This window comes from Arachis stenosperma, chromosome 9 (genome assembly GCF_014773155.1).
Source record: "Arachis stenosperma cultivar V10309 chromosome 9, arast.V10309.gnm1.PFL2, whole genome shotgun sequence".
Lineage (NCBI taxonomy): Eukaryota > Viridiplantae > Streptophyta > Magnoliopsida > Fabales > Fabaceae > Arachis > Arachis stenosperma.
Window position 1 is genome coordinate 22,863,089 of NC_080385.1, and position 59,745 is coordinate 22,922,833.

The following is a 59,745-nucleotide window of genomic DNA, read 5'->3' on the forward strand; positions in this document are numbered from 1 at the left end:
AAATTTTTTATATTTTGACGTAAGATTTATTAACATATTAAAATTTGTTGGTAAATTTTGTTAATATATCAGTGAAAAGGAGAAATTATTAGTAGCAATTTCAATAGAATAAAAAGTACATATTTTTTTTTAAATAGAAAACGTCAGTAACGATTTCAACTAATTGAAATTTAATTTTTTTTAAATACAAATCATTGGTACCAATTAGAATATTTAAAAATTTAATTTTTTTATATGAACAAATTAAAAAAAGTTGTAAAATTATAAAAACGTTTGTCACAATTAATGAGGTAATAATAATAATAACCGTTCAAAATAGTTGAAAACTCTATTAACAATTTCACGAAAACTCAAAGATAGTATTTGGTAAATAAGACTAAAACTGGAAAACTGAGACTTAATATTGTGTTTGGTAGTCAAAAATTAGAATTAAAAATTTTAGTCTTGGGACAAAATTTAAATCTCTTTAGTACCTCTAGAAAGTGAGGACACAGAGGACTGAAATTTTTTTGGACGAGGACTGAAACATTAATAATATTTTATTCCTAAAATACCCTCATCCAAAATTTCATATTCCAAGTCTACTCTTCACTTCCAAACTCACCTCACCTCTCACTCCGCCACCACACTTTTACCACCACCAACAACAATGTTGCATAAATCAGATTCAACAACAACACCACCACCAATCTCATAATAACTTATCGAATTCCACCACCAACAATAACAATACTACCAAAAATTTCAACAATCTCGTAAATATATGTCAAAATCAGATTCAACAATCATAACTTAAGAGGATTTTAAAGTCAGAATAGAAAAGAGAAGAATAGAGGCGATGCGGCAGACACAGTAGAAAACAAAGGCGGCACCGCAAACCTAAACACAGCGGAACGACCCGAATAGAGGCGGCACAGTGGCATGATACATCAGGAACTGGAACTGGAATATGACGGCATGCAGCAGACACGATGTCGTAGCTGGGTTGGAACTCGAATATGATGAAGAGTCTCAACAAACACGATGTCGTCGCAACTCGCACACAACGGTCGTCGTTGGGTGCTAGCGGAGAAAGAGGAGGACAGAGATGAACGAAAGGGGAGAGAGAGAGAGAGAGAGAGAGAGAGAGAGAGAGAGAAGAACTAGGAAAGGACAAAGCACAGGGGAGGGGAGTATAATGTGGCTAGGCCTGGATAGGGTTTTGTTTAATTTTTTTTATTTGGTGAGGGTATTTTAGTAATTTTGTATATTTACGTTTTTATTTTATCTTAAACTAAATAAGATACTGAAACATAACTCAGTCATGTACACTTTATATCAAATATAATATAGAGGCTTTATCTCTGAGTCTCTATCTCCTTTGTAAACACTACCAAAGAGTTCAGTTCGATGACATATGTCCATATGCTTTGTTTTATTGTGGTCTTGATTTTTATTATAGGGTAATTTTACCTTTTTGTTGCGGTAGAGTAGTAGCTTCTGGTTTGTGTAACAAGAAAGTGGTGGGTTGTATTTTTGTTTTTGTTTTGTGCGTTTGTAAATTGTAATTGTGTTGCCCTAATGTCCGTAATGGGTTTAAGGGGGTGGTTTTCTTATAAAATCTCTGTTAGGTAGACAACGAAAAATCTAAACAATGTGAATAATGGGCAGATTTCTTGGTCCACCGAAGATAAAAAGAAAAACTACCCAAATCAAGTAACAAAAAACCCTTTTACCTTACCTTTTCAAATATTAACCATTCGCCGTTGCTGCCTCCCCAAGAAACCCTATCAGCACCATTGCTCCCCAACCAGCCCCCCACTGGCATTGCTTTCTCCTCACCGGATATCATCATCGTCCCCTGGATTTTCAGTGCCTTCGCTGCTTCCGTAACCAGCCCCTACACAAGCATTGCTCTCTCCCTAGCCAAACATCATTGTCGCCACCGAGCTCGTGGGCACCGTCGCTGCTTTGCTAACCATCCCCTTACCGACGTCGCTCTCTCCCTCACCAAACACCAAGCTCATCGCCGAGCTTCTTAGTGCCATCGTTGGTTGCTGCTTCGAAAGGTTAGTTGATGGATAGGGGTTTGATTGATAACCATCCACGTAATAAGTAAAATGAACATCAAACAAATTTTATTGTATCTACTTAAATTCAATCCATATTAAATGAATATTCACTTTATAATGAAAATAACCATCCATATAACGAGTAAAATGAACATCTATATCCAAAAAAAGCGAAGAGGAAGAGGAGGAGGCGAAGGAAGAGAACCACGGCGGCGAGACAGCCATGAGGAATGTGCGCGATGGCGTCATTTGCACGGCAGCAGTCGGCAGCGGCACCGCAACAACTCCACCAGAAAGTGACATGACACCATAGCAATGCTGCCAGAAAAGAGGGGCATGAAAACAGCAAGACAACAACTGCAGCAGCGGTCCTCCTATACGTGTGAATGGGAGAGACAAGAACAGCACAGGAACGTGATTGAAAAAGACGGATGTGGCTGCGCTGCGTCTGCACGGGCTGCGCGAGGGAGGGGGACAACGGCTTTCCGGAGTTTTGTCATAGTAAGGGATGGCCTTTTGGTCTGTGCCGTAGAGCTGTGATGCTTCTTCCATTGCCTAAGTCACCTTTTGAATCATAGTTATCCCGTAAATTAAGAGCAAGCAATAATGTGAATAAATTTCTTTAAAAAAGATGATTTAATTTAATTAATTCAAAATTTGATTTTAAAATCTGATAATAACTAATTAACTAATTAATTAATTAAAGATCTGAATTTTAAAATTAATTTTATTTTCCTTTTTTGCTCCATTATTCACATTATTAACTATATGCGTTGTTCACCAATATTTTCTCCTCTTATAAAAACTAAAAAGTTCAACATGATGAAAGAAGATATGAGAGTGAATGTGTTTGAATGGAAATTAAACTGTGTGAAAAGAGCAAATCGTGATTCACGGTTTTCATGTGCCATCCAGTCATTACTCATGATTTTTTGTTGCACAAGAACGTAATTAAATCATCACTCACAAATCATAATTTCTTCCATAGTGATGTGTACTACACCATTCTAACCTAACTCATATAAAGTATTGCACCAATTTTACAATCATACTAAAAATAATTAGCAAGCTGCTGCCATCTTAATAGCACAACAAGAGTTTCAGGCCCACTTGAAGATGCTAAGAAGGGTTCAGAAAGTGAAAAGGTTGGGCCAGAATTAGTGAATGAGGTGAGTGATGGCCCAAAGAGAGTGAAAAAAGCCCCAAAATAGATGGAAGACTATACTAATTGAGAGAGTACACTATACTAATCATGGTTCTGAAAACCGGATTGGACCGGCCGGTTCAACTGGAAAAATCGGGAACCGGTTACTTAGCCGGTCCGGGTAACGTCCAAAATCGACTGGCAAAGAACTGGTAAAAAAACCGATCGAACCGGCGGTTAACCGGCGAACCGAAAGAACCGTCCGATTTTTTGGCGGTTTTAAAATTTTAATTTAAAAAAAAAAGAAATTCAGCGTATAAAAGCTGTCTCCTCAGATCCATTCCCTCACGCAAACCCTAATGGCGTAACCCACAACCTCCCCCTCTCTCTCTCTCAGCCACCACAAGCAGTAGCCACCGCCTGGCCTCTACCGTCGTTGAACTCTTCTCGTCAGCTAAAAGGTGCTGTCACCGCGCGCAGTGACAGACAGAGTGTCAGATTGAAGCCATTGTCCGTCGTTCCTCTTCTCCATGCCGTCGCCTCTGGACTTGCATGTCGAAGCTCGTGGCCGTCTTCTACTCTTCTCTACGTCGTGGTCGTGGTCGTGGACTTGCAGATCGAGGATCTGACAGTTTGAATCCTATCCTCGTCTCTGTCTTGCCGTTCTACCCTCCTCGACAATTGAGTTTCGTTCCTCCCTCATCTTGGTCTCTGTCTCGCCATTCCTCCCTCGTCTCTGTCTCGTCGTTCCTCCTTCACCGGTAGTTGGGTTTTGTTACAACTTCGTCTGTCTCTGTCTCGCCTGTCTCTGAGTTTTATGATTCTAAATTTCTGTTTTTGTATGATTCTGGAAGCAAAAATGTTTAGGATTATGAGTATGCACTGCTGAAATCTATGTTTGCTTCAGTTTATGTTTGTTCATTTTATTGATCGAGTTACTATGATTATTGAGTTGCTGTTTTCTGATGATTGGGTTGTAATTTTTTTCTATTTTTTTCTGAGTTAGGGTTATTGGTGGTGTGATTTTCTAAATTTGGATCGAGTGTATGTGGATTGTGAGTTGATCTGAATTTTAATTTTTTGTGATTGAGTGGCTGAATTTTCTAATGCTTTTGAATTATCTGGCTTGTCTATATTTGGATTTTGAGGTTTTATCTTGAGTATTTATGCTTATTATTTTATTATAATTTAAGAGTTAATTTGTTACATTACATATGTTTTTGTAATTCTGTTCGTTTGTTCTAAATTATGATTATGTTTGTTCCAAATTTAAATTATGATTATGTTGGCAAATTCAATGGTTAGTGGTTATTAGTATTACTGATTTGTTTGTTATTTTTATTATTAGGTTATAAATTTAAATTTTAAATTTTAAATTTTATGAGGTTAAATTTTATTAAAATTTAAATATTTAAAATTATATATTAAATTTTTAATAATTTTATTTAATATTTAATTAAATCGGTCGAACTCCAGTCGAACCATTGAACCAGTAAACCAGTCACCTTATCGGTTTATTGACCGGTCCGGTTCTCGCAACCTTGATACTAATTGATGGAGTACACAATAGGAGATTACACTTAGGAGGTGAGGTGGCTAGTTTGTTAAAATGAGTGGAACTTATGATAAAAGGAAGGAATTATAGAGTTGGAGATTAATCTGGAAATCATTGTGGAATCTATTAGGAGTTTCTCCCTCAACTCGAAGGAGGGGTTTCTTAAATTTCTTCAATCTTAAATACACAGTCCATTCATTCATTCATTTCTACCAATTATTTTTTTTACACATTTGAATTCACATACAAATTATTATACAATTCTTCTTCTTCTTTGAAGAAGAAGAAAAATTGTATAATAATTTGTATGTGAATTCAAATGTATAAAAGAAATAATTAGTAGAAATGAATGAATGAATAGACTGTGGATTTAAGAATGAAGAAATCAAAAGAAACCCCTCTTTCGAGTTGAAGGAGAAACTCCTAATATATTCAACAATGATTTCCAGATTATTCTCCAAATCAATAATTCCTTCCTTTTACCATAAGTTCCACTCATTCTAACAAACTAGCCACCCTCTACAAGAATTTGACAAATTAGCGACGAATTTTTGCAAGAAATATATTTTGTCACTAACCCGTCACTAACTTGCGAGGAATTAGTGATGCACTAACGACAAAATTAATGAGCGGTCACAAAATACATGAACTTGAGAAAAGCGACTGATTAGCGAGAGATTTACAAGTAAGTTTGTTTCTCGCAGATTGACTTTTGTGGCTAAAAAAAGAGCGGGAAAAATTTTCTCGCTAATTTGTCACAAATTAATTAGCGAGTGACAATGTTCTAGCAAATCAGTCACTTAGGGGTTTAATCGAATAAAATTAAAATAGCGAGAGATATTATTGTCACTATTCCGTCGCAATTGTTTGATATTATTACACCTTTTCTTTTTGTATACAAGGTTCTACTACAATCAACTTAATGATTTGGTTTCTGTTGCATTTTATAATGATTTATTTCTCATACTGAAAGTTAAGCCAAGCAGCTAGTATGTGTATTTCTGGTATTAGCTTAGGGTTCAGCTGAGTGGTATTTTTTTCAATTATTTTACTAATGTACTATGTTATCTATACAAGAAATTTCTAAGGTTAAAGAGGCTATTTCAATAGCAAATAATGCATGCTGGTCTATTGGAGAACTTGCAGTTAAGGTATGTTAATGTTATGTGCTACACTCTGATTAAATTTTGTAGAACTCTATTGGGCTGAAATCTAATTGGCTTAGTTAGAGTTATGTGCATAATGTAGTTTTAAACTGTTATTTTCAAAAGCTAATTAGGACAAATGGCTCTGCTCTTTGTGATTGCTATTTGGCTGTTATCTTTTAATTTTTCACTTATTTATATATTTAATTGGCATCTTTTAGATGGTTGGGATTTTCTAGGTCCTGTCAGTTCTATGCATTCACTAAATTTTCTATGATATGCGACAAATTTTAGAACGCATGTTATTTATCTAAATTGACAAAGAGTTGAATGACACTCTTGTTAGACATTAGGCTTTGGATATCTTTGAATAAATTATTATTGCTCCAGCTCCTTGTTTTGGAATAGATTCCTATAACTTGGCATTGGAGTCTCAGCTCAAATATTCTACAGATTTTGTTATCTGATATCATGTCTATGTGGTTTCTTTTTTTCACCATGAGTCTTTTTTCGACCATGAGTTTCCATTTTTTGTTTTTGATATTTGGTTATTAGAGTGAATAGCTTTTGACATAAACTTATTCTTTTCTATTTTCTCCCCTCATGTGAGAGTTGAACAGATTCAAGAAAAGAAGATCAAGAAAAGTTCTGACATGAATGTTGACCATTTGAAAGCAGTGGGAAATGGCTATAGTTCAAGTAATTCCAGCAGCTCCATTCCTTACCTTGCAAATGGAGGTGTACCTTCACTAAAGTTACCTGTAGTTGTTGTACTTTGGCCTTTCAGTTGATTTTTTCCTCCTCACATTTCTATCTTGAGGGTAAAATTTTAATGTAACGTTTCTCCGTGAACAAGAATTTGATGTATTAAGTATTAACTGGAAATAAGAGACAAAGTTGTGAACAAGAATTTGATGTATTAAGTACTAACTGGAAATAAGAGACAAAGCTATGCAAGGTTTACTACAGATTTGGTTTTTGGCTGAATAAGTTAAAGTGTCTTTACATCTATATTTTGTTTATAGATAATTTTTATTATTTAAAGAAATTATTTAGTATAATTATTACAGAAAAATTAGTGACATATTCGCTGTTGATGATGGTGACAAATTAAAGACTCTATTACAACTGAAATATTTATGAGATATTTATCGATTTATTACTAGTTTAAAAGGAAATTGCGATGACATTATGCAATAGTATTGCAACTAATTTATTACATATTATTTCCTAGCAAGTTAGCGACTACTTCATAACTCTACTTTCTCATTTAAAATAGCTTTGGTTTAGCGACAAAATTCCTACAAATTTAATTAAGGATTTTCAAAGATTAGCTATAGATTTGCTACAAAACGCGACAAATTTGCGATCATATTAGCGGACAACTTGCGACGAGTTAGGTTCGAAAAAATTCCTCGCTAATTAGCGTCAACTAAGCTTTTTATGTTGTCTACGAATTTAGCTTGCGTTTAGCGATGAGTCTGCTGCAGTAGAGTTTGTCGCTAATTAGCGACTACCGTTTAGTCTATTTCTTCTATGGAATTAGCTTTTACTTTAGTGATGGATTTGCGACTATCTATTCGGTAGCTAAAAAAATTTCCGATGAAATAGCGACTGTTGTCTTTGCCTCACTGATCTGCGACTTGTAATTAGCGAGAAAAGGATTAGTTGCTAGGCGGTAGCTAATTTGTCACAAATTATATTTTGCGTCAGATTAGCGATGATTTTACGATTCTTTTCGTGGTAGCTAATCGGCCATATTCTTGTAGTGACCTCACCTCCCAAGTGTAATCTTCTACTATGTACTCCATCAATTAGTACAGTGTACTCCCTCAATTAGTATAGTCTTCCATCTATTTTGGAGCTTTTCTCACTCTCTTTGGGCCATCTCTCACCTCATTCACTATTTTTGGCCCAATCTCTCCACTTTATGAACCCTTATCAGTATCTTCAAGTGGGCCTGGAATTTTTGTTGTACCATCAACCATACCCGCCTCCACTAGGACCTTGCCCTCGAGGTCCACATCTGTGAACAGGGTCCTAAGGTCAGACAACCCGACCCGACCCGACCCGACACGCTTCCTCTCTTGGCACTCCCACCCAATCCACGAGAATTTTAACTCGTGTTCCATCAGAGGATGTTCGAGTTCGTCGTGCAAGCATCGCACTAGGCCGGGGCTACAGCGAAACCGGGAGATTGGTAGCTGACAGCAATTCAAGCGGCGGCGCCCCCTTAAATTACTTCAATACCGAGATGTGGAAAATAGGGTGGAGGCACATAGAACCGTTTGCTGAGTTTAGTGTGACGTTGCAGGGTCATCGTCTGTTGTCGGAATGGCTTGACACGGAGGAGAACCCATTCCACCAGCAAAAATTCCGTAGACCGCCGATGACGATCCGCTTGCTTTTACATCTTTCCCTGGGCCTGTTTCAAATGGTACCCCAATTCACGGTGTAGCACCTCCGAAGTCCGCAAGAACGCATCGACTTCCTACACTTTAGAAGCACTTACAACATACTCTGGCATTGCCACCATGAAAAAACCATAAAGAGCCTCATGGGGGAAATGCCCAAGGAGGAGTGGTATGATCCATTGTAACAAAACTCAGTCTAAGAAAGGTATGAATGCCACAACTTGGGGTGAGAATGGCAGAAGACTCGTAGGTACTGTTCCAAAGTTTGATTTACCACCTCTGTTTGGCTGTCAGATTGGGCGTGGTAATATGTAGTGCTATAGAACAAGCAAGTGACACTAAATGACAGCAAGTTCTTCCAAAAGCAACTGAGGAAGAGAGGGTCACAGTCACTCACTATCGACGCTTGAAACCTATGCAATTTCACCACTAAGCCAATAAATGCCCTGGCTGCCTCCTTAGTTGTAAAACCAGGTTTCAAGGATGTGAAATGTCCAACCTTACTAAAATGATCCACCTCAACTAGGATAGCTGTGAATCTCACAGATTTAGGTAGCTAAACAATAAAGCCCATGGTGATGTCTACTCACAGTCGAACAGGAATAGGTAACGGTTGAAGCAGCCCTTGAGATTTTGCTGGTACATATTTAGTCATATGACAATCAGGACATTGATCGGCAAATTTCTGCACATCGGATCATATCCCTGCCCATAAAAAATTCTCCCCCAAAGCCTTGCATGTCCTCAACACCCCTCCATGGCCAGCTTTAGGAATATAATGAAATTCTTGAAGGAATAATTCCCACAACCCCTGAAAGTCAGGTATGATCAACTTCCCCTGAAATAATAGAACTCCATCTCGCAGTACATAATCTGAATTTAACTTCCCCTGTTGAAACTGATTAAATAATTCCCGTGTAGATGGATCATGTTCTCTTGCGTCATGAAGTACCGACCAAATCGATGGCTAAATTGTGGTTAGAGCTCTCAGCTCAACACTTACTTCCTCACTGGGAAGCCTGGACAAAGCGTCGGCTACTTGACTTAATTTTCCAGGTCGGTATTCTATCTCAAACTCATTGCCTAGTAACTTAGAAAGATAGTGCTGCTATTCTAGGGTTAAGATAACCTGCGTCATAAGTTTCCTAAGTCCCTGGTGATAAGTTTTAATCAAAAACCGTCTCCTGAGCAAGTAGTGTTCCCACTTCGCCACTGCTTGAGTTTCTTGGTGAAAAATGCAAGAGGATGCCCCTGTTGGGACAAAACCGCCCCCACCCCTGTGTTTGAGGCATTCGTTTCCACCCTGAATGGTAACAAAAAATCAGGTTGAGCTAATATAGGAGTGTCCATCATGGCAGTCCTCAGTCTTTCAAAGGCGTTGTCAGTAGCTTCTCCCCACTCAAAACCGTTCTTTTTCAACAAGTCAGTCATAGGAGCCGCATGCTTAGCATAGTTGGAAACAAATTTTCTATAATAACTGGTCAGCCCCAAAAATCCTCGTAATTACTTCAGGGTGTTCGGCTTTAACCAAGACAAAATAACCTCAACCTTAGAGAGATCCACGCCAACACCTTGGGCACTCATTATATGTCCCAAATACTCGACCTGAGTTTGACCAAAGTGGCATTTAGATTTTTTGGCAAAGAACTGATGTTGGGAAAGGACTGTGAGGGCAGTAGTTAAGTGAGAGAGATGCTCCTCCCATGATTTGCTGTAGATGAGAATATCCTTGCAAAACACAGTAATATATTTGCATATATATGGCTGAAAAATGCGGTTCATAGTCGCTTGGAACATAGAGGGAGCATTGGTGAGCCTAAACGGCATCACAACAAACTCATAGTGTCCCTCATTAGTTCAGAAGGCTGTTATAGGAATGGCCTCCTCACTCATGCGAATTTGATGATGCCCAAACCGTAAATCAATCTTAGAAAAACAAGCCGCACCGAATAACTCATCTAATATATCTTTTATGGTGGGAATAGGAAATTTATCCTTCACCGTGATTGCATTCAAGGCACGATAATTCACACAAAATCTCCAGCTCCTATCCTTTTTTTTTTACCAAGAGCACAGGGCTAGAGAAAGCGCTCTGGCTCTCTCAAATCACCTCTGATTTTAGCATTTCAGCCACCAGTCTAGCCATTTCTTCTTTCTGAAAATTTGCGTATTTGTAAGGTTATACATTTACTGGCTTTGCTCCCGGTTCAAAAGTGATTTGATGGTCAATATATCTAGTTGGGGGTAAGCTAGTGGGTTTTAGTGCGGTATTTTATAACCCACAAACTAACCGGCAAGTGCACCGGGTCGTACCAAGTAATACTTCAGGTGAGTGAGGGTCGATCCCTTGAGGATTGATGGATCAAGCAACAATGGTTGGTTAAACCACTTAGTTAGGCAAGCAGAAAAGAGTGTTTTGGTATTCAAAGAGCATTAAACAATAATTAAGAATTTTAGAATGCAAGCAGTAAAGAAGTTGTGAAATATATATGGAGAAATAGTTAAGGTTTCAGAAATATCTATTTTCTGGCTTGATTTTTCTTATTAATTTATTTTAATCATGTAAGATTTAATTCATGAAAAACTATATGTGACTAGACCCTAATTCCTTAGACCTTTCTAGTCTCCTTTAAAATTCATTAATTGCCAATTCCTTGATCAATTAATTCCAATTAGAAGCTACATGATCAAATTCTAGTTTGTATGCCACAAAAATTCTAATTACCCAAAAATAAGGGGATTATATGTCACGTATCCTGTTAAATCCAAATAATTAAAATTTAGGAGAAATTATTTTCAAGCTGTTGTTCAAGTAAAGAGCTTTTCCAAGTTATACAAGAACATAATTAGAACATGGTCATACTTTCGTTCCACCCAAATTTATAAAATAAAGAGCGAAAATAATTCTTGAATTATAAATCAAAACATGAATTAAAAGACAAAAACAATAGAATCAATCCATACAAATAGACAGAACTCCTAACCTTAACAATGGAGGTTTAGTTGCTCATGACTCAGAGAAGAAAACTAGGATTCTGGTAAAATTATAGAGTACGAAATGTAAATTGGAATAGAATCCCCTAATGGAATCCCCCGGAATCCCCCTAAAGAAGAAAAATTTTTCCTTTTTATAAATAATCCTAATTAATTTAAAATCTAATATCTAAAATTAAGATAATATCTTTTCTTATTTTCAAATTCAAATTTGAATCAGAATTAATTAAATAATCCATGCCTTGTAACGTGGGGACCACTTGGCTTCACTGGATCCGTGCCTAACTTGGCAGAAAGCTGCGCCTTACTTGAGTGCCAAAATGGGGCCCAAAAATCGCCCCCAGCATTTTCTGTACGTGGCGCATGTCACACGTACGCATCAGTCACGCGTACGCGTCGATGGTCTATTCTGCGTGTCACGTGTACGCGTCAGGTACGCGCACGCATCGCTGTGCAGCTTCGCTTTTCACGCATACGCGTCAGTCATGCGCACGCGTCAGGTACGCGCACGCGTTGCTCCTCACTGTCATCTCCTTCAATTCTTGTGCTGCAGAAACTCCATTAAATCCAGCTGAATGCTACCTAAAATAAACAGAATTACACAAGACTCAAAGTAGCATCCAGAGTGGCTAAAACACAATTAATTCTAGATTAAACTTAACAAATTGATTGCAAATTCACTAGGAAAAGACAAGAAAGATGCTCATGCATCAGGTTCCTTAAACACCTGATGGAACTCCTCTGAAATGTGTTGGACTTCATCCACCAGTGCGGTTACCTCGACTTCCTTTTTTTTCCTCTTTCACCACTTTCAAGTGACAGAATCCGGCAATGACCTCGCTTGTCACCGTCTTGTGCAACATTCTGTTACTAATCCCCTCTGATTGGAGGATCAGCTCACCTTGCAAGGTCACAACAACTTCATTAACCATAAATTGCATAGTGAGAAGTCTATAGTGAGTTGTCATATACCCCAGGCCCATCAACCATTGTACCCCTAACATAAGGCCGCACACTGTAGGTCTAACACATAGGCACCAAGGTTAAATTGATAGCCCTGCATCACTAGAGAAATGTTGTCACATCTGGCCTTACACCCAATAACGTCTCCATTACCAACCAATACTTGAAGTGGTGTTACTTACTGCACCAGCAAGCTGAGTTTATCGGCCACACTAACCTTGACAAAATTGTGGGTGTTGTAGCCGTCAATTTGAATCATAACAGGCTACCCTAAGTATGTTCTCTTTAGCCGAAAGGTGGTGGGCTGGTATTGGCCCACCATAGCATTAAAGTTAATCTCTGGTGGGTTGGATGGATGATGATCGGCTTCTCCGAATCGGTTGGTGCAACCACCGTCGTTCTGGTTCTCGCAGGATTTCCTGCATCTCCTCTTCTCCCACCAGTAAGTAGCAAGCAATTTCGCATCGATGAGTGGGGGACCACTTATCCTCACAATAATAACATAAACTCTTCTCCTGTTTTTGTTTGATTTCTGCTGTGGTAAGCTTCTTGAATGGGTGAGATTGGTTTAAGTTTGATGGTTGGGGGTTATGTGGGGCTAAATGTCTAATAGGGCCTGATTGGGGTGTCAATCTAACAGGGTTCAGTGGTTGTTTAGGTGGTTGTGGTCTATTAGTAGGCATTGTATGATTGGGGCTGCTTGGTGTTTTGGCTCATAAATTTTAGCAAGAGAAACAACCGTGACATAGGAGGTAGGTTTAGCTAAGAGTAGATCACACTTAAGGTCGTCTTGTAGTCCAGTCACAAACAAAGAAATTAACCTATTTTCGCTTAAACCAGTCACTTGATTTGATAAATATTCAAATTGACTCTAATATTCAGCAACAGAATTCACCTGCTTCAACTCTTTAATAGTAGCTTTAGGGTCATAAAATATATTTTGGCCAAATCTAGTAATTAACGGATCTAAGAATGAATTCCAAATTTATTGAATATTGTTATTGACTCCCCATATGTACCAATTATACGCAGGTCCAGTGAGATGGAAAGAGATTCGCTTCCGGAATCATATACCACTCAAAGTATTTTCGGACATTGAATGCCCACTCTTCGACTCCATCACCATCGAACAAAGGTAGCTCAATCTTCATCCTTTTCAAGGTCGGCAGCGAAGGTCGAATTGGCGATCCCAAGGATGATGTGATCCCTTCTCATGGTGAGTCACACTTGACCTCCTTCAACTTAAGAGTTCCCTTCAACGTAACATTGAGCTCTTTCAAGGCCTCTTTCATGGTAGACAATTGCTTGTCATTGGACGTAAATTTGCTGCTCAACTCGATGTGACTTTGTTGCAAGGCAGCAATCTCCGTTTGTGAGAGGGTGAGTTCATCCGAGACTTCCATGACAGAATCTCTTAACGAAAGCACCAAATGATGGTTCTGATTATATAAAGAAGAAGAAGAAGAAGAATTGTATAGTAATTTGTATGTGAATTCAAATGTATAAAAGAAATAATAGGTAGAAATGAATGAATGGACTGTGAATTTAAGAATGAAGGAATCTAAAGAAACCCCTCCCTTGAGTTGAATGAGAAACTCCTAATAGATTCCACAATGATTTCTATATTATTCTCCAAATCTGTAATTTCTTCTTTTTATCATAAGATCCACTCATTCTAACAAACTAGCCACCTCACCTCCCAAGTGTAATATCCTACTGTGTACTCCATCAATTAGTATAGTGTACTCCCTTAATTAGTACAGTCTTTCATCCATTTTGGAGCTTTCATCACTCTCTTTGGACCATCTCTCACCTCATTCACTAATTCTGGCCCAACATCTTCACTTTCTAAACCATTTTCAGCATCTTCAAGTGGGCCTGGAACTCTTGCTGTGCTTCACATCTCAAACATTATCCTTATGATTTTGGTCTCCCGTTGTATTTTTCAAAGATAGTGATGCGTGAGCATCTTGTACCTTTTTCCCTTCATTTTTTAGTTGTTTTTAGTTAGAATTTATTAAGTTTTATTATATTTTAGTGCAAAAATTCTCTTTGAATACTACTTTGAGTTGTTTTGATATTTTTTATTATTTCAGGTAAAATTCGGGCGAATTTAGCAGAATTTTGTGCAAAATCAAAGGAAGAAAATAGATGCTGTCAACCCTGACCTCCCTACATTCCAACGAGTATAACTTGAGCTATAGAGGTCCAATAGTTTTAACGGCGTTGGAAAGGCAACTTCTAGAGCTTTCCAACGATATATAATAGTCTATAATTTTCTTCTGGAATCACTACCAAATCTGCCGCTAAACGTCGAGCCTGGTGTTTAGTGCCCAAATAAGACAGAAAAATGCCAGAACTTCCCCTTGCCGGCGCTAAACGCCAGAATACGGGTCAAACTCACCTAAGAGAACATCTTTAGTGGGATTTAGCTTTTAATTATCATCTTTTATCTAATTTTTATAATTTTTACTTACAAACAAAATCTTTTAGATTTATAATTGAATATTCTATTTTAGTTTCAAATCAAATTAGGTTAGATATAAAAGGAAAAAGATTCACTCTTGAGAGGGGCATCTTGGCTCTCTCTTCCGCACATTTTCCAGAACCCTTATTTTCTCTGTAAATCATGAGCAACTAAACCTCTTCGGTGAAGGTTAGGAGCTCTGCTTATTTCTATGGATTAAAACTATTATTTTTCCGTGTTAATTAATGTATTAATTCAGTTTCAAGGATTATTTTCGTTCTTAATCTCATGAATCTGGGTGGAACAAAAGTATGACCCTTATTTTACATGTGTTCTTGTAATTCTCGACAAAGCTATCTCGTTTGAACAACAGCTTGAAAACAAATTTCTCCTAAGTTGCTAATTACATAAACTAATTGGGATATATGACATATAATCCTGTTAGCTTTGGGTAATTAGGATTTTTGTGACCATAAATTAGTTTTGAACTTAACCCTCTAATCGGAATTAAGTGATAACAACGGTGGCAGTTAATGAAGGTTAGAGAAGACTAAATCACTAAGACATTAGGGTTTAGTCATTTACAGTTTGCCATGGAATGAATCTTGCATGATTAAAATAGTTAGTAAGAAAACTTAATCCGAAAAAGTAAACATCTCTAAAACCTTAATTATTTTCTCTCCCTATTTTTACACCAACCTTTTAGTTACTTTCTTTGCTCTCTTATTTACTATTTCTTGTGTTTTCAACCATCAACAATCTTTTTCTGTTTGTTCAGTTCGATAATTCTCGTGGGATCAATCCTTGCTCACCTGAAGTATTACTTAGATGACCCAGTGCACTTGTCGATTAAGCCGTGCGAATTCACAATTTGCGCACCAGATAGTAAGATTTTGTTAATGCAAAAAGAGTGGTCTAAAATGGGCAAAAGGCAACAGTAATTATAGAAATATTCCACCAGAAAATAATCCTAATAAAAAATATAACTACAAATAAAATACGACTTCGATCTGGGGAGAATGCTAAGTTCATCCTCTTCCTTTTTGTTTTGTTTGATGTTATATCAAAAGATAAGTTTAATATTTTCAAAGTTACCACAATAACATTAACAACCAAATAATTAGAGTTTGTTTGAAAATTTATCAATTAGAATTTATTTAAGAATGAGTAAAGTAATATTTTTGTCCCCAATGTTTGGGGTAAGTCCTATTTGTATTCCTAATGTTTAAATCGTCCTATTTGTATCCCTAACGTTTATAAAAGTGATTCAATGATATCCTACTATCAATTATGCTAACAAATCAGATTATATTTTTCAATTATTCTCACTTGGATGTATTCATTCTCAATTAAATATCACTTGGATGTGTTCAATTTTAATATTATACCCACTATTTGTGTTTAGATTCAATTATGTCCCTAAAAAAGTGAATTATGTAAATGTTGTAGGAATTAGTTTCAATTTTTGATGAGCTATTTTTCGGAATGGATCATTAATTCTATTCCAAACATTTGTATTCTAATTTCAAGAAGAGATTTTAAAAACTCAAACTAAAGTGTTCATGATGTGTAATTGACGGCAGAATAACATTGAATTACTTTTACAAACGTTAGGGATACAAATAGGACGATTTAAACGTTAGGGACACAAATAGAATTTACCCCAAACATTGGGAACAAAAATCGATACTTTATTCTTTAAGAATTATAATTTTTTTATTTTAAAACAAATAAAAAAGAACAACTTAAAGCCAACGAACTATAACTCAAATAATATAATCTTTCTATATTTATTCAGAGGTCTTGAATTTTTTTGAGAATTCTAATTTTTATTTTTTTTCAATTACAAATCAGATATAAAAGTCTTATTTTAAAATTAATTCTCACACTAATCAAATTCAATAAATTTTATTTTTAAAAAATAAATTTTCTTTCTCAAGTTAGAATAGTTTCCAAATAAACAAGCTTTTAAAAAGTTCTTAGCAACAAAAAGTCTAGGAAAAATTATTCTAAAACAACCGTTAGGAAGATTTAATTATTAAAAAAGATTTTTAATACTAAAATTACTAAGAATGACCAAATTTTTTTATAATATTTAAGAAGACGATCCAAATCTTTTATAAAAAAACAAATATATTTTTAATTATTTTTATTTAGTTTTTTATAATCTTTAAGTTGATAAATTTTATTTCTCTTAAAATTTTAGTAATTTTTATTAATTATTTATTTATTTTTATTTTTATAATCAACGTATAGCCTTTTTATTATGAAGTCCGCTGAACTATCTGATTGAAGTTTGATTCTCTATACCAATGAGTTTTTTGCACTTCTCCAATGGATTGGCGAAGACTTTGAATTGCTTGAACAAGTGATCTACTTCACCCATGAACTTGGTATGTCAAGGCTATGAGATATCTGCAGTCCAAATAGAACAATGATTTCCACCGTGATTATGAACATATACACCACACGTTGCCACGGCGGAATCTGTGACCGTACAATTGGCGTCGATTTTCATCCATGCTTGAAAAGGAGGAAACCAAGCTATATAATCAGGTTAACTTAAAGTTTTAAACTTATCTAAATTAAATAAAAAAAATAATTAAAAATATATTTATCTTCTTATAAAAAGATTTAATTTTTTTTAAATATTATAAAAAAATTTATCTTTCTTAATAATTTTAGTATTAAAGATTTTTTTTAATAATTAAATTTTTTTAATGGTCCATTAGAATAATTTTTTCAAAAGTCTAAACCATTTTAATTAAAAAAATATAGGATACTAATATATTATTTGTTAATTTATTGTCAATAAATATAAATTATTATATTTTAAATATATGTATAAAAAGATACATTCAGAAAATATATTTATAAAGATATTTTTATTAGATACAATCATAAAAAATATTTTTATTAAATATATCCACAAAAATATTTCCATAAAACACGTTATAAATAAGAGTCGACAGAAATTGAAATGGGTAAAAATACTATAAATACTATTGATAAAATAGCGGAATTGTTTCGATTAAAAAAGGTCACAAGGGACTTTATTGCAACGGTGTAAAAAAATGGCTGCTCATCACCGGATAACAGACTTAGCGAAAGCTAGCCAGCTAGGTAGAAGTTGCAGGTGCTTTGAGCGCCACAAGCTTCTGAAGGTGATCAATAAGTTCCGTCAAAGTGTTGTATGAGGACCCACCTTCCTCAACCGCTTTCAAAGCCTTCTCTTGCAACTCCTTGGCTCTTTTCCTGATCTTCTCCGCTTCATCGCCTCCGTCCATCAACCTCTTCACCGCCTTCTCTATCATCTCCGCGCTCACCACTTCCTTCGGGGTGTCGTACTGCGATATGATCCACTCCACTGCACCCACCTCCACCCCAATGCCGTGCACCTCACTTATCACCTTCTCAATGAAGTATTGATCCCCAGACGTTGGCATTGTTATCATGGGAACCCCAGCAGCTACCGATTCATTCACAGAGTTGGTTCCACAGTGAGTCAAGAACGCTCCAATAGCCGCATGATTCAAGATCAACGGCTGCGGCACCCACTCTGTTATCACCATCCCTCTCCCCTCCTTCTTCATCGTCTCTTCAAACCCTTCCGGCAACCATTTCCCTTCTGTTTCTTCAACTCTGTTGTTCTTGTTCCGCGAAACCACCCAAATAAATGGGTGCCCTGAGCGCTCCAGGCCCAACGCTAGCTCGTAAAGCTGCTTATCAGTTAAACGGGCCAATGAGCCAAAAGCAACGTAAACCACGGAACTGTTTTTCTTGGTTGAAAGCCATTTCAGGCACTCGTGTTCGCTATCAACGGCTCTTGGAACGGTTTTATGCACCATGAGATCCGTGGGACCGATATGCCATACTCTCCGACCGGTGATCTTCTCGTAGTGCTCGGCGTACTCTGCGTCAAGCTCCTTGAAGCTGTTCACGATGACTCCGAGGCTCTCCTTCTCTGCGTCAATGGTGGGCTCCATGACTTTGTTGAAAGTCGCCATGGGCTTCACGGGGAAGGTGATCTTGTGAGGTAGGCCCGGGATAGTGTACGGGCCCGTGTTGGATTTCAAGATCTCGGGATGAGCTCTAATGGCTTCTACCACGCACATGTCAAAGATCAACAGAGGGTTGAAGGTGAGCCTCGGGATCTTGAAGCGTCTCGCGGTGGCTTGGCTCCACGTGAACATGATGTCGGCGATGAGAGCGTCCGGGAGGGACTCCTCAATGAAGGACTCCACTTGCAACTGGATGAGGTGCGATGCAATGCAGAGCTTCCCGGCGGCGGAATTGTCGACGACGTCGGAGAAGTTCTCGACGCCGGGGGGAAGACCGACTTGTTCGGCGGGGAAGTTGATGGTGTGGATGCAGATGCGGTCGGAGGCGTTGTCATGATCGCCGCCGCCTCCGATGATGGCCTTGTCAATTAGACGGGCGTTGGAAGGGGTGGTGATGATGGTCACGTGCTGTCCACGTGAGGCCAGGAAGCGTGCTAGGTGGACGACGGGGATTTGGTGACCCCGCGCGTAGTATGGCAGCAAGTGTATCTTCAATGGCCGCGACGTCGACTTTGTCATTTTTGTTGCACTCGAAGAAAACTGTTCCTGTGTTAATCTCTCAAATCTCAACTTATATTAGCAGTATTATTTACTTGGGAGTCGGACTAAAATCATTTAAAAGTGGCATTATTTACTTGGGAGTCAGACTAAAATCATTTAAAAGTGGCTTCACGCTTCTCGCGAGGGGATTAAATTTTAAAAGAGGTATGACAAGTGTTAGGTTTAATACTTTTTATTAAGGTGTTCACTCTGATAAACACATTAAAAACGTCTTTTTTTTTTTAAAGATGGTATACGTGTCACATTGTTAATGGACAAAATATTAAACCGGTCAATAAAATATTTTGATTAAACTAAAATAAAATCGGTTGATTATAATTATTAGATCCGATTTGATCCGATTGGTTTACATAATTTGAATCAAATCATATTTAAATTTTTCATTAAAATGACAAATATATCCTTAACTTTTATTTTGCAGACATTTAAATCTATAAAAATATAAAATTACAATTAAGTCCTTTTTTTGGTAATACAATTAAATCCTTAAAAAAAAACCCTAACTCTTGGTAGCCTAAGCCCAAGCCAAGACAAATCCAATCTCAATGGCTCACCAATTTCTCAATCTAACCCCAAAAAACCCCTAGCCCCAGCAATCAGCATCTCCTTCATCTCCTTCGTCTCATCTCTCTGCTCACTATCGCGATCTCAAGCTTTCTCCCTCTCTCATCTCGGGTCTCGCACTCAACTCAAGGTTTTCGTCGCTCTCCGTGTCGCCAGTCGTCACCATCTCGCACTCAGTCGCACTCGCACGCCTTTCCTGAGCTCGTTGTCGCCGGCGGCAGAAGCACCCAGACCCGGGACTGGTGGTCATCGTCGTCACTGTCGTCGCTCCATGGCTCCTCACCGTCTCGGACTTAGTCGTGCGCCTTCTCGCGCTTGTCGTTTCCGGCGGCAGAAGTAGCCGGTCCCGAGGTTGGTCGTCGTTGTCTTCTTCATACTTTGAATCTCGCCATCAGCTTCCTCCCCGCCCTCAGATTCCTTCGCCCAACTCAGAAGCTGATCCCCGATTTGGTGATTTCCGATAAGTTTCTCTAGTCTTATTTTTCAGTTTTGTTGCCCTAATTCATCACTGCATTTGAATTTGTTACTGAAAATATAACTGAACTAGTTTTTATTTTTGCTGAAAATCATCATTGTCGTGAATTTGTTAGTATTTATTACCACCGAACCTTGAATAATTTGTTGAGCTAGTTTTTTTGTTGCTTAAAATCATCACTAAGATGAATTTTGTACTGAATTTGTTGCTGTCATGCTCAAATAATTACTTAACTAAATGTTTTTGTTGCTGGAAATGTGAGTTGAATATATTAGTGATTGCACCTTGAATTTGTTGTTGTCTTGCTAAATAATCACTTAGTGCATGAAAACGAATGTTAAAGGGAGATCGCTGCTAGAAATTAATATTTCTCCTTTTTTCGATGATTTACTGTGTAATATCATGCTTAGTTATGCTTAGAGCAGGACAGATCTGCATGGTTATTCATTCTTTTCGATGATTTGCTATTTGTTACATGTCTTTGGTTGCTACAAACATGAGCTAAATACATATGATTCATTGGTTAAAACATTTTCTTATTTTTTCTAAGCTTCCTCTAGTCTTTAAGGCGATTGTTTACACTTTTTTAGTCTATATTTTATCCCATTGATGCCCGTCTCCCTGGTGTTTATTGTTTGCTTTTGACATATGTCCTAAGACTGAGTTTTGACCTTCATCTTAAACAGAGATCCTGCAGATGTCTATTAGTTTTTAACCTGATTGCTTATAATTCTTAGCATGATATACCTCTCAAATCTATAAGATGTTGTTCTGTTGCACAAGGTTTGTTGTAGTTCTTTTTGTACAACTTTTGGTAGGACTTAATAGTCTTTTCTTGGTCATGTAGGACTAATACTATAATGGTCTGAGGTTCTGTAGGTAGTTCTTATCAAATTCCTTATATATAATAACACAAACTATGGTCAGTTAGATGAAAATCAAGACTTAGAACTATTTAAGTAGCTATATAGTATAGTCACTTCAAACTAATTGTTCATTGAACTGAATGTGGAATTCAATTGTTAACGATTTCTGCCTTTACCAAGTTTCAATTAATTTATGGTACCTATATGCTTGTTGAACTATCGACATCTCCAATTTTCCAGGGCCATTATGTCTGTAATAACTTACAACGGCCAGTTCAAGGAATACAACTTAAGCATTGATGCCCACAATGATCTAACTTGGTCTCTGGGACGTGAATTCAATCTTTTGACAGTGACTCTGGACAAGGCTGTCATTTCATGAGTGGCAAATAGTGGATGCATGTTAGCATGATATAGTTAGGAAAAAAATACCCTTGCCGCTCTTTTTCTATCCAAGGAAACAGTCTACATCTGCTGACATGACTGTTATAACATATATGGAGGAATTATCGTTGTAAATTTGTTCTATTTTTCCTCCCAAAAAGGTATATTCTCATTTTTCTGAGATACAACTCGGTCACAGCTGATGATATGTTGTATTTATGGAGTATAAAATTATCTATAATAAAGAATTTTACTGGTCTCAATTAACGAAATATAGGAATTTAACGAAATATGGCGAAAGTGCCTCCATTCAATCAGAGTATAGTTATTTAGTTACATCTCGTAGCCTCTGGCCTAAAGCTCTAGTGTAAAACTTTGAATATTTTAATTTGTTAAATCATGTAAAGGGAATTCAATTCAATCAGTTATAAGATTTCAAGTGTGATTAAACAAAAAGCTGTACGGTGTATTGACGATTACTCAAGAATCGCGTTTAGAAAAAAATAGGAGCGATTACAAAATTAGAGATTGCTTTATTTTACATAAAAGTAAAAGTGTAAAACTCAAGACTAAAATACAACTAGTTCTCATAATAACTGGAAATTACCTGGAAATTACAGAGCGATCGCATCAGTTTTAAATATTTCTGTTGTTACCTAACTAGATGTACATTCGAACAATACAAAAACCTAGTAGTCATTTATTTTTATAGGAAACTTATTAATACAATGACCAATATCCGACTACAGCATTGGCGGTGTTCCTAGTTCCAAATGGAGACTCGATCTAAATCATCGGCGGTTACCATTCATGGAATGCATCAGATGCAACTGGATCTTAATGCTCAATCTGCAGCAAATCAACAATTCATCATCATAATAAATAACTTCAAACAAATTCATTACCAAATCGAGAATCAAATAAACATGCTAATTGTGTACATTCCAAAAATAATGTAGAAGCCATGTCACACCCCTAATTATTGCCTGCATTCATATTACATTACATATATTACTTTTGCAACTCAATCAAACTCAGTTCATTAATAGAGAACTATGATCGGAATCTTAAATTGGAATGAACAAAATAAAAATGGACGTATGAAAGCTGCATCTTCTGGTGAATAGCTTTGGTTATAGCTCTCTTCATTTCCCTTCAAATAAAATATCATTCAATTGAGTAAGTCATTTTCTGGAAATACTGATTGCAAGTCTTCATTGTCTCTATTAACTTGAACTAGAACTGCAGCCTTGTACACAAACATCCCAAATATGACCGGCACAAGTTAAAATGAATGATATATATTAATGCAAATGAAAGGGACATGCTACAACCCTTTATCAACAACTCCAATGAATTTTCTAGGTCCTCACTTCTTATACCAATCCTTTTTCATGAGAACTTGTTCAGCAATAATAATCATCATTATCATGCAGGAAAAAGGTTGATAGCATTATTTGGTAAGCTTCTCCCTTGGAGTTCATGGGCTTGATACCTTAAACCATATTAAATCTGTAGCCCCACCATGCTTGATCAGGTTAGGAGAAGCTATGAATACATTCTAGTCTATTGACAATCCCTCAATCTCACAAACTTTGATCTTCTACATGTAAAACACTAATATGTATTATGCAAGTCACTTAAGAAGAATAAACCACGGAATCAAAAAGAAACTATTTCCTAAGTGTGCATTATTTGACTGCCTATGCAATTGGGTAGGAAAAAAAATCATATATATATTTTTAATATATTTCAAGAGTCCATACAGTTGAACCAATTAAATGCTAACTAAGCCATGCATATCCAAAGAATTCAACGCCCATTTGCATGCAGGTATAGCATATATAGATAAAGGTACAAAATGAAGTACCCTTTAACTTAATCCAAATGGAAGCATGCATTTTGCATCACAGTTAGTCTGTAATGGTAAAGTTTAGTACTTGCCGTCCAAATATGAATATAAAGATGAAGAGAAGCTCTTGAGTTACCCTGAAATACCACTTGAAGAGAAGCTCTTTAGCAGAAGCTACACTTACTAATAGTTTCTCCTCTTTTCCGATTAAATGTCACTGAGAGAAAATGAAAGTCTGCTGCTCGGCATTGATCATGCAGTATAATGCTAAAACCCCCAATTCCTATCAGTGGTATATCCAGTAGCTAACACCCCCAAATAAAAACCCTAAATCGGAATCCCAAACCTCTCAAATTTCACTGAACCATAAAATCAGAACCACAGGAAACCATCAAATAAAACCAAAGTCAATTCATGACAAATTGAATAAAGAACAAAATTAGAATTCAACACTAATAATAACAAGCAGCGCTCAAATGCGATTCTGCACAAGAAAGCTTCTAACACAGACAGCACGGCAGAAATTGAACCAAACATAGAAAAACCCTAATTAAATATGAAATTGTGATATAGAATCCTAATTAAATTTAACCTTAATTACAGAGTATAGCATAAATTTTTTTTCAATTGGCAATTTTACTATGGTGGTACAGGGTGATCAGCAGAGCATATAAAAGTGCCGTTAAACATCTCACTTACCTTATCATGTGAAAGAAGTTCAAATGAAGGACCAAAATAGCACTCACAGAGATCTTCCACTACCTGTACAGTAAAATGGACTTCAAGTGACAACTGATTAATCAAAACAGATATACGTGAAAGAGAATAAAAGAAAGATTATAACTGAGGGCTAAAAATATTATGAAGCAGGCAGTGAAATTAAATAGCCTTCCTTGCAGAAATTGGACCTGAGTGGCTAACATTACACTGGGGGCCTTCTTCAAAAGGAAGATTGAGCCCAGCTGCAACAACTTGAGCTATGTGTTTTGTTCTTGATAATGGGGATTAGGAACCCTAATCACCTAATCACACTCAGCAGAAATTGAAAATCTCAGGAAATCAACTGAAAGCACAAAATAACATGCAACACCAAAATAAGTCAACAAATGGATGTCGAGAAAGGACACAGGCACACAACACAGTAGAAATTAGAACTATATGAACTTCTAAATTTACTAGCAAACATGTTGATTAGCAAAATCTCACAGCACTGAATACAAGTAGGACTGGCAATTTACTGCACTGAACACAAGTAGAAAAATCTCCACCAATGCACATAACACATAGTTCAAGAATACATCAAGTTACACAAGTAAATTGAAGCAAAAGTTTTAAAAAATTGAAGACAAATTAAGGAATAAAACTTCATAAATTAGTGCATCAATCAAAAACTTTTTCACCTCCAAATTTTGAGAAATACAGTGCTGCTTACCTCTGGAATGGGCTGTCGGATTACATATTCCATGGCAACACCAATTAAAATCCTCCAAGTGATCTTGCACTACATATTGAAGACTAATAATAAGAATTGAAAGTATTTCAAAACTCAAATGCCCCTGCACTGTTTTGGATTCCATTAATACAAATTACATAACAAGAACATGAACTCTATAGCACAAATTCAATCGTACACAATAGAAGAACAAAAAATCTTTGCCCCTAATGCAATAATAAAACCAGAGAGAATACAGAGCAAAGCATCCATTCAATTCACGAAACTATGAAGTTAGAATTCACATTCTCTGAGAAACTCACCTTCGATGAAAAGAGAATCGTGAAGTCTACGACACGAAGTCCACGAACAGTAAAGCCTCCTATTCCTACTACAGTCCACGAGTTCACCTGCGCCACAACACATCATCACCCAAATTATTGTACCAAATCCCAAATTAAAAACACTAAAATCGGAACCCTAAAATCGGAAATTCAATACATACCTTCTCGATGATGGTGAGCGCAGAGAGGACGATGCCGAGCGCAGAGACGACGATGGGGAGCATGCAGCGACGATCAATGCAGAAGGGCGTATAGAAGCGATGGTGAGTGGCAAGTGGTGAATGCTGAGTGGTGAATGGTGAGCGGAGAATAGGAGCGACGGTGAGTGGCGACGGAGAGTGGCGAAAGTGATGAGCTGAGTGGGGGGCGAAGGTGATGAGCTGAGTGGCGAAGTGCGATATGATGATCAGGGTGATGAGCTGAGTGTCGCACTTTCGCGAACGAAGTGTTTTGGAGAAAAGGAAAATTGAAAAAGAGACAAAAAAATTTCACTGAGGTTTCTTCTTTGATGGTGAGAGGGTTTCTGAAGGCTACTAAGTGTGAGTTTTGAAGGGACAAAAATTTCACTAAGTGTATGAGTTTGCTTTTGGAAAATTGAGGGAAAATCAGTTATTTTTAATGTAAGAATCCTTTTCTTATCTAATGATTTTGCTAGTGTATATATCAATTTTGTGTTGTTTTACTTAAATCATAGATTATTAATTGAGATTCTTAATTACTTTTTTTTCTTTGAATGATGATCAATTTTTAAGAATGAAATCACATAGTTTTTATGTCAAATTTTTCTTTCCTTTTTCTAATGATATAATCAATTTTAACTATATATGAAATCTAAGATATATATACCTTTTCTTTATAAAAAATGACCAATATTCAACTACAAGTGAAAATTTTTATTTGAATGTAAGTATAAAATTTTTTAAGATTTAAAAAAAATTATTGATTAATGCAATAATAAAGATCTAAGAATAAAATCGTATCATATCTAATACATTAGGAAACAACATATCGGTATAACTATGTAAATTACATTAATCACGAGATTTTGAAGTATGAATAAAATTTAAAATATTATTCTATTCTCAAAATTCGATCTAAATATTATGTTTAATAACTTAATTCACTTAAATAGAGTATATTCATTAGAATTATTTTTGTAACAATAGCTAATGAAAATAAATTTATTCAGGATCAAATTTAAAATAAAATAATAGCAATTAATGTAAATTTAAATATTTAATCAAGTATTAAAATAAAATAATGATAAACTATTGTTGTATTAATATAGTGACATCATGAATTTGATTTGTTTATCGATTTATAATTGAGTTAAGGAAGAACGATAGGCAACTCGAACTTACTTCATTAACAGTTTGATAAGTTAAAGTGATGATGTTGATGGCAGATTTTAAACTTTAATTTGAACTTATATATTAATGTGAATTTAATATGGTACTGAAAGAAAATTAAGATCTTTTTTATGACAGAAAAGATAGCCAAAGTAAGAAAAAGAGAAAACAAAAATTTTAGTATCTAGGATGAAGACTGGGAGACTGAGACTCGATATCATGTTTGTTAGATCAGAAACTAGTACTAAAATTTTAGTATCTGTTCCCAAAATTTTAGAAGTACTTCCGAAAAGTGGAGACATGAGACTGAAATTTGGTGGGACGAAGACTGAAACTTTAATAACATTATACACCTAAAATATCATCATTTCAATTAATTAATTTCAAGTTTACTCTGTGTATAAATTAAATTAAAACTTTATTCTTATTTTATATAATCTCTGTCTTCCGCTTTACACCAAATATAATACTGAGACTTATTTCAATTTCGGTCTTTCAGTTTCTGCCTCTCAATCTCAGTCTCTCAGTCTCTGTCGCTCTTTCAAACCTTATCTAACATAAGCGCTGATGAAAACAATGGTGAATATTATCTTATCCACACTGTCATCGCATCGGATAAGATCCACACTCTAAAAGGATCGGTGTGATTGTCGGATGCGATAAATTTTTTGTTGATCTAGGATGGATACCAATCTAAAGAGACCATTTTATCAATGCTCTAAAAATATATGTGTCTCTTGAATATGATAGAAAAATAGAAAAAAATAGGTTTAAAAGAAAGAAAGAAAGAAATAAAAAATAACCTAAAATTATTGACTTTTTACAAAAAAGATTAATATATATAAAAAAATAAAAATAAAAATGATAATTAAAAATATGAGATTTTGTTAATTGTTATAATATTATATTCTTTAAAAAAAAAAGGTAATAGTTTTGGGTTTGGTTTCTATAATTATGATTTTTACTTGTTAGCATTTTTTACATTATACCTTAATGACATCAATACATGCTTAAAGTATAACTATTCAAGATTTTTATTTCTCTACTGTACGACTGAAGTTAGAGTTTTTGTCCATTTGTATCACTGGATTCAAAAATTGTGTAAGATTCAATTTAAAAAAATACGATAAAAAACTATCAGAGATATTTAATTATAAAAAAACCTTTAATATAAAAATTATTAAGTGAGAATAATTTTTATAATATTTATAAAAATTAATTTTTTAAAATTTCGAATGTATATGTAAACTATAGCCCACTTATTATTATTATTATTATTATTATTATTATTATTATTATTATTATTTCTTTGTTATTATAATTATTTATACATATTTTAAGTTAATGTTGCCAATTTTTTGTAAAGATTTATACATATTTTTAAGTTGATTTGATTATAGGATTTTACAATGTCAAATGTTAGATAGAATTAGTATGTTATAATTGAATTGAGTTCTTTTCATAATTTTTTAAAAATAATTAACAAAAATATATAATTTAGATGTAAATTTTGAATAAAAAAATACTTTATTCATTTGTATGTATTTGTTATATTTATTCATTAATATTTAACTCTAAATTATAATTAAGAAAATATTAATCGCTATGTTTAATTATCTAAATCGATCAGTCGTGAATATGTATATACAGATCTGATATGCAAGTCCACATATTCACACACCTAATAAATGAAGAGTAAATTATTTGTACAATTATAGTATAATTTATATTTAGTATAATTAGTAGTATATTAGAATATTATCTTTCTCCGAATAATATAAGGGTTTATCTATCTTGTATCCATATTAAAGTTTAAATTAGAAAGAAAATAAAAAATATCATATCCAATAATTAATTTATTTAGATATTCAAATATCAAATAATTTAATATAATAATAATTATTTAATATTAATATATAAATTGGTAGTATAATTGATAAATAAGACAAAAATATTTAATTTAATTTATTTAATATTAACTATATAATTTGATTTATTTAAAAATATAAGTCTTAAATGTTCTACTATTTTCATTCTATTATTATTATATTTATTTATTAGCATTTAATTTTAAATGATAATAAAGTTGTCTTAATTTAATTTTAAAATAAATGTATAAATAAAAAAATGCATTAGTTATTTGGGAAATTATGAAACCCTACTGCTGCGCTCTTTGTTTCTCTTCTATGCTCTTTCATTTCTTCATTTCTGCTTCACATTTTCCTCTTTTCCTTCCCCTTCCATTCACTTCTTAGATCTCTGAATCCCCACTCTACTTGACCATCACCGCTGCCATTTTCTCTTCTCCGGTCTTGCATTCCCATTGCCTCCCCACATCGCGACAGTCTTCTATTCTCTTCTCCAAGTCTCGCATCCCCAATGCCTCCCGACATTCTTTCGTGCCTTCTTTTTACCTCAACAATTGCAGCCACTGCTGTTGAGATTACAGAGATAACACAGCCTACGCGTAACAATTGCAGCCACATCTCTTCGTCCCTTCTTTTCACCATTCCTGAGTGGTGGTTTGTGATTTCTCGTAGCAACGGTGGAGATTCGTGGAAGCAGGCCACTCTCATAACAAATGGGTAAATTAGAATTTCAATATAAAATCTTTAATTAGAATATGATATCGTAAATTGGATTAACTTTATTATTTGGAGGATTTTTTTAAAAAAATTACTAGATTGAATTTGATTTTGAATATCAGATTTGAAATTAGAATATTGTTATTATTTATTAGGAAAACTTTCTAATAAAATTAGATTTTTGCACCTATTTTGTTTATTATCGCTATAAATAATAGCGTTTTACTTGATGTTTTAAAACTAAGCACTCTTTTTTTTTTTCAGGCACAGTAAACTGGTGGAGCAAAGAGGATGAGTAAGGTAATCATACTTGTTTTTGTTAAACAAAAAATATGATTATCAATCTTTTGTAATCTGTTTTTATCTTCTATTTTTCTTTAATTCTAATATCAATAGTGAAATTTATTTGGTTTGACTAGCAAACACCGACAGCCTCTGTAACTTCTAAGGGAGAATCGAACATGCACTTTTCTGCTTTGGATGAGAAGGTAATTGCTTTTTTAGCAAGTTTTTTTAAACATGTGTGTAGTTATCTTTTGTGATGTCTAGATTTGCTATGTTGTTACCTTATTATTTAGTAATGCGTGTCTTATTTTATGGCATCTTGAAGCTTGGAAAGGATGTTGCTGATGCACTGTTAGCGATGATACGCGAAGATGTTGTGGATGGAATAACAACGGTTCTGCCAAAGTTTGTGGAAACGGCTGGTTCTTCATCAAAAATTGAGAGTCATGGTGTCAAGCTTTCGAATACTGCTCCAGCTGTTACACCACCGTCAGACAGTTTGAAGCGCTTTCTTGATGCCAACCCTGCAATGTATTTGGGTGACGAGCCAGTAACGAAAAAAAAGACACCGAGGTGCAAAGGAAAAAAGCGTGGATTACCAGTTGGTGGACGAAATTGTGATCCATGTTCTTTTGTACTTGTATGAAATCATTATTATGGCATCGGTTGTTTTCACAACTCCGTTCAACTAACCAGCAAGTGTACTGGGTCGTCCAAGTAATAAACCTTACGTGAGTAAGGGTTGATCCCACAGAGATTGTTGGTATGAAGCAAGCTATGGTCACCTTGTAAATCTCAGTTAGGCAGATTAAACCAATTGATTATGGATTTTCTAAAATAAATAATAAACAGAAAATAAAAAGGGATAGAATACTTATGCAGATTCATTGGTGGGAATTTCAGATAAGCATATGGAGATACTGTATGGCTCAAGGACGCCTACTTTCCTACTGCTTCAACTCAATCCTTCTTACTCCTTTCCATGGCAAGCTGTGTATAGGGGTTCACCGTTCAACGATGGCTACTTTGAATCCTCTCGGGAAAATGGTCCTCTGCGGCTGTCACTCGCATGGCTAATCGTCTGGAGGCATCACACTGGCCGAAGGCTACATCCCATCCTCGCAGTGAAAACTACGCTCACGCGCTCTGTCACAGCACGGCTAATCACTGGTTGGTTCCCGCTCCTGCTGGAATAGAATCCCTTGATTCTTTTGCGTCTGTCACTAACGCCCAGCACTTGCAAGTCTGAAGCACGTCACAGTCATTCATTACCGGAATCCTACTCGGAACACCACAGACAAGGTTAGACTTTTCGGATTTCCAGGATCCTACTCGGAATACCACAGACAAGGTGAGACTTTCCGGATCCTCATAAATGCCGCCATCTTTCTAGCTTATACCACGAAGATTCTGTTGGGGAATCTAAGAGATACACATTCAAGCTCGGTTGCATGTAGAACGGAGGTGGTTTTCAATCACGTGCGTTCATAAGTGAGAATGATAATGAGTGTCACATAATCATCACATTCATCATGTTCTTGGGTGCGAATGAATATCTTGGAATAAGAATAAGAGAGAATTGAATAAAAGAAAATAGAATTGCATTAATACTTGAGGTACAGCAGAGCTCCACACCCTTAATCTATGGTGTGCAGAAACTCCACCGTTGAAAATACACAAGTAAAAGGTTCAGGCATGGCCGAGAGGCCAGCCCTCATGATCTGAGAACTAAACGTCCCAAGATATCTAATACAATAGTTAAATGTTCTATTTATAAATAAACTAGCTCCTAGGGTTTACATGAGTAAGTAATTGATGCATAAATCCACTTCCGGGGCCCACTTGGTGTATGCTTGGGCTGAGCTTGATCAATTCACGAGCTGAGGCTTCTCTTGGAGTTGAACTCCGAGTTATGACGTGTTTTGGGCGTTCAACTCCGGATCATGACGTTTTTCTGGCGTTTAACTTCAGACAGCAGCATGAACTTGGCGTTCAACGCCAAGTTACGTCGTCAATTTCCGAACAAAGTATGGACTATTATATATTTCTGGAAAGCTCTGAATGTCTACTTTCCAACGCCGTTGAGAGCGCGCCATTTGGAGTTCTGTAGCTCCAGAAAATCTATTTTGAGTGCAGGGAGGTCAGATTCCAACAGCATTAGCAGTCCTTTTTGTCAGCCTTTTTCAGAGTTTTGCTCAAGTCCCTCAATTTCAGCCAGAAATTACCTGAAATCACAGAAAAACACACAAACTCATAGTAAAGTCCAGAAATGTGAATTTAACATAAAAACTAATGAAAACATCCCTAAAAGTAGCTTGAACTTACTAAAAACTACCTAAAAACAATGCCAAAAAGCGTATAAATTATCCGCTCATCACAACACCAAACTTAAATTGTTGCTTGTCCCCAAGCAACTGAAAATCAAATAGGATAAAAAGAAGAGAATATACTATAAATACCAGAATATCAATGAATATTAATTATAATTAGATGAGCGGGACTTGTAGCTTTTTGCTTCTGAACAGTTTTGGCATCTCACTTTTTCCTTTGAAGTTTAGAATGATTGGCTTCTTTTAGGAACTTAGAATTTTGGATAGTGTTATTGATTTTCCTAGTTAAGCATGTTGATTCTTGAACACAGCTACTTATGAGTCTTGGCTGTGGCCCTAAGCACTTTGTTTTCCAGTATTACCACCGGATACATAAATGCCACAGACACATAACTGGGTGAACCTTTTCAGATTGTGACTCAGCTTTGCTAGAGTCCCCAGTTAGTGGTGTCCAAAGCTCTTAAGCACACTCTTTTGCTTTGGATCACGACTTTAACCACTCAGTCTCAAGCTTTTCACTTGGACCTTCATGACACAAGCATATGGTTAGGGACAGCTTGATTTAGCCGCTTAGGCCTGGATTTTATTTCCTTGGGCCTTCCTATCCATTGATGCTCAAAGCCTTGGATCCTTTTTACCCTTGCCTTTTGGTTTTAAGGGCTATTGGCTTTTTCTACTGCTCCTTCTTTTTTTTTTGCCATTTTCTTCTTGTTCACTGCTTTTTCTTGCTTCAAGAATCAATTTCATGATTTTTCAGATTATCAATAACATTTCTCTTTGTTCATCATTCTTTCAAGAGCCAACAATTTTAACATTCATAAACAACAAGATCAAAAATATGCACTGTTCAAGCATTCATTCAGAAAACAAAAAGTATTGTCACCACATCAATATAATTAAATTAAATTCAAGGATAAATTCGAAATTCATGTACTTCTTGTTCTTTTGAATTAAAACATTTTTCTTTTAAGAGAGGTGAAGGATTAATGGAATTTATTCATAGTTTTAAGGCATGGTTACATACTAATGATCATGAGATAAAGACACAAAACATAGATAAACACAATATTAAAAATCAAAAAACAGAAAGAAATAAAGAACAAGGAATGAATCCACCTGAGTGAGGGTGGCGCCTTCTTGAAGGTCCAATGGTGCTCTTTGAGCTCCTCTATGTCTCTTCCTTGCTTCTGTTGAATGATTCCTAGTAATTTTGGTGTTCCTCCCCTTAGTTGCTTCCAATATTTGTGTGGAGTACAACTTATCCCCTGAGGTATCTCAGGGATCTCTTGATTTGCAGCCACATGTTCTACCACTGAGCTATGACGGCTTTATATTAGTCTTTCCATCTCCCATGACTCAGAGGTGGAAGCTTTTGTCTTCCCTTTGAGGTTTCTCTGGCCTTAGGTGCCATTAATGGTAATGGAAAAGCAAAAAAGCTATGCTTTTACCACACCAAACTTAAAACATTGCTCGCCCTCGAGCAAGAGAAGAAAGAAGAGAAGAAGAAGAAGAAAATGGAGAAGAGTGAGGGGAGATGGATTCGGCTATATGGGTGGGATTGGGTGGGAAGGAGAAGTTGAATTGTAAAGGTAGGTGGGGTGTATAGGGAAGAGTGGATAAATGTGGGTGGTGAATGAAAAACAGAAGGGATGACCATGAATGGAGAGAGAGAGGGCGAGGTAGGTGGGGATCCTGTGAGGTTCACAGATCCTGAGGTGATCCTGTGGGGTCCACAGATCCTGAGGTGTCAAGGAATTCCATCCCTGCACCAATTAGGCATGTAAAATGCCTTTGCACACCATTCTGGTGTGTAAACGCCCATTGGTGCACATTCTGGGCATTCAACGCCCATGTAAAGCATGTTTCTGGCGTTGAACGCCAGTTTCATGCTTGTTACTGGCGTTCAGCGCCAGTTTTTCCTCTCTGGGCACATTCCTGGCATTCAGCGCCAGAATGTTGCTTGTTTCTGGCGTTCAGCGCCAGAATGGTGCTCTGTTCTGGCGTTGAACGCCAGCCAGATGCATCTTACTGGCGTTGAACGCCAGCCTGTGCGTCCTCCAGGGTGTGAATTTTTTCTTCTGCTATTTTTGATCCTGTTTTTAATTTTTATGATTTTTTTGTGACTCCTCATGATCATGTACCTAATAAAACACAAAATAACAATAAAATAGAATAAAATAAAATTAGATAAATAAAATTGGGTTGCCTCCCAACAAGCGCTTCTTTAATGTCAATAGCTTGACAGTGGCTCTCATGGAGCCACAAGGTAATCAGGTCAATGTTGTATAGTTGTCCACACCAAACTTAGAGTTTGGATATGGGATCTTAACACCAAACTTAGAGTTTGGTTGTGGCCTCACAACACCAAACTTAGAGTTTGACTGTGGGGGCTCTTCTTGACTCTGAACTAAGAGAAGTTCTTCATGCTTACTCTCTATTGTCACAGAGGGATGGCCATGTGCCTTAAACACAAGGTAGTCCCCATTCAATTGAAGGACTAATTCACCTCTGTTGACATCTATCACAGCTTCTGCTGTGGCTAGGAAAGGTCTTCCAAGGATGATGCAATCATCCTCCTCCTTCCTAGTGTCTAAGATTATGAAATCAGCAGGGATGTAAAGGCCTTCAACCTTTACTAACACGTCCTCTACTATTCCATAAGCTTGTCTCAATGACTTGTCTGCCAGTTGTAATGAGAACAAGGCAGGTTGTACCTCAATGATCCCCAGCTTCTCCATTACAGAGAGTGGCATTAGATTTATCCCTGACCCCAGATCACACAGAGCCTTTTTAAAGATCATGGTGCCTATGGTACAGGGTATTAAGAACTTGCCAGGATCTTGTTTCTTTTGAGGTAGAATTTTCTGAATCCAAGTATCCAGTTCATTAATGAGTAAGGGAGGTTCACTTTCCCAAGTCTCATTACCAAACAACTTGGCATTCAGCTTCATGATAGCTCCTAAGTATTGAGCAACTTGCTCTCCAGTCACATCTTCATCCTCTTCAGAGGAAGAATAGTCTTCAGAGCTCATGAATGGCAGAAGGAGGTTTAATGGAATCTCTATGGTCTCTATATGAGCTTCGGATTCCTTTGGATCCTTAATAGGAAACTCCTTCTTGCTTGAGGGACGTCCCAGGAGGTCTTTCTCACTAGGATTTTTGTCCTCCTCCTCCCTTGTGCATTCGGCCATATTGACTATGTCAATGGCTTTGCACTCTCCTTTTGGATTCTCTTCTGTATTGCTTGGGAGAGTACTGGGAGGAGTCTCAATGACTTTCTTACTCAGCTGGCCCACTTGTGCCTCCAGATTTCTAATGGAGGATCTTGTTTCACTCATGAAACTGAAAGTGGCCTTTGACAGATCAGAGACTACATTGGCTAAATTAGAAGTGTTTTGTTCAGAATTCTCTGTCTGTTGCTGAGAAGATGATGGATATGGCTTGCTATTGCCCAGCCTATTACGTCCACCATTGTTAAAGCCTTGTTGAGGCTTTTGTTGATCCTTCCATGAGAAATTTGGATGATTTCTCCATGATGAGTTATAGGTGTTTCCATAAGGTTCACCCATGTAATTAACCTCTGCCATGGCAGGGTTCTCAGGATCATAAGCTTCTTCAGAAGCTGCCTCTCTAGTACTGTTGGATGCATGTTGCCATCCATTCAGATTTTGAGAGATCATGTTGACCTGTTGAGTCAACACTTTGTTCTGAGCCAATATGGCATTCAGAGTATCAATTTCAAGAACTCCTTTCTTTTGAGGTATCCCATTGTTCACGGAATTCCTCTCAGAAGTGTACATGAATTGGTTGTTTGCAACCATGTCAATGAGTTCTTGAGCCTCTTTAGGCGTTTTCTTCAGGTGAATAGATCCACCTGCAGAATGATCCAATGACATTTTTGAAAATTCAGAGAGACCATAATAGAATATATCTAATATGGTCCATTCTGAAAACATGTCAGATGGACATCTTTTGGTCAGCTGCTTGTATTTTCCCAAGCTTCATAGAGGGATTCACCATCTTTTTGTTTGAAGGTTTGAACATCCACTCTCAGCTTGCTCAGCTTTTGAGGAGGAAAGAATTTATCCAGGAAGGCAGTGACCAGCTTATCCCAGGAGTCCATGCTATCCTTAGGTTGTGAATCCAACCATATTCTAGCTCTGTCTCTTACAGCAAAAGGGAAAAGCATGAGTCTGTAGACTTCAGGATCAACTCCATTCATCTTTACAGTCTCACAAATCTGCAAGAACTCAGTTAAAAACTGGTAAGGATCTTCAGATGGAAGTCCATAAAACTTGTAGTTTTGTTGTATTAAAGCAACTAGTTGAGGTTTCAACTCAAATTTGTTTACTCCAATGGCAGGAATGGAGATGCTTCTTCCATCAAACTTGGACGTTGGCTTTGTGAAGTCACCAAGCATTCTCCTTACATTATTATTATTTTCGGCTGCCATCTCCTTCTCTTGTTCGAAAATTTCTAAAAGGTTGTTTCTGGATTGTTGTAATTTAGCTTCTCTTAATTTTCTCTTCAGAGTCCTTTCAGGTTCTGGATCAATTTCAACAAGAGTGCCTTTATCCCTGTTCCTGCTCATATGAAAGAGAAGAAAACAAGAAAAGAAAGAGGAATCCTCTATGTCACAGTATAGAGATTCCTTTATGTTAGTAGAAAAAGAAGGGGTAGAAGAATGAAGAGGGAGATTCGGATTTTGGATGAAGAGAGGTGGAGAGAAGTGTTAGTAATTAAATAATTAAATAGAAGAAGAAAAGAGAAAGGAAATTTCGAAAATAATTTTGAAAAGTGGGTTAGTAATTTTCGAAAAATAAAATATAATTGAATTTAAAATTTAAAACAATTAATTAATTAAAAAGAATTTTTGAAAAAGAGAGAGGTATTTTCGAAAATTGAAGAGGGAAAGATAGTTAGGTGGTTTTGAAAAAGATAAGAAACAAACAAAAAGTTAGTTAGTTGATTGAAAAAGTTTTGAAATCAAAATTTTAAAAAGATAAGAAGATAATAAGTTAGATAAGATATTTTGAAATCAAATTTTGAAAAAATATAAAATTTTTGAAAAAGATCAAATAAAAGATAAAAAATATTTAATTCAAAAATTTTGAAATTATTTACTTCACTAACAAGAAACTAAAAGATAAAATTCTAGAATTTAAAGATTGAACATTTCTTAACAAGAAAGTAACAAACTTCAAATTTTTGAATCAATCACATTACTTGTTAGCTAATTTTCGAAAATTAGATATAAAAGCTAAGAAAAAGATTTTTGAAAAAATAATTTTTTTTTTAAATTTTCGAAAATAAAAAAAATGAAAAAGATATGATTTTTGAAAAAGATTTTGAAAAGATAAGATTTTTAAAATTGAAATTTTGACCTTGACTTGTAAGAAACAACTAATTTTAAAAATTTTTGACCAAGTCAACCCAAAATTTCGAAAATTTGGAGGGAAATAAGGAAAATATATTTTTTTGATTTTTGAATTTTTAATTATGAGAGAGAAAAACAACAAAAATACTCAATGCATGAAATTTTTAGATCAAAACAATGAATGCATGCAAGAATGCTATGAATGTCAAGATGAACACCAAGAGCACTTTGAAGATCATGATGAACATCAAGAACATATTTTTGAAAAATTTTTGATGCAAAGAAAACCTGCAAGACACCAAACTTAGAAATCTTTAATGCATGGACTCTAACAAACAAAAAATGCATATGAAAAACAACAAACAACACAAAACAAGAAAACATCAAGATCAAACAAGAGGACTTATCAAGAACAACTTGAAGATCATGAAGAACACTATGAATGCATGAAATTTTCGAAAAATTTTTAAAGCATGCAATTGACACCAAACTTTAAAATTGACTCAAGACTCAAACAAGAAACACAAAATATTTTTGGTTTTTTTATGATTTTATGATTTTTTTTGTATTTTTATTATTTTTTTTCGAAAATTATGTTTAGAAAAACGAAAAATAAAAGAAAAAATTTGAAAAAGAATTTTGAAAAGAAAATTACCTAATCTGAGCAACAAGATGAACCGTCAGTTGTCCATACTCGAACAATCCCCGGCAACGGCGCCAAAAACTTGGTGGACGAAATTGTGATCCATGTTCTTTTGTACTTGTATGAAATCATTATTATGGCATCGGTTGTTTTCACAACTCCGTTCAACTAACCAGCAAGTGTACTGGGTCGTCCAAGTAATAAACCTTACGTGAGTAAGGGTCGATCCCACAGAGATTGTTGGTATGAAGCAAGCTATGGTCACCTTGTAAATCTCAGTTAGGCAGATTAAACCAATTGATTATGGATTTTCTAAAATAAATAATAAACAGAAAATAAAAAGGGATAGAATACTTATGCAGATTCATTGGTGGGAATTTCAGATAAGCATATGGAGATACTGTATGGCTCAAGGACGCCTACTTTCCTACTGCTTCAACTCAATCCTTCTTACTCCTTTCCATGGCAAGCTGTGTATAGGGGTTCACCGTTCGACGATGGCTACATTGAATCCTCTCGGGAAAATGGTCCTCTGCGGCTGTCACTCGCATGGCTAATCGTCTGGAGGCATCACACTGGCCGAAGGCTACATCCCATCCTCGCAGTGAAAACTACGCTCACGCGCTCTGTCACAGCACGGCTAATCACTGGTTGGTTCCCGCTCCTGCTGGAATAGAATCCCTTGATTCTTTTGCGTCTGTCACTAACGCCCAGCACTTGCAAGTCTGAAGCACGTCACAGTCATTCATTACCGGAATCCTACTCGGAATACCACAGACAAGGTTAGACTTTTCGGATTCCCAGGATCCTACTCGGAATACCACAGACAAGGTGAGACTTTCCGGATCCTCATAAATGCCGCCATCTTTCTAGCTTATACCACGAAGATTCTGTTGGGAAATCTAAGAGATACACATTCAAGCTCGGTTGCATGTAGAACGGAGGTGGTTGTCAATCACGTGCGTTCATAAGTGAGAATGATAATGAGTGTCACATAGTCATCACATTCATCATGTTCTTGGGTGCGAATGAATATCTTGGAATAAGAATAAGAGAGAATTGAATAAAAGAAAATAGAATTGCATTAATACTTGAGGTACAGCAGAGCTCCACACCCTTAATCTATGGTGTGCAGAAACTCCACCGTTGAAAATACACAAGTAAAAGGTTCAGGCATGGCCGAGAGGCCAGCCCTCATGATCTGAGAACTAAACGTCCCAAGATATCTAATACAATAGTTAAATGTTCTATTTATAAATAAACTAGCTCCTAGGGTTTACATGAGTAAGTAATTGATGCATAAATCCACTTCCGGGGCCCACTTGGTGTATGCTTGGGCTGAGCTTGATCAATTCACGAGCTGAGGCTTCTCTTGGAGTTGAACTCCGAGTTATGACGTGTTTTGGGCGTTCAACTCCGGATCATGACGTTTTTCTGGCGTTTAACTTCAGACAGCAGCATGAACTTGGCGTTCAACGCCAAGTTACGTCATCAATTTCCGAATAAAGTATGGACTATTATATATTGCTGGAAAGCTCTGAATGTCTAATTTCCAACGCCGTTGAGAGCACGCCATTTGGAGTTCTGTAGCTCCAGAAAATCTATTTTGAGTGCAGGGAGGTCAGATTCCAACAGCATTAGCAGTCCTTTTTGTCAGCCTTTTTCAGAGTTTTGCTCAAGTCCCTCAATTTCAGCCAGAAATTACCTGAAATCACAGAAAAACACACAAACTCATAGTAAAGTCCAGAAATGTGAATTTAACATAAAAACTAATGAAAACATCCCTAAAAGTAGCTTGAACTTACTAAAAACTACCTAAAAACAATGCCAAAAAGCGTATAAATTATCCGCTCATTACCAGTCTCTGAAGTTAAGGTTTTATATTTTTTTAACAAATGTCAAAATTTATTTTTTATTTTTAATTATTGTTAATTTAAAAAAAAGCATTAACATCATTTATATTGTGATAATCAAAGCATTAACATCATTACCAAATTTTCTGTTATATCTTTCATATTTGCCTTACTTCTTAAATTAATTGTTATATTTTTTGGATTTGCAGAAAGAATTACATTTTGGGAAGAAACTTCCTCTAGGATGTTCATGGCTTTATTACAATCATTTCAATCCAAACATGGACGGAGATGACATGCCACATGTAAGTTTCGGTCTTTAGGATAACATTGTTATTAATAGAATTTTGTGTGTACACTTTTGACTAAATAATTAATGTTGACATTGTTTTTATAGTGTTTGGACCTTTTATTTTGACCAACTAAAGAGATGAAATTTTTTGAATATGAGCTGGCCATTGCTGCTTACATTTTTGGAAACAATTTAGATCCAAAGTAAGTAAAATTAATTTAAATCTCATTTGAATTGTTGATTTGTCATGTAATTATTTTTTTAATATTTTCTAAGACCATAGTATAATATTCTTTTTCATGATTTAAGGGAAGTGCTTATCCCAGACGATCATTGTATGGGCACACGCGAGACTCTTTTGACTATTATGCTCGGCAAGCCAATAATTGGTGATGTAAGAATTATTTCAGCATTATTTCTTTGTTATGCTTGCAAATTTATAAAATTTGAATTAGTGTAGCATAACCGTGATTGTCTTTAATCCATAGGTCCTTACCTTAGTTTGTTCGATGATGACCAAAGGGCCATTTGGGCTAAGTAATATCAAATTAAGGACCCAATGGTTTTTGCCACCGACATTCTCTGTAAGTTTATTTGCAATTCAAAATTTACTCTTCAATATAAATATATCTTCCTAGCTAATTTATAAATATAATAAGATTCCTCACTTAGTTCAATATGCAATGTAGCAAATTGTGTTAAGTTCGAAACAGAAATGTTCCGGCACAATGAAATACATCAAGGATAACTTTATGGGAGACCTCGGCGGTTTACATGAGGTTCGTTAATTCTGGTCAACATTCAATTAATTGGAATATTAATATTTCAATGCTATTTTTATTAAAAATTATTTTTTGAATATTGTAGATTTTTGTGCCAATTCACCTTAATGATCATTGGTTTCTCATAGTGGTTAATCTGCTTTATAAGACCGTGAGGTATATGGACTCATTCAAGGGCTGTACATCGATGACAGTGCGTAAGGGTGTCATTGATGATGTGTTAACTTATCTTGAGAAGTTTGTATCCGACAAAAACTTCCAAGAAACACCTTCACATGAAAACCTTCAATTTTCTAAATATAAATTCTCTGAGCCAGCTGTCCCACAACAAAAAGCCAAGTCGTAAGTTTAGATATATGAATTTTCAGAGTACAAGTTAATTTTTCTGGCTGTTTGTTCTTTTATAATATTGCTTTGTTAATGTGTGCCTTGAATTGTCTTGAAGGAATGATTGTGGTATTTGGGTCGCTGAATGGATGATCCTCAATCACTATTGGGGCGTCAATAAGCCATGGGTAGGAAAATCGTCTATGGATTTTATAATGTTTATTTTTTTGGGTTTATTTAATTAAATAATATCATTGTTAATGTCTGTTAGGTTATCAATGACTACTCAAGAATGCAATTGGCTGTGGATTTAGTGTACAAATGGCACAACCCGAAGCGGGATACGATAAAAGATCTTGCTGTTGCTGACTGGAATAAAAAGATGCAGCAGTCTGTCCTTTAAACTTAGGATTTTGAGACGCCTCTAGTTAAAAATTTATTAATCGTAATCGTGTCTTTTAAGAAAACATTTATTTAGTTAAGTTATGGATTGATTAGGCCATTTTAAATTTGTTTGAAGTACACTTTATCTTTATATTTAAGTCTATAATAATTTATATATTACTGTTTTTGGACTATTTAGATATATATTGTTCTTTTTTATTTATAATAATTTATACATGATCTTCGTAGCAATTGTTTCATTATTATTGAACCTAACCTATATTTTAAGTTCAGTCGCAGTGGTTATGGTAACAACAATTACTATGTTAAAAATCTGAAGTGCATATGGCAAATATTGTGGAGGCAGGTACTTTTGCATTTTAGTAATAAGGAATGGTTAGGGTGAGTTAGGTAATTATGTTATGGCCATTATAGATTTTTTGCATTATAGTGTTTCTATTCAATTTTCTGTGTTACAGCATAGTACTATATACTTATCCTTTGTGTTTGTGAGAAATCTTTTGAGTGCAAACTGAAACAGAACTTTGTGGTTGTGGCAGCCTACAATAAGAAAAAATTTTCGCAGCTGCTGCCAGCAGTGCTGCACTTTTAGAAAGGGCCCCATCTGTGGTAGTTATGGATGGACTGCACCATTTTTCTTGCAGTTCCTCTTTTGAAATTTATTTATTTATTTCTGTAGATCCTTGAAGCTACCAGAGAATGTACGAGTAACCAAGGTATGTTCTTTACCTTAAGCATACAATACTGAAAGTTTAGTGAAACTTAGTTGTTTCGGTATCAGCTTTTCGGTATCAGCTTTTGTTGATTTTGTTAATAGCATATAAGATTTCTATTTTCTGGCAATATGTTCTTTACCTTAAGCTTTAGAAAGGGGTTTTGCTGATACCATAGATGAATTTTCTTAGGTGAGAAATTCTCCAAGTAAAAGAGTATTTACTGCTGATTATGAATCTGACTCATCACTACATATTTGATGCAGGGGAAGTTTGCTAGTAATACAGCAATAAGTGCAATGTTTTCACCTAGATCTTCTGGTGTACAGCCTACGGTGACGAAGAAAATGCCAAAGGTGTTACAAGAACAGCCATGTGCAGCTAATAGAACTGGTCTAAATAGCCATACGGGTCCTTCTGCCAGTGCCAGAGCCCCAGCTTCTAAGTAAGTAAAGCCTGCTGGATCATGGATATACAATTTGTGAAAGAAACATGAAGTTGGATGAAGGTCTTAACAATTAATTTTTGATGTGTTTCTTGTTTTTCTAATGTGGTAAGGTCTCATGTATTGCAGGGCGCAGGTTGTTGGTTGGCCTCCTATAAGATCATTTAGGAGAAATTCAATGGCAACCGCATCAAAGAACAATGATGAAGTGGATGGAAAACCTGGTTTGGCCGCTCTACTTTGTGAAGGTCAGCATGGATGGTGCTCCCTATCTCAGGAAGGTGGATCTCAGAATTTATGCATCCTATATTTAGACAGCTGCTTAAGTAGATTTTCTGTTCTTTGCAGCTCCCAGGGCCATGGAGAAGTTCAAGAGCATGTGTTAGATGCTGTATCCAGATGTTTGGAAGTGATGACTGCCGTTTTTTGTGTATTAAAGATGTTTAGTTCTGGATTACCTATGTTTCTAAGTCCATTCAGAGTTTGTGTTTGTTATATTTGTTATCTTATGAGGCTACGTTGGTAGATTTAGTGTTTGTGGAATCTAAAATCATTATAGGAATCTGTCTTGGATGAATCAAATGCCTTTTACAGCCTAATTTACTGATCCCAATCTATCATTGACTAATCTTTTTCTTGTCCATTATTCCTAATTTTACTCCCACATTTAGGTGTTGGCTTTAGCAACGACTGAAAATACTCCTCCAGGAGCTGTATCCAAGCTACCTGTATTTTGTTGTATGATGGTTCTTGTATTTTATTGCACAAAAAATTTCTCTTTGTATAGTATAGTTTTAGTTGTTCTGGCAATGTATATCCATATATTACACATGCAATAGAAAGTTAATTCTACACTCGTAGCAAAAATAGAATATGAATATACACAAGAGTCATTTTCCAGTCAAATATTTTCTATTTCTTTGCCTTCATCGTTTTATATTTGATTGATACTGAGTGCTTGCGATGGTTGATAAGTAATAACGAGCTTCAGAACGTGGTTTCAAGTCTTCATTTTTTTTTAATCGAGTCCAACACTTGAGAGTAGAGATTCTTCAGTTCAATACAAAGCTGGAAAGCACTCATTTATTTATTTATTTAAATAGGAGGTGGAATGCAGCATTATGAGTAGTTATGAGTAATCACTCGGGAAAAGTGAGTGCAGTGATGAGTTGGTCCAGCTGGGGAAAGCGAGAGACGAGGTCAGAGCGCTTAGCAAGCTCATAGAGTCCCCTACTAATCACAGCTAGCATCCTCAAGAAATAATGGTTGCAAAATGAACCTGGGGTTGATTAAGGTGTGATAATACATACAATGAAGAATAAAAAGAACTTAAGACGATTTAACCCTTTTTTTTTGAACAAAAAGAATGTCATAGCCTAACAGATTATTTCAACTGAGACCTATTCCAAAAGTGTAAATTCGGGGGCATATTGACTCTCCATCTGCCATATGATGTTTACCACAGAACAAATTTGTCTCTCATCTTCAGCAGTTCCATCTGTAACTAGGAAAACTATTGGAACTGAACTTTGAGCATTGGATAGCACCTCTATTGCCTGAAATGAAGAAGATAATAATTGATTTGATGTTCAATAGATTCAGTACCTAATAATAGTTCAATAATATTCACATAGAAATTGTATTGAATATTTTCAATGTCCCGTGTATTGAATATTTGACGTGGGATACTTGAGTTTCCACTCTCGGGCCGCAGAATCCACCAGAACCCTTGCTGCTGATTCTCGAGTTGGTGCCGTGGATACTATCTCAACCACCTCTTCATTGCTTATCACATCCCAGACCGGCACAAAATACCAAGATGGATATTAAGCATAAGTAGCCTAAAAAGAAACACAGGAACTAGTGAAAATTTTTCAAGTGTTGGATTCAAATTCACCATATCATATGTCTATTTACTTACAAAGGTAAACATACACATAGATGAGAATGACATGCTTTTCTTGCTTACATGGGTAGAACTATTATGCATAGCAAAATTTTCCTACAGCAAGTAATACATAGCTTAAACTAAGTTACTTTGATTTGATGACTTTCACATGGACCAAAACTACAAAACAAGAAAAAATTATGCATCTAGGAAACAGAAAATGCTGCAAATGCTCTATGCTGAGAGACTTTAGCGATAATTGTAACATTACTGTGGCAACTGAGACCACAAGAACAAATAAAAGCAGATATATTTTCGAAAGTCTTACTCCATCCGAGGTGTATCATCAAAAAGTAACCACACCCTTCGATCTTCTGGTTCATCTTGCAAGGCAAATACCCTGCCCTTACACCTTTTGATTCTTTCAGCTTCCCCTGTAAAAAATTCAGATAAGCTATCTCAAAGCAAAAACATAGACTGAACTAAGAAAGGATGAACAATGATGACAAAACTAACTTGGCAAATCAGGTTTCAAATCAATTGTCAACTGAATTGCCACCATGGAGTCATTGCTGTCCTTGGATCCCATGATTGCTCGGGAATCCCCTATGTTGCTCATGAACAGAATTGATCCCTGGAAAGTGAACAACATAGAAATGTCAGTGAAAAGAAGCAATGAAGTATATGCAGCAATTGAATGCACTACTCATTGAGCTGCTACCTGCTTTACTATGGTTACAGCTGTGCTCCCACTACAGAAACAATCCAGATTCGGATGAGACCTCAGCTCTTTGTCCATGGCCTTATATGCCTTCATGAAAGCTTCTCTCCACATGGAATTTACTAACATGTGAAAACAAGTGATAGAATATACTAAAAATATGAAGGATGATTGGTCCCTCCTCAAGAATCACGTTGACAACATCAAACTCTGAGGCTCTTGACATTAATTTAATCCATAAACTATGCATTGGAAAACTAAACTTAAGTAGAAAAAGCAGAGAACACAAGAGGCTTCAATTTTCAAAAGGGTTAACAACTAAATTTCTATGCATTTTCTTTCACAGAACAGAACATAAATCTTCATAGAATAGAATATCAAAATAAAGAGCAAGGCAACACACTTGTGATAGTGTCCAAGTTTTCTCATTCCATAGCAAGGAAGAAGAATATAAGGAACAAAAACCAATCTTTTTTAGACAAAAAGCAAACAATTTTGGCCTAGAATATACAGACAAGAAAGAACACCAATTTATAAAATGTAAAAATGAGAAACAAAATACAAGATGAAATAGCCTTAAATAAATTAGCATAAGCATTGATAGAGTCACACCACCTATATAAATAAACCACATAATGCTGTTTCATCCAGTAAATAAACCACATATTTAATCTGTTATTGAAATATTCATAGCCAACTAAGACAATAAACCTGTCATGACAATTGGAAAGTAAAAAAGAAAATAAATCAGTTTAACAATCTGTTACTGCACCTATTTCAGAAGGTATTAAATTGCCTAAAATGCTCAAACAATGATTCAAGAAATAAAAAATTCTCATGGAGTACAACCAAACATTAAATTGCTACTGGTTTTTCTTTGATACATAGTCTAGCAGTCCCCATCATATATCAACCTCAATGCACTACTGCATCCCATTGAACTTCGGATATTGTCCTTGTTGTACAACCTGTTCGCCACAGCACAAACAAATTTGAGAGAAAAAGAAAGGAATTCAGCGAATCATAATGGATATCAAATAGAAAAAAATTTACTAATCTAAGTTATAACAATGCAATAATTCTTCTCTTATTATTGATACCTGTAATAGCCACTGATTACTTCCATATGGTGGGATGGGAGCCCCATGTCTATTAATCAATTCTGAGTCACCTAGCCCAAATCCTAACTGCACAGATGCATTTACTTCTGTATTTGGCATTGCTAATGTATCTTGAGAAGTCATAGGGTCCTTGAGAAGCTCCTAAGAAAAAATGATACATGCAGTCAAAATTTCTATCAAGTATAACTACAGCATAAAATTTACCAGTTTATTTTAATTCGTGTAACCACTAATGTAATATTGTATCTTACTAACCTCTTTTATACCGAAGCTAGCTTGCGTCCCTTGAGAAGCCACAGGGTCTTTGGGAAGCTCCTGTGACAAAAGAAGGCATAAACTCAAACTTGCTATCAAGTATAACTACGACATAAAATTTAACAGGTTATTTTAATTCAAGTAAAGCATAATGCCATTTTGAATTTGACTGACCTCTTCTGCACCAAAGCTAGCCTGTGTGCCACCACTAATCTTATCACCCAAATTGTCACCCTCATTCTTCACAGGACAATTCTTCTTTACATGACCAGCATTGTTGCATTTAGTTCACCTCCGTTTTCTACTCTCTTTTTTTCCCTTTGGTGCACCTTTTGTCTTGACAACTGAAGGGTCACCAATAAAGTTCGGCATGGGAGAATCTCTTGTTCCTCTTTTCAAGCACGACTTTTGCTCTAGTGTTTTGGTCAAACGAGAGACTTCATTCATAGTGTCATGGAAAGAAGGACCATCTTGAGCTCCTAAGAATACCATCCACGTAGCTGCCACTGACAATGCGCCATAGCGCATTAAAAAATCTCTTTCTCCATCTTCCACAGTGCTTCTAGCTGAACTTTCATCCGGATACTTTTTGGCATCCTTGGACCATCTTCTCAAAAGAAGACTTTCTGGCAACTTCTGTAAACCTAGCCTTTTCATGGCACAAAACATGTGGCTACAGGGAATGCCTTCACTACTCCACCTACTACATTCACACTCCATATTCTCGGTGTTGCGCTCATAAAGTACGGTGTATATATGTTGCCCTCTGTCATACTCCTTAACTTTTAAAACAACAGTAGTTGATATATTTTCCTCATCTATAACATCTAATGCAGCCACTCCTTCAATCTCTATTTTTACTTTGCTAAACATCTCCTGTGTGTAAAAATTTGCAGCACAAAGCTCCAATGCAGCTAAGCGAGTTGTTAACACAGGCTCTCCGCACACCGTCTTAAATTGAGAAACTAATTCATTATGTCTATAATCCCTGAGAGCATGTTCAAGATTCTGGACTAGCTCTAAAAAACTTTGACGAATGCCAATAAACCTCTTGATGAAGTTGTTTATCCCTTCACACCTTGATGTTGTTCTAAATCCAGCACAGAATTTATCTCGCAAGTAGGCGCTTGCCCAGCTTTTCCTCTTTTGATACTCATCTAGTACCCATTCATTTTCCTCCAACCCATATTTTTTTATCATATTCTCCCAATATCCTTCAAATTCATTCGGATGCCATGGAGCATACAAACATCTTCTGAAGTCGTCAGAAAAACCTTTGCTTTTTATGTTTGCTGTTACATTTCTCTGAATGTGCCAACCACATAATCGGTGAGTTGCATTTGGAAAGATTTCTTGAATTGCTGCCTTCATTGCCTCATCACCATCTGTGACCACAACACTAGGAGACTTGTTCAGCATGACATCTAAGAAGTTTTGCAACAACCACATATATGTTGCTGTTTGTTCGTTCTCTATCAAGGCAAAGCCAAATATGCATGTTTGACGGTGATGGTTACAACCCGAGAAGATAACCAACGGTCTTCTGTACTTATTTTTCCGATAGGTTGTATCAAATGCAAGCACATCTCCAAAGCACTGATAATCTGCCCTACAAATGCCATCTGCCCAAAATAGATTCGCCAGCCGACTTTCATCAGTAGCACTGTACCTTGCAATGGCCATGGGGTCAACATCGGCTTTTCCAAGTAGATAGCTAATTGTTGCATTAGAATCCCCACCAATGAGCTTTGCATGACGAGTTCTTTCAATGTGGTTATTCAGATCCTTCTTTGTGAACCCGACATTAGCATAACCCCCAGCTTGGCCTACCATTAGTCCCATTATCTTAGAGCTTGGAAGACTATTATCGTGCATGGTGTTTGCCTTAGCTTTTTGAGCCTCATTCATCCCACGGTGGTTTGGAATTAAGTGTACCAAGCATTGGGGGACAAGATCGTGGTTGTGCTTCTCAACTAATTTTTTAACTCTCCAAGCTGAAGTTTGAGTGTCAAAGTACACCGCAAGCATGGCTTCACAACCCGTACGAGTCAGTGCTTTATGCTCCCTTTTCCTGTTCAAATTAGAGATGTATTTATCGGCTCTCTTTCCTTCCTTGTTGCAAAAAAATCGCCTTCTGCGTTGTGTTCCATCTTTTCCACGTGCTATATCACCCTTGCGAACTCCGAACCCGACACACCTTGCGTAACGCACATACAAGTTATAAGCTGCATCTGATGTTTCAAATGTCTAGTTTATAATATCATCGGCCGTCACAACAAAACACTTGCTACTGCTGCCACCGCAATCACAAGTGCAATTTACATTCTCTTCCACACCGGTCATCAAGCAATCTTCAACGTTCTCTTGTGAATTGAGTGGCTCCGAATCAACATCCATTGCAGCCAGACTCGTTTTCTTTCTAATTCTATATATGTAAAAAAGTGAAAAATTTTTGCATAAACAAGAACAGGTAAAAGTAGGAGATAGCTTCATAAGACATCTTAACCTAAACTAAAAAAATAGACTAAAATGGAAGTTAACAAGAGCTCTGTATGCAACTCAAACTTTAAATAAAAAATTGATAAATTAAAACCAAGTTAATGAGAGAAAACACAACATACAAAGAGGAATTGTTAACTGTTACACCACAAATATTATGAAGTTAGTGTGATTCAATATAATCTTTTTATTGCATAGGTAATTTGCGATTCCTACACACCACAGGGTGAGCCTATCCCTACAAACAAGAGACATAAAGCAGTCAAAATTTTTAGTAACCCAAAGATTCAAGCTGAAGTTCCATGGTATATATTATGCTCTTAAAAGAAAGATAACTAAAAACCAAATATTTCCTTCTTATGTTCAAAATGATTTGGTATCTACCTATGCATATATATATATATATATATATATATATATATATATATATATATATATATATATATATATATATATATATATAGTTTCATTGCATTTGCATGAAGCAACTACTATCATCATTCTATTGGTAGGTGTTGTTAGCATATCATCATCGATGATGGGAAGAGCTCCATGCTGTGAGAAAGTGGGGTTGAAGAGAGGAAGATGGACAGCTGAAGAAGATAGGATATTGACTCAATACATAGAAGAACATGGGGAGGGTTCATGGAGGTCGTTGCCCAAGAATGCTGGACTCTTAAGGTGTGCTAAGAGTTGCAGACTCAGATGGATAAACTACCTCAGATCATATGTCAAGAGAGGCCATCACTCCCCAAGAAGAAGAGATCATTGTCAAGTTGCATGCTGTTCTTGGTAATAGGTATATATATATATATATATATATATATATATATATATATATATATGCTGCCTCTCTCTAATCACAAGTTAATATGTTTAATTAAATTGTTATTTAATACATAAAGATAACTTTTCCTGAATTTTCGGCCTTTAATTACAATACTACTTCTACTAGTTTTCTATTCCCTTTCCTTAATTATTTTATATTATCATTGCTGTTCAAAACATGCATGAAAAATTACTATCATAACAGTTTAGTCTGATGATACACGAATATAATAGTGATATGCTTAATTAGCTAGCTTTGAGTGAATCCATAGAAGCTAGCACTACACATATAGAAGGAATCTGATATAGTGAAAAAGAAACATCAATTATATTCCTAGCTAAGACTAATATGAAACATTAAATTAATCAAAACTAAAAATAAAATGATAATTTTTCCAAAGTTAAATTTTTCTCAGTTGTAAGTTAATAACTTAATAATAACCAACCAGCATAAGCTAATGTTAATGCAAGAGGATATGCAAATTAGCATGTGTTTACAGTTTTAAAGAAATGAATAAATCATAATTTACCAAAGTAGTTTCTTGTATCTGAGTGGGAAATAGTTAATTCTATTTTGATGATGTTTTGTTTGGTATGTAATAAATGTAGGTGGTCAGTGATAACAGGGCATTTACCAGGAAGAACATACAATGAGATAAAGAACTATTGGAACTCACATTGGATCAGGAGAAAAAATTATTGCTTCATGAAATCTTTGAATGATTATTTCTCCTTCCCTCCCACCATTGACAATTGCTGCATTAAAAGCTTCCAAGAGAAGAGCACCTACTCGATCTACTGCACCTAATAAGAACTTAGAATTAAGGGACACAAAAGAGGTGATAATGCTTCAACAACCAAGCATTCAAAAGAATAATGCTGATCATGACAAGAGTGATAGTGATTGGAACACTACTAGTGCTACTACACCTCCAAGTTCTTCTTGTTCTTCTTCTTCTGTGAGTTCTGTGTATGATTGGCATCTTTCTAACACTTTAAATTCGCTACTTCTTATTTCAAAATCCATTTTAATTTTAGTTACCAGTTTTTTGCATAACCCATTTAATTCTGTTTGATCCCAATTATACAATTATTAATAAAATAGTAAAAATCCCAATTTTGGCTTCAATCATTCATACAGTTCATCTTTTTATGAATACCCATGTGCCGATATTGGTGATCTTCACTCAATGTGATTATTTTTGACAAAAAAAAAAATCAAACACAACAACTAAACACAAAACAGACGAATAGGAAAATTTGTTGAAAACTCACCGGATTGGGACCAGGTTGTGCGAAGGAGGCCGAGGAGTTGCTGAAGGCAAAGGGGAAGTCGGGGACCTGCTGCTTCTGTCTCGACTTCGACGGGCGCAATGACGGCACGAAACTGATTGCGAGGCAGCGACAACAGACGGAGTGGCAACGACGTCCAGGTCGGGGAGCTGCTACTACTGCCGCCAGTGACGACGAGGGCGAGGAAGGCACGCGAGATCGGAGATCGGAGGAGACCGACGACGAGCTTGTCGGATGATGCTGATAGAAGGAGAAAACTTGGGTCAATGAGATATGAGAGATGAGAGAGCTTCTATGAAAGTGAGGTTAAGGGAGGAGAAGGGATTATGAAACGACATCGTTTGGGAGATTGAAGAAAAGGGCAAAAAAGGAAAAGACTCGAATCGGTTTATTCAAACTAGCTGGGTCGAACCGAATTTTAAGCATCTGGTTTAAAAATAAATTTTATTAACCGGTTTTACAAAACACCAATCATAGAATGACACGTCAGCAACTTTAAAAAAAGTTATTTTGGCCATCTTTATGTGAGTCTCCCCCTTTTATTAATACGTAGTTAGTTGCAGTGTTTCTAGCTACGGGGCTCTAATTTTCTTCGGGTAAAGTTTGGAACATAATCATTTAAAATTATTTATTTAATTTAATATTTATAATGTTATGTATATAATATTTAAAATTATAAATTTATTATATTTAATATTGTATATTATTTAAAAATAATAATAAATATAAAATAAGATAACTTTTGATTGATTTAAACTTGTTTTATTATTTTTTAAATATTTTCATTTTTTGTTTGATCTCTGGATTATTGGCACTTTACTTAATTTAGAAATTAGGGTATCATAATATTGATTTGGGATTTTTATTTTTACGTTTTACACTGCAAAAATTAATTTAAAATGTTTCTAAAGTAATATATCTTTAGAATTAGTTAGATTATCTAATTTCGGTAGTTACATCAGCATTATGTTTAATAGAAATAGATTTCAAAAAAGACGATGATCATACTTATCAAATTTTAAAATTTTTTTAAAATTATTTTATTATTAACATCTTTTAAAATTATTTTTAACCACGATGTCTAAATATTTTAAAAATAATTTGGCAATTAACTTTTATTAATATTAGTTAATATTTTGATTTAGTAATATATATAAAAAAAATTTAATTACAGAAATGACAAAATTTTGGAAAGTGTTACAATAATATGATGTTTGAGAAGTGTGTTATAAAAGAGTATGAAAAACACGATAAAAAAATATGTAATATTTTAATCCATAAAAGTTGATAAAGAAATACGACACTTTAAGTGTAATAAATACTAAACTTAAGATATAGTTTTTTTTTTCCCTAAGGTAATCATTTATTCATTTCATCAAGTAAAATGAATACAGTGATATGCTCTAGTCCTTGGTTGAACAACAAAATATAAGAGAGGAGTTTTTCATAATGTCCGATCCTTGTAAGTTGTCTCAACTAATCAACTAAAATAATCTAATGAGAAGGAAAGGGAATGTAACTTAAAATTGCATGGTTGGACTAAAAGAAAGGAAAAGTAGAAAACTAATGGAAAAGCAAGAAATTAAGGGAGTCATTAAAATGTTTAAAACGTTTTTTTTAAGATATTTTATAATAATTAAAATTTAATATATATAATCGATTAAACTATATTATTTTTATTAAAATTGGGTCAGATAAATTAATTTGATCGAAAAAATGGTGAATCAGATCTTAAATCGGTCTAAATTTATTTTTTATAGAAAATGATTATAATATCCTTATTATAGAAAATAACTAAAATACTTCTATTTTATATATATATATATATATATATATATATAATAATAATAATAATAAAAGTATTTTAGTTATTTTTTATAATAAGTGGTATTGTAATTATTTTCTATAAAAAAATAGTAGTATTATAGACCAGTTTAAGATTTGATTCATCATTTTTTGATAGAATTAATTTATTTGACCTAATTTTGACAAAAATAACATAATTTAATCAATTATATGTGTTGAATTTTAATTACTGAAAAATATCTTTAAAAAAATATTTTAATAGCTTCCAGAAATTAATAGGATTTACGTGTCTGATATATATTCAGTGTGGAGTTTATTAACTTGAGCATATATTTGCGGAGGAGAAATGTTCCTTCCTTTGAAGACTTTGGCATTTCTTCTCACCAAATTGTCTAGACGAGCATCGCCAGCCATCCCCAGGTCCTTCTTTCTTTGCGGTCGTTTTCTTGTAAGCTCGCTCAGTTTCAACCACCACACCATGATTTTTTATTGTTGTTGACTATTGATGTCGCATAGAGGTTGGAGATTTGCCAAGCTTGTTTCACAAAGGAGCTGAGTACTAAACAATGAAGAGTCATTCCTCTCTCTTTTCCGCACTTAGAGGACACATCTTCAACAAAAATTAATTTCTGAAGTTTTTGAAATTTTACTCTATTTATATAACTTAGTAATATGTTGATTTTTTATCTTATTCTCTTATAACTTTATTTATCATACCCTTAATGACTTTTATATATTAATTATATTAATTATAATATCATATCTCTAACTATTAGGTATCTTTTCAAGCATTATTTAATATTTTTTTTATAATTTAAATTTTATATTTAAAAATACAATAAAAACTAATAATAATAAGAAACTAGACGTAATAATAATATTCATTAAGTGACTGTAATTGTAATTGATTTGTAATTCTTTTATTTCATTTCATTATCATTCAAGAGTAAAAAAAAAAAAAAAAAACTAAAGGCCTTGTTTCATTTTATTATCATTAATAGAAGAAATGTAAAGGCGCATAGGCTTAAAGCGAGGCAAAAATCACTTTAGTGCAATTTAAGCACAATCAGAAACGTGATAAGTATCTAAAAATCACGAGTTTATTTCAATTAAAAGCATAATTGAGATATATCAAAAAAATTTATAACAAGTCATAGTTATCATTTTAAATAGTATGTAATTTAAATTTGACTTTAATACGGTATTTATGTCGGAAGGAGTTGAAACATTTGAATAACGGGCGGACTCGCCCAATAAGATTATTACCAGTCAACCAATTTCAAGAATATGAAAAACCATACTACTAGTAACTCTGATGAGGTATGGTAATAAATCGATTTAATTTTTTTGTGTTTTTATGTGTAGTTATAATTGTTGAATTTGAAAAATTAAAATATGATTAAAGTGATGATAAAATATTATTAAGAATATTATCAAATTGTTTGTGTGATATATTTTGTTTAGTATGCAGAAAGTTGGTTAACTAAAACTGACTCAAGAAAAAAGTACTCAAACTCACACACACTATGGCCCAAATACACACGATTAAAGTCCAATGTTCATTAGCTTCTATCACAAATGTTTCTCATTTAAAATAAAAGCGGGCACTTAGAAAATTAAAAGAATGAAAAACACATTGAACCAAATAAAGATCCAAGTCCTATTCAGTGATCCACCAAAACTCACTCTCCTGGAACCTGAACTCCAATTCATTTGAAGTCATTTTCATATCTACCGAACCATCAAATTCTCTCTTCTCTCTCTTCTCTTGAAGAAAGATGAAAGATCCGAAGTTAGGGCAAAAAGAAGAACCAAAAGCTAGCTTCCTTTTTCAAGTAAGAAAAAAAAGTGCAAAGACTACAACAAAGAAAAGATTTCAACGCGTCAGAAAATCACAAAAAGGTGGTTTCTCCATTTGTGCTTCAACGAAAAACTGTGAAGAAATATTCTGAGCTACAAGCACCATTCAAGCAACAATGAAGACAGTAAAGTCAATAGTGCTCAAAGACTCGTCAATGACCGAAAATCAAACTTGGGGGCAAAGCAAAGCTTAATAGTCCAGAATCAAGTTTCATGAAGAAAAAGGTTGAGAGAGAAAGGTAAGGTTGTATGTCACTGCTTCTGCTCTCTCTCACCTCTGACCATGCCGCTGTTTGTTTTGATACAGGAGTAGAAGACATCCCAAGTGTTGAACTTGGTTCAAACTTTGGAAGCTTCATTCCTCTATAATAGGAGTGAACGGTCAATGATTGGGCAAGAGAGAAAGAGCAATTGTTTAGGTTTTCATAGCTCCTTAAGCTATTCTTATTCTTCTCCTTCATGGTTCTCATTTTGTAATTTTTCTCAATTTAGTCTGTCTGAGTTTTATTAGTAAAAGAAAAACATGGTGAGGTTTGTAAGAAAAATTCAATGAGTAAAAAGAGGCAATGAGCTAGACTAGAAGAAAAAGCCATAGTTATCTCAAAATCTCCTTATGCGTTATTATGTTTTGTGCCATGATCTTGAGAGGATTCCCTTGCAAGTTGAGTTAGCACTTGGCTGTTGAAAGCTAAGATTGAGTCTTAGTCAAGTTTAGGTTGGGTTAGAATCTGAACTTGTTCTAGATAGGATTGGGTATATCCTAGGAAGAATCACAACTAGAAAATGGATAAATACAGACAGATTTACAGACAGATTTAGTCTTTATTACAGATGGATTTTTGGTTATCGACGAAATTACCGACGAATTTCGTCCCTCTGTAAAAGCCCCGTCGAAAATTATTTACCGACGGATTTTTTTTCCGTTGGAAAATTACCGACGGATTTTTACTAGTTATCGATGGATTTTCCCTCTGTAAATTCTCCCTCCATTTCCTGAAGGTGACAAACTTACAGACGGATTTTCCGTCTGTAATTACAGACGGATTTTCAGACGGATTTTTCGTCTGTAATTATAGACAGATTTTCAGACAGATTTTTCGTCTGTAATTACAAGCGGATTTTCAGACGGATTTTTCGTCTATAATTACAGACAGATTTTCAGACGAATTTTCTGTCTGTAATTTGAACTTTAAAAAATCATCTTACACTCTGATTACAGACAGAAAATCCGTCTGTAAATCCGTCAGTAAAGTAAAATATAATTTTTTTATTTTTCTAATTACAAAATAAACTTATTTTCATATAAAATAAATATAAATTTAATACAAATTTTTATCTAATTTGTATTCGAATATTTATAATATTTCAAAAAATAAACAAATTCATCGTATTATAAAACTAAAAGAAAATTATTATAAACAAGCAAGTCATTATAATTCAAAACATAAACAGTGTATTATCAACTATAATCCTCAGTATATTGTTCAACCATACTAAATTTTACACAATTTTATCTAATTTTAAACAAAGTGATCGACTTCACTGTTGCCCATGTCATTCTCTGTAGGAAGTCCCACAGCAGTACCATGAGCCCTCACCAATCTCCACCTTTCAGGTGCACCCTACAACAACAAAAACCAACCAACCCCACCATTCATTTCTATTTCTATCTCATCAATAATCATACAAATCCAACACATTTAATAACACTGGAATTTCCAACTAAATAAACTTTAAATCAAGAGAAGGCCTCTCACCTACCAATGACAAGGTAACAAAAATCTAGGAATCATAACAATACATGAGCAGCAAGTGAATCAAGCAAACACATACACCCTGAAAAAGGGGAACTAATCTTAGATCTTATCATTATATGAATGAATATATCATAATATATGCAAAAAGAAAAAGATTTCAGATTCCACAAAAGGGTGCATATACCATGTAGTATCTATATATCTACCTTTTTGAGGGAATCAATGGTTGGAGTTTCAGCAGTGTAGATACAGTTATATTGATCAGCGTTGGCCTCACCCCATCCATCCAAAACCACCACAGCAACTGGCTTTAATTTTCCTTTGGCAGCTTTGGGTGATCAGCCAATTTCCACTTGGCATCTGTGCTTCCCATATTCCTAACACAATAAAAAAAATCAATTTTTTTTCATTCTCTCTTTAAATTTCAGATCCAAATCAAATAAAATTAATCCAAAATATTTCAGAAACCACCAGTAACATTAAGCTGCAAGTCTCTCTTTGCACAATTCTCATATAGAAAATTTAGTCAATAGCCAAACCAGAGCATGCCAAGTTGATAATATAATAACATGAATTGACCGAGAAACAAAGAAGTCCTTGAATTGAAAGATAATATTCCTACTTTTGTATCAATGGACAATGGTGATGAATATTATCAAGATGATAAGAGACACACATACCTATAATGCAAAGGACAGTACCACCAAGTAAAAGCCAGTCAGCTTTTCCATTTCTCCAAAAGAAATAGAAAATATAGTGAGGAGATATAGCCTTGAAAATACTAGAATAATAGTGTATGATGCTGTAAATTCCTACAAGTGGGGTACAAAAGGTCCATGCAGCCATTATTGGGGAAAAGAGGAAACTCACGCGTGATGTGCCAAATTTTTGAAGTCAAAGTATTACCTTTGATTTTCTTGATCAACTGTTCTTCTGAGACGTGTGCTTTATACTCTAATATCAATAGAAACCTTTATAGTGCAGTAGGTGAATAGTGAATACAATTATAAACAAACAAAAAGATACTATTTTAATTTAGGAATATAATTATTACAAGTTTTGAGAGTAGAGAGTAGTGTACCTGCTACTTTAGCGATAGCAGTTTGAATAAGGGTGAGTCCTACCGTAAGAGTGTAGGCACCCCTTCCAGCTAAGGACGCTTCAGCTTCATGTGCCTCCAACAAGTTGAGATCACTTGCATTCACGTAATGATGCTCAACTGCTTCAGATGCCTTGCTTGACAGAACAACAAGAATGCATAAGAGAATCAGCATTTTAAGAGAATGTTAACAAATAACCATAAGGACTTGAAGGTTGAAAGGCTCATTATTTGACTGAAAAGCGCATGCATGTTTTCTTATACCAAAAATAAGCAAAACAGCAAACAGGTAGAATGCATGCAACAAACTCTTTCAACAGAGTTCATTTCAAAATGTACCCAATCTAATTCAATTCAATGCTCAACAAATCCACTCCTTCAAATTGTTAATCAATTCAAACAAAATCTCTAATTTAGTATATTTTCATAGGGTCATGTGTAATCTCAAGAGAGTTAAGTGTAATTTATCCTTTAATCAATCATTAATCAACGTTATATAATACAAGTGTAGTGAACTAAAGTAAAAGCTTACCTTGCAACCTCAGCATGTCTTTTTGCTTGCTCAGCAATCTCTAAAAGTTCCCTGTAGCTATTCTTGTCATTGAAAAAAAAATAGATACCTACTAAATGAAAAAAAAACTTATTCTTAAGCTATCTTATATATTAACTATTGAGTAGAAATAAAACAAACTATTGATGACGGATTAAATTATCATACTTTAAAGGATTTTTGGTAATTATTTATTTTTTGATACACGTTAACATGATTGTTGTTCTGAATATAAAAGATACTAGCCACAGTATCCTAGAAAATGAGATGATGATAATAATTATAAAGAGAAATTTAATTAAGTTTAGTGTTTACCTACAACGGTCTTAAGCCGCCAGTTGCACTTTGAAGATGATCCTAAAAAGTAAAAGATCAATGACTTAGACGTGGTAAAATTAAAGACAAGATTAATACTTAGATAAGATAATAGATAATAATCTTGTGAAATGCATATAGCTATGCAGTTCAAACACTTTATCAATTAGTAATATGGAAGTAGCAGTGTTAGTGGTTCTATATATATAAAACCTTTCAGTTTAAGATTATATCTCTTTGTTGCTAAAAGCCTGTTTGATAGAGTTGAATTCAACGATATTTGAATCCATAGAGATTATTAGTACATGAATGAAGCAAAGAAATAGGCTTGTAGTGTTTCTATTTGTGGTATGAGTTGCACTTTTATAATTATCGTGGAAGACACATCATCAGCTTATGATTTTGAGACAAGAAACTTAGTGATGAGCGGATAATTTATACGCTTTTTGGCATTGTTTTTAGGTAGTTTTTAGTAAGTTCAAGCTACTTTTAGGGATGTTTTCATTAGTTTTTATGTTAAATTCACATTTCTGGACTTTACTATGAGTTTGTGTGTTTTTCTGTGATTTCAGGTAATTTCTGGCTGAAATTGAGGGACTTGAGCAAAACTCTGAAAAAAGGCTGACAAAAGGACTGCTGATGCTGTTGGAATCTGACCTCCCTGCACTCGAAATTGATTTTCTGGAGCTACAGAACTCCAAATGGCGCGCTCTCAATGGCGTTGGAAAGTAGACATCCAGAGCTTTCCAGCAATATATAATAGTCTATACTTTATTCGGGAATTGACGACGTAACTTGGCGTTGAACGCCAAGTACATGCTGCTGTCTGGAGTTAAACGCCAGAAACACGTCATGATCCGGAGTTGAACGCCCAAAACACGTTATAACTTGGCGTTCAACTCCAAGAGAAGCCTCAGCTCGTGGATAGATCAAGCTCAGCCCAAACATACACCAAGTGGGCCCCGGAAGTGGATTTATGCATCAATTACTTACTTATGTAAACCCTAGTAGCTAGTCTAGTATATATAGGACATTTAACTATTGTATTAGACGTCTTTTGACCACGTTTCATCTTTGGTCTCAATTTTGTTTTAT

The 59,745-nt window shown here is 35.2% G+C and overlaps 3 protein-coding genes and 1 pseudogene across 17 annotated transcripts; 1 reads left to right on the plus strand and 3 right to left on the minus strand.

The window, feature by feature from the left end:
* Positions 1-17,755: 17,755 nt before the first annotated feature.
* Positions 17,756-19,380, minus strand: LOC130950617 (UDP-glucose flavonoid 3-O-glucosyltransferase 7-like). Its single transcript, XM_057879170.1, has one exon. It carries the CDS (start codon positions 19,311-19,313, stop codon positions 17,853-17,855), a length of 1,461 nt encoding a protein of 486 aa, XP_057735153.1. The 5' UTR covers positions 19,314-19,380; the 3' UTR covers positions 17,756-17,852.
* Positions 19,381-22,214: 2,834 nt separating this feature from the next.
* On the minus strand, positions 22,215-25,839 carry LOC130951785 (uncharacterized). Of its 15 annotated transcripts, none has more exons than XR_009074092.1 (5): positions 25,434-25,839; positions 25,252-25,338; positions 24,929-25,052; positions 24,405-24,559; positions 22,215-24,258 (listed from the first exon to the last, which is right to left on the minus strand). XR_009074092.1 is itself a non-coding variant. In XM_057880518.1 (5 exons), the coding sequence occupies exons 1-5, from the start codon at positions 25,494-25,496 to the stop codon at positions 22,482-22,484; spliced, it is 294 nt and encodes a 97-aa protein (XP_057736501.1). In that variant the 5' UTR covers positions 25,497-25,839; the 3' UTR covers positions 22,215-22,481. The 15 variants fall into 15 exon arrangements, 6 of the variants coding, with proteins under 6 accessions (XP_057736501.1, XP_057736499.1, XP_057736504.1 ...); XR_009074099.1 differs by having other exon boundaries at positions 24,405-24,518; positions 24,929-25,057; XR_009074098.1 differs by having other exon boundaries at positions 22,215-22,493; positions 24,196-24,258; positions 24,405-25,057.
* A 20,351-nt stretch (positions 25,840-46,190) lies between these two features.
* Positions 46,191-49,040, minus strand: LOC130949236 (protein FAR1-RELATED SEQUENCE 5-like). Its single transcript, XM_057878013.1, has 6 exons — positions 48,966-49,040; positions 47,133-48,890; positions 46,818-46,901; positions 46,644-46,703; positions 46,368-46,529; positions 46,191-46,235 (listed from the first exon to the last, which is right to left on the minus strand). Exons 1-6 carry the CDS (start codon positions 49,038-49,040, stop codon positions 46,191-46,193), a joined length of 2,184 nt encoding a protein of 727 aa, XP_057733996.1.
* Positions 49,041-49,680: 640 nt separating this feature from the next.
* On the plus strand, positions 49,681-51,501 carry LOC130949237 (myb-related protein 308-like; annotated as a pseudogene).
* Positions 51,502-59,745: the final 8,244 nt, after the last annotated feature.

Coding starts and splice junctions, on each gene's coding strand:
- LOC130951785 (XM_057880516.1), bottom strand. CDS start 25,496: ATGCTCCCCATCGTCGTCTCTGCGCTCGGCATCGTCCTCTCTGCGCTC. Junction 24,998..25,251: donor CGATTCTCTTTTCATCGAAG/GTGAGTTTCTCA, acceptor TTCAATATGTAG/TGCAAGATCACTTGGAGGAT. Junction 24,259..24,928: donor TCCGACAGCCCATTCCAGAG/GTAAGCAGCACT, acceptor TTTACTGTACAG/GTAGTGGAAGATCTCTGTGA.
- LOC130950617 (XM_057879170.1), bottom strand. CDS start 19,313: ATGACAAAGTCGACGTCGCGGCCATTGAAGATACACTTGCTGCCATAC.
- LOC130949236 (XM_057878013.1), bottom strand. CDS start 49,040: ATGGATGTTGATTCGGAGCCACTCAATTCACAAGAGAACGTTGAAGAT. Junction 46,704..46,817: donor CTAGCTTTGGTGCAGAAGAG/GTCAGTCAAATT, acceptor CTTTTGTCACAG/GAGCTTCCCAAAGACCCTGT. Junction 46,236..46,367: donor GTAATCAGTGGCTATTACAG/GTATCAATAATA, acceptor TGTGGCGAACAG/GTTGTACAACAAGGACAATA.